We start from the raw sequence: 72089 nt of genomic DNA on the forward strand, positions 1-72089 counted from the left end.
TTAGTTTGCTCAGAAATGACTTTGGCTTAACAAGTAAGAGGCTGTATTAAAGAAGAATCTGGGGTTTACCTACAATCTCCTTTTGGAAACTTTAGGGTGAACTGAGGGCATATTTGATTCACTCTCCACAGTATGTGATTTAGAAATGTACTTGTTTAAAGTTAAGGCTGAGATTCTCACACGTCCTCATACCTCCAGCTTTTCTTCTCTGTTCACACTTTAATATGCAGGATGGACATGATGACATTAACATATACAGAAGTTTAACCTGAAAATCAGAAAAAGAACACTAATGTAAGGTGTACCACCTTCTGGCTTTCCATGAGTTTTGAGTGTTCCTCTTCTATTCATTTACAAGGTTAAATACGTTAGCTGAAATCCCCAAAAGGCAGCTAACACACACACCTTGATTATATTGATTTGGTCCAAACATTATGTAACAACTGGAACAACTATTCTGTACGTGTACTCCAGAACAGATTTATTTGTATATATATAAAAAAAAAAAAGTAAAAAAAAAAAAAGTAAAAAAAAAAGTGTGTGTTTTGGCTGGACTTTGAAGAAAGACAAATGGAGGTATACAGCAAAACATGTATAACGTTTGATTAGGTGCAGCTGTTTAATAGAAGACACAGTGCGTATAAGTAAACATTTGTTTTATTTATTTTCATTTAATTGGCAGAACATCCATATAACAAGGAAGAATGATTGGTGTTTTAGAAAAATGAGGATCTGATGCAAGAAGACCTCTTCTCTCTAGAAACAAAAAAGACTAAAGCCTCAAGGTCTCATAAATCAAACATGAAACCACAAAGTGAATGGTTGCCACTTTCTCTGGCTGAGCTCTTGGAAAACTCATACACCTGATAAATTTCACCCAGTTGCTGCATGGCCAAGGAGTTACATTGTAGTGGAAGATTTTGGCCAAGGATTCATCTAAACTGTCTATGCTGACAGGCCAGTCTGAACTGTCATGTTTTTTGGCATAGAGTAGAAGATAATGATCGCAACAATCTTGTTTTGTCTGAAGTCCATGTTAGTGGAGGTGATATACCCTAACAAGATATCTTGCAACCCTGACTGTGTTTAACTTAATAACATTACTTGGATGTGACCTTTTATATCTAGTTTACAGAGTTGAGCAACTACTTCTTCTTCTCCTCACTCATAGGAAATACCTCTTAAGGAACACCTCAGCTGTTTTATGCAGCTATTTTGCTATTATCTTCTGCTTATGAGTGATCCTCCAGATGTAGCATGATTTTGCAGAGCATTTAGTCAGGCTGACTGGGAATGTTGATGAATGTTAACATTTTCATTTGAAGTTTAAGGTTGTTCTTCAACCCACTTTCCATGATGTCAATAAAATGCAGAGGTGGGGACAGGGAATACTCTGACGTCATCCAGAGTTACAAGGATGAAACTCTGCTATCTATTTTCCCAGTCATGCTGCCTTGATTAATGAGGTAATATATATATATAGTTATATATAAATGTATTATATATGCCTTATTGACACTATTAAGCTGTGCAAAGCCAAATACTGGTAATTTTTCAATATTTCATGGTAAGTCAAATCTGAATTTAGTTATATTAACTTATTTGAAAAGCATCTTTCCTTCCCAATTATTCATTTGCGTAGAAGGTTTCCTACAAACATTGGAAATGTTGCAGTTCTCAAGAAAATGTTGTGCATATTTCTTTAATGGAAAGTCAGAAGTATGAAGTTAATACCAACACCCCTAATACTTGTGCAGGGAACCTAAAAGGCTTTCTTGCTAAATTAGACTGTTTCACATCAGTAGGTTCATAGTGTGAGCAGAAAATACACAGAGGACAGTACACATAAAACATCTATAATGACAGCTTGAATACTCAAGACTTAGAGGTTGGTAGATGGATATAATGAATTCATCCAGCCTTAGTAAAAAAATAAAAAAAAAATAGAAAAAATATTTCATAAATTTATTTCATAAATAATATTAAGTCAAGATTGTATAAGGTTTTCCTTTTATTCTTTGAACAAAGAGGAAATTTATTTGTGTAATTAGACAATCAGACCTGGTACTGGTTCTTCTGTTTTTGTTGTTGGTGGTTGGTTGGTTGTGTTTTTTGTTACTGTTGTTTGACTTTTTTGTTTTGTTTCTGTTTTCTGGGCTTGTTGCTTATTTGTTAAATATGTTTTAGTGAGAAATGGATTTTGTGGACAGATTTCTGGAAACATCTGCTCAGTACTTAGCTATTATCGAAATGACACATGGAACAGTAGGAACTGTGGGGATGGAAATAGAGAACAAAATAAAAGGCTTTATCATGTCATTACATAAAATACTGGTGTGCCCAGGGATATGTGAAAGTTCTGGCCCTCTCTATCATTAAAAAAAAAAAAAAAGGTAAAAAAAAAGTAAAGCTATAAAAATGTGCGGGAAAGAGTGACACAAATGGGATTTGAAGTAAGGAATGATTCTCTATGTGAAGAGATTAAACAGCCTTGTCCTGCAAATTGCTGGAAGATGGGTGAGATACTGCAGAGAGATACTGTCTCATGCTTTGCTTTGATATCTTCTCTCTACGCATCCATTAATGACCAATACAGAGTGAAATAAGCTTTTGGTCTGAAACTCTGCAGATGTTGTTATGAGTAAAAAGGCTCCTTGCACAGCCTTCTGCACATATGGTGAGAAACGTGTGTTCTTGTAATGCAGTGTAAGAAATCAGATCAGAGTGTGGAAGCTGTGAAAAAAGTCTCCAGTAGTAGCGGCTGGAGAATCTCTGCAAATGCCAAGTGTTTGGTAGCTGTTACCATTACTGTGAGCAATGACACCAGGCCTACTTCCAGAGTTAATTTTCATAATGCTGCCTAAACACAGACATTTGTCTGTCTATCATGCTCTGTATAGGGAAGCAGTATGATGATCTGCAAGTACCAGGCTTCCAGGACTATTTAAATTATAGTCTGACTAGTAACCTTGGTTATCTAACATGGAGCTCTTCCCAACATCCCCTCTGCTAGCTGGCTTTTAGGTGTGTGTGATTTGAAAGAGACTGAAGAAACCAAAAGTAATAGATGGCTCTTCTCTGGAGAGCAGAGGTACCATTAGCCAGCTGTGGAGAAGGCAGATACTGTTTGTTAGAGAGCTCCAGCAACATGAAAGCATTATCAAAACAACACAATGTGATCTTCCTTTACCCATGCGAGCATCTATGAGCCCCTGAAATGGTGGCATTTGTTGTGGGAAAATGCTGAAGTACACTTGTGCCAATAAATAGCATCAGTGAACTTATCTGGCTGTGAGCCATGGGTGGTTGTCAAATCAAAAGGAACAGACTAGAAGTGATCAATTAAATGGCAGCCAACATCAACTAGGAAGTTTAAATCTGAGAAAACCAGAAGTGTCAGGCCAGAAAGATGTCATGCACTAAGGGACAATGAGGGGAAGCTGAGTTGTCATAACCAAAATGTCTAGGTCGTGTTGAGCTGACTCTTGGAGGCATGGCATCTCAGTCTACCCAGCTCTCTTGCTCAGTTAGCTGATTCATGAAGCCAGGCTGCTGTCTGTGTGGGACGTGTTTGGAAATATGGCATATCTCCACAGTATGCCCTGAGAAATCCTCTCCCTTCAGCAGCCTGTTCTCTCCTGCCAGCTTTCCACACAGGCCCTCCCTCTGCCTGAGGTCAAGTCACATGAAAAACTCATGGAAGAACGTATTTAGAGCCACCATGGCAGGGGAAGATGGAGAATGGAGTGTTGGTGAGTACCTTCCTGAGTCTCTAAGTCTGGAGCTGGGCACATGTGCAAAGCAGGCTGTGGGGCAGAGCTGTGGGGCACTGAGCACGGAAGCTATAGGCACTCTCATGGTGGGGAAATGTCCCCCAAGCCCATGCTAGTATTCTTATCCCTGCAGAGCTCTTCCTCATCTTCAGAGAGCTTTAGCCTCTTTCCCCTTTCAGGAAGGTGATATAATCCATTTGCTCCTCCTGAGACTGCTGTGCGTAGCTATGGTAGGATGACATTTTTCCTCTGTAAAGAGAAGGGTAAAAAATGCAGAAAGGTTTGACACGTTGCTTGGGATGGTTTGTTCTTAGCAGGGTTGTGTTTCTGCAAAGAATGTGGCAATAAATTTTAAATGTAACAAATGTTCTCTCTCATTGAGATGGATCATCTCCTGAATAAAAACTTAGGCTGAAAAAAAAAAGAAGTATTCACTCATATATATTCCTTTATAGGAACAGACTGAAAAATCACTCTTAAGTAAATGCAAATGTAAAAACCCACCTCTTTCACACGATGCATTTGAAGGTTGCTTGTTAACAAGGCAAGTTGTAAAATAAACTTAGTTGTACCTTTACATGCACACATATTTTTTCAATTGATTTTTACAAGATACAATTAATAAAACAAGAGATATTTCTGTTGAACAATGAACTGCTTGCACACATTGTCACAGCCATGTTAGATTCTGAACTAAAGCAAAACCCAACAATTAGATTTTAGATATAATTGTCCTAGGAAGAGTCAGAGAGGGAGTATTTCCTATGAGCTGTTGTTAAGAGATTGGGATCTTCACTTTCTCTACAAGATGCATTAACCTCCGCTACAACTCGTTGTGCAAGTACAATTCCTCTTTTGATCCATTAGCAGAAGATGCAGGAAGTGGGTCTATCTCACTGCAAGGCTTAGTCACATTAATCCTGGCACTTGTCATTAGGCATTTACATGCAATGTTATCCATCCTCCGTGTGTTTTGCTAGACAGCAGAGGGTCAGAATACATATTTATCACTCTGGATAAGCAAATTCTCACTCTGTTGAGTGCTCCTGTAGTTGAACTGGACCCCATGAGCCAAATGCCTAATTTAATTGCAGTGCAGGTAGGCACTGAGAGCATCCTTTTGGACAAATCAGACTGTTTTCTTGAGGTAAATTCTGTTTTTAAAAGTCTTTGTGATATTTTTTTAGTTTCTGCTAATACCAAGGAAACTGATAGTCAAAAATTTTGGATTCAAAATCATAGTTTGCCAGGCAGAGTACATAAACGATGCCTTCCTAGAACAACACTGGTACCAGTGGCAGCTCTAGGATGAAATTCTTAAGGTTGTTGTACTTCTTTTTGTTATTTGTTAAAATATTCAGTTTTCCACCATTAAGAAAAAACATTTTCCACTACCTACAAATAATTTTATTAGATTTTTAAGCCAAACTAACATTTCTTTTAGCTGTAATAATGAAAAAAAAATACAAAAATGAACATGGAAGTGTTGCAGCAGAACAGTATTCATCTCATTATTTTTGAAAGCAGATTTTGTGTATAACCATCAAAACTGCAGAAATAGGTAAGATTTAGATATGGCACCACAATGCATCACTTTACATTATCTTTTGCGCATTTGAAAGAATAGCACCTTTGGAAGTGTTAACAGTGCAAATCTTTCCATCTGTAAGAACAAGCACCATGAGGACGATTATTAGTATTTAGAAGGAAAAAATTGTAAAACCTCGGCAGAACTGTTAGATTTTATCAAGTAGTCAGGGACTCTGCTACTTACTTTTGGTAGCAAAGTTCCCCGAACTCATGATATTTTAGTTCAGAAGAATTAATTTCTAGTAGTTTAACTTAGGTTAAAAGAAAGGTTTAATTAACTTGAAGATAAAATCTCTTTGCTTATTTTTTTAGTTGTTTTATATTGTTGCTCATCAGTGGACCAACCACCAGCCATAGCTACGCAGTGTCAAGTCATATTTCTTTTCCAAGACCATGTAAAGTTACTGCCTCCTTCCAGGTTGCTTTGTTCTATGATTTTTGTTTTGTTTTGTTTTTTGTTTTTTGTTTTGTTTTGATTACCAATGGACTTGTATGATTCTTCTTTGCCTTTCCAAAATGAAGAAAGTTGAACTTTTGTTGGTATAACCATGCAGTGATGCTGACCAAAGTGACACAGACTGGTTCTGTATCAGAGACATCTCAGTTATATTTCTGCTCTTTCTTTCTTTCCTTATTGATAATACTCCCTTAACAATCACTATATTATTGTGCTCAGTATCACCATCAGACTTATCAGCCTGTGATTATTCCTACCAATACACCTTCTGTTTGAAAATATCCATACAAAGGTGTTTTTCCTCTGTCCCCAGCATTTTCCTTACAATTCTAGTACTTATTAAAATCAGTGTCAGCTATTACATTCCATGCAATGCCTTTAAAATCTATGTGAAAATTATACAGAACTGCTAATTTAATGTTTAAATTTACAGAGATACTATTTAATGCTGTCTTTAGATAATGTTAAGGACATAAATTGGAAATTTTAATAACTATTACTATTCTGCCACTAAATGCAAGCCTCTAAATACTACTTTTTGACTATTTTTTAACATCTACAAATGCTATCATCTGATAGAAATGGATTTTTAATGTCTATTGGTATTACTTCTGATGCTGTATAGTTAAAATCATATGCTTTTATCCTGAAACCAGATTATGATAAAGCCCTCAATGCCTTCTCATTACATCTGTTTTTTTGACAGTTTATTTTCTTAATATAAAATCTACATCATAAATTAAATACCTTTCAGCATTAATTGTTTATTAATTTTAATTGTATTGCTGTTTTTGTCCACATTTAAAATGGCAGAATTGTTTCACTACTGCTGATGTGTTGGTTTTTTTTTTTTTTTTAATGGTTCTAACAGTGTCAATTTTTATTCATATCTTCTTGCTGAAACTCATGTTTCCAAGCCTTTTTGTTCAAAAATATTCTAGCATCAAGATGTTAGTCTTTTATGCTAGGTGCATAATTAAAGCCCCAAATGACCGAGACAGGTGCTTGAGTTACATGATATGATGTTTACGTGAAGTTGAGTGCATATGTGCTTTGTAGACAAGAAGAAGGACTACTGAGCTGGGCCAATCTGAGAAATATGAATTAGTCTGGTGAATGTTCTAGTGGATAATTAGAATCTGATGGCAAGATGCTGCTTCAAGATCTGTGAGATTTTTACTGCATGGTATGTGATGAGTCACAAACTTTCTGTTTCTTGTTATCGTAATCTTGGAAATGCATGGTGAAAGAGGCATGAGCCCTTCTGGATTCTCTTTTTCATTGATGGAAAGTTGTTAAGCTTAGTTTTACTCATGACAAAAAAGATTATTCTATATATTGCTCTCTTCTACACCTTATTGACAGAAAATTGTCATATTTTAAAATAATAGAAAAACATGATGCTACAAAAAATAGAAGTGATCTAAGTTATAAAATTTTAAATTATACTCAGTTCATTTGGAAAGATAAGATTTGTAAATAGTATCTTTAACAGTATCATCTATCAGAACAGTTGGTCTTGACTAGTTGGCCTGTTAAAATATGTTACTTCCTACAAACCTTGTCCTGTTTATGTTGTTAGACTGTTAGGGTTACAAAAAAAACACAAAACAAAACATATCATGTGGCTTTAAATAATATCCTTGGTTGCCAGAAGTTTGCACAGGTTCAAAGGGTTTTTAGACATGAAAGAGAAATCCCACTGGGGCTCCCTCATAATGCTTCTGAGCTGCAAATTATAAGAAGCAAGGGAAATATTCAGTATCACTAAACTAGGTAGGCAGTCACTAGCCAGGTGCCGTGGTAATGTGGCTCCATGGTTCCAGAGCTTAGAGTTCTGAAGAGAGCTGAAGTTCTGCTCTGATTCTCTTTTGGTGCTAGATGGCCTCATGTGTTGGTTTGATATCTTACATTCCTGATCTGCTGGTGATGACAGTGCAAGTTTGGGCACACAGTAACCAGAGGGCTGTAACATCTGGCCCTCCAAGTCTCTGGCAAGAGTCTTCTGCATCTCAGTGGTCTTAGGCTAATGGCCCTACCTCGCAGAGATGTGCTGTCATTGTGCTAGCCTCCATTCTGGAGAAAGAATCTGACCGCTGATGGGATGGAGACAGCGTGAGAAGATGTCAAGTATAACCCCAAGCAGCAAACACTGGGTCAGCAGGTGTGGTGGTGGTGCACAGAAGCAGTGGTGGGCAGCATACATGTATAGACAGCAAGACTGTTGAAGAGAGAGAATCATGTGTCACCATCTGGAGTCTGATGCAATGGTCACATGCAAGATGCAGAGCACATGAGCCTTGACAATGACACATTCAGGTGTGCTGGTGAGCAAGGAAAAAGGATCCTGGAATACCTACCAAGGCAGGTATGGCTCCATGTGCTACAACGTGTGGAGACGAACAGTTTGCAGGTAGACATAGGTTACGTTGTGTTGCTTGTCCTACGAGGCAAGGATCACTTAATGTACAATTCCAAGTAAAATTTCAATAGCTGCACAGTAGGGCTTGAAAATATCTATAACTAAATAATGTTAAAGGCTTTAACTAGAATCATTTCTGCGTGCCATTGGCATGTGAAATTTGGAGTAAGTACAAAAGACATTATTACTATATTTTTATTAGAAGTTCAGAAAAATATTAATGAGAAATTTTATGAGTAAAACTTGTCCAAGAAACATTCAGATGGGTCTATCTTATGAATGAGGTTAATTTAAAAACAATAAGCAAAACCCCTCTTTTTTTTTTTTTTTTTTTTTTCCTTCAGATTAAGAAGTAACAACATTCAACTAAAATATGTAGTCAATATTATAAGGTAATAAAAATACAACTTTGTAATGGAAATTAACTGCAATGTAAAGAGGCAGGTTTCTATCTTTCCTTAATCTTCTCAAGGGTGTATTATATTTATAAACAAACAAACAAACAAACAAAAAAAAACGAAGAACAAGCAAACAAACAAAACCAAACAAACAGAATTAAGTAACGGCTGTGCACCTCCATCTCCAAATTTACTGTGTCTCTTTTACTGTGTTTCTTTAACCAATACACCTGCTTTCTGCCCCTCGGTAGTTTCCTTCAGTGTTCATCCCAGCCCTTGAAATTCCTCAGCATCTTGAAAAGTAGATAACAAAGAACAACTATTACAATAAGTAGTGTCAAGCCAACAAGGACAAATTTTTAACTACTCCTAACATCTCAAAAGATGTGTAAGATGAAGCCTTGCAGGAGTAACTGGTTTCCAAGCTTGTAATATTTTACTCTTTTACTTTGCTGATTTCCTTATCTCATGTAATTAAATAAAAAAGACCACAAACCAGTTCCACCCCAAAGTCCACTATCAGTGCCTAATAATGAAAACAAGCACTATAAACTTAAAATAATTCATTACCACTATCATAAATGAAATTAAATCAAATATACAAGGGCACAAAAATGTACTCCAAAGCCAAAAAAACTTTGCTGGGCTCTGTATTACAGTATCATGATAGAACTGAGATTATTCTTTAATGTTATGGTAAATATCACTGCAAGCTACATAGTTTCAAAAATTATTTTTCAAAACATCAAAAACCTCGAAAGAAGTTGTATACTGTCAAATGTGATGCTGGGTTTTGCAAAAGGCTTTTGCAAGTATCAGGAACACTTTTTTTTTTTTTTTTTTTTTCTGTACTCCTTTAAAATCAATGTACAGTGCACAGCTGTTTTCTCTGAGCTTGCTTTGATGTTGAAGCTGATATTTCTGGGGAAAAAAAATCCATTTGCTAAAGCTTTACAAATGAGAATATTAAAAGAGGAAAAACATCTGATCACTCTTTAAGGAGAAAGATAAACCAAACTGAAGTGAACAAAATAAACAAAAGACTTTAAAGTGTAGCTTCAGTAAGCTTCCTTTACGTATGTTATAATTCTCCTCTCCACCCCCATCCCCTTCATTTCTCCACAGTGTTTTTTCATCCTGTGCTGAGATTAGAAACAGTAATCAGATGAAGAAATGGATATCATAGACATAACAAAATAGTTATGATGTTCATGTGTAAGAATCATTTGTGTCTTCAGAATATCAAAATAATAAAACGTGTGATTATGTTGTCAGTTATTCTGTTCAAAACTAATAAAACCCTCCACTGAAGCAGATTCATTCTTATATGACTAACTGGAAGCATATTTTAGACATACAGAGGTATATTAGTAATATTTATGATAAAAAATAATAATTTTGTATTCTTCATATGGAACTGTGCTAAATCTGCATTCTTCAGGACATCTGTTGCAGATGAATATGCTCTATTTTACAGATGAAATAAGGTTTCGTATAATAGATCCATAATACATATGATAATGCGTAAAATAAGATCATGGAATCATGTAATAATGCAGGTTGTCTGGTATCATCTGGTGTCATCTGGTCCAAGCCCCTGTTCAGAGTAGAGTTGTCTTTGAAGTAAGATCTAGCTCTGAAGTTTGATCAGGTTGCATACTGCTTGAGTTTTGAGCCTCCCCCAAAGAGGGAAATTCCACAGCCTCTCTAGGCAGCCTGTTCTGATGGCTGATCACCTCACTGTGAAATTGTTTTCCTAATATTGAATTGGAATTTTTCTTCTTTCAACTAAAGCCCGACACCCCTTTTCCTTTTGCTCACCTTCGAGAAGACTCTGGCTCTGCCTCCTCTGTAATGTCCCAGTAGGCAACTGAAGACAGTGCTAAGATCCCCCATTAGTCCTCTCTTCAGAAGAGATCCCTTGAGACCTCACACAAGTAAATAAAGATTGGTTGTTTCTAACTTCTTTTGGGAAAGAAGGTTTTCTAGACCTATATATATATATATATATGTATATATATTTTCCAGACCTAGGCTTTCTAAAACTAAGTTTTCTAAAACTACACTTTGCAAACCTTCCTCCTTTAACTATCAGGTGGTATAGACCATTCTACCAACATTGTGAGTCCCTAAAAGTGTGCAGAGCATAGAAAATTCTCTTCAGCTCTATATTGGTAATCTAATGATAGTGCACTCAGTAGCATGCTAAACTTTGATGGCTGTACCTCATTTTGTGTTCAATAAAAGATAACATGAGAGATCATTAGAGTAACTATGTCAGATTAAATGTATTTTCTTGTACAAAAGTCAAGTCCCTTCAGGAATCATTGCAATTTAGTTTGTCTCATGGAGAACAATATTTTCCCTCTAGACCTCAACACAAAGGGCCATTACAAAATGTAATTCATATTTCATATGTTCAGAAACGTTCAGCACAAATTACAAATGGAGACTTTAGTGAAGTATTTATGTTCTGTTACCAACAAGATATGTATAAGTAATATGCGTCCCAGGGCTCCAGCCTACACTGCTTACATTTATTTGTTACAGAGCACACTTACCCTTATGCAGTTAACCATAAGGTAAGTCATGTTGCTTCTTTGAAAACATAGAAAAGTGCAGCAGACAAAAACATTATTGTTTCTGAGATTTTCCAACAGCTGCAGAATGAAGAAGGTATTATATGTAAGTTAAAAAAGTGATATTCTCCCCAAACTTCAACAGACTCTTCAGAGAACTTTATTTCTGTTACCCTGAAAAACTTGAGGTTGCACGGGTGCATTTAGAGACTAAAATGAAGCCCTTAGAGAGGACCAGTAAAAATCATGATGCTGGGTACATTCGTGCTCTATGTTGAATTCCTACACTGGTACTTGTGCTGGTGAGGAAGTAACACATGGCTCTGGTGGAAACCTTCCCTGCCAGCCCCCTTCCACTAGAAGTGGTTAGGCACATTTAAGTGTTTTTTTTTGTTTGTTTGTTTGTTTGTGATAAAGCATTTTTCTGTGTGGGAACAGTTTTCTGAAATTCCCAGAACATGGAAACACAATGTTTGTAGGTACAAGAGAGTACAATTTGTTCCTTTTAGACAAGAACATGGTCAAGGACAATAAGAAAATCCATGTGTCAAACAAAGTTTTCTTGCAGAAGGCTTTAAATACTATCATGTATATTGAAAACTTTTCCCTGTTCAACTAATCAGAGAGACCCAGAGTGCGATCTTGTAAAAAAGTTGTTTTGTGTTTTGGTAGAAACTGGTGCATCCAGAAGTAATATTCTATTAGACAGAATCATCATACAAATGGTTTTCTGTTTCTCTCTTTACTTTTTTGCACTTTTTTCCCCCCTAACCTTATGATATTTCAGTTTTAGTAATAGGACAGATTAAAACTCCATTGACATCTGAGTTGTCAGTCTCAAACAAATTATGAGCATTGAAAATTATAGCGAGACCAAGTCAGAAAAAGCAGACTATCTGACAACTGTAATCTCATATTTTCCTTGCCAAGCAATTATAAATTCAAGAGTAGGCATATCATCCTGCAATATTAATTTTGACTCACACTCAGTAGCTGTTACTGTCACAGTATTTTTCCTTCATTTCAGGTGAGTCACCTATCAGGGACCACATTAATGTTTCTTTTCCAAGAGTAGGATAGTTAGCAGTGCAGCCAGGCACCAGGTGGGCACGTTGTCTAATTCCTGAATCTAGTTCCTAAATTTACTCTCAGATTGTACAGAGAGAGACAACCCTTCATGCTTTACCCTTTATTTCCACATGGCTTCTTCATCCCCCAAGGCAGTAATAATACATCTGTGTGTATATGTGTAAAACTCCATGTGTGTCTGTGCACCATTGTGAAAATAAATCACAGAGAGTCTAGATCAGCATGTAAGCACAGTCAATCAACCCGATTTGTGATCAAATTTTTTATTTTTTTTTTTGGTGGAGACAAGGGTAGAAATTCCTATGACATTGGCATTTTTTTTTTTTTAATTACATTTAAATTTAATTTTACTTTTTTTGTTTTAATTTTAATTTTTGTTTTTGTTTTACCTGGGCATGCTAACAACTCTAGTGCTCCCCTTGCACTCACAAGCAGATAAGCAGATAGTGGTAACAATTTGTTAATCTTTTATGCATCTTCCAGGAAAAACACCTAATAACGTTGTTCAGTATAAATGAATAGGAGAAGAGTGAGTCACAGTAGAAATAGAAGTAGCGCTAAGGCTCACACCAAATAATTATCCACACTCATACTGTCCCTATTTTTGGAAGGATGTAAGACAACGGAGAAAAAAGTCACAAGTTCTAGAGCTGGAAAAAATACTGTAAAATAGGAAACATAAACAGGTCAATTAATTTATCAAAAAGGGGACTGAGAAGGGACATGAATGGAGTATCATTAAAGGGAAAAAAATATCAGACAGAAAAGCATTTTAAAAAAATTAGTGAAGAAAGATGTAATCAAAAATGACAGTTTAAAAACGGGAAATTCGAATTACCGTGGGAATCAATGGATTCTCCATCTTCACACCCCAAATTTATGGCTTCCTGAAAAGTGTTCTTTTGTCACACAGGAAACATCCTGGGACAGAGTTAAGTGGATCAAATTTCAGCACCTTATGTTATAGGTGGATCGTTGCATGGTCCCCTGTAGCCTAAATGTTTCTGAGGTTGGTAGAGGTGAGAAAGTTGAAGAAAAACTCAGTTCTTTCTAAGGAACTGAGGTGGGAATCCTTTAAAAAAATGGTGCTTACATTTTAAGATTTTAACTGAATGGCAGTATCCATATGCATCCGCTACAATGCAAATCCTATTGCGACATAGCAGTGATTTCTGACAGGAACAGGGATAGGTGATATAAACTTGAGAAGAAACAGAGTTTTGATCAATTTTGAAAAAGATGAACAAAAGTATAGAAATACCTAAATAAGCAATAAAAAATATGTTACAGATATTAAAAAAAAATAATGGACTAGACAGGAAGGCTTCAGTGGACTGAAAACCCGACAATCCAGGGAGAATTTCCAAAACTCAACATCAAATACACCGTGAAACGAATAGTAAATCAATCAACAAAGGGCCAAGGGAGAAAAGTAAAACTGCTACATAGCGAGTATTTAACCCCTAGACAGAAAACGTCTTCAGTATAACCTGCGCTGGTGCGGCCTCACCTCGAGTACTGTGTGCAGTTCTGAGCACCACAGTCCAAGAAGGACATTAAACTGTTGGAGTGTCCAGAGGAGGGCGATGAAGATGGTGAAGGGCCTAGAGGGGAAGACATAAGAGGAGCAGCTGAGGTCACTGGGCCTGTTCAGCCTGGAGAAGAGGAGGCTGAGGGGGGACCTCATCACAGTCTACAACTTCCTCGCGAGGGGGAGTGGAGGGGCAGGTGACCTATTCTCTCTAAACACCTGTGATAGGACCCACGGGAATGGTGTTAAGCTGAGGCAGGGGAAGTTTAGGCTGGATATCAGGAAGAGGTTCTTCACCGAGAGGGCAGTTGCACACTGGAACAAGCTCCCCGGTGAAGTAGTCACTGCACCAAGCCTGTCTGAATTTAGGAAGTGATTGGACTGTGCACTTAGTCACATGGTCTAAACTTATGGGTAGATGTGTGCGGTGCCAGGAGTCAGTCTTGATGATCCTTATGGGTCCCTTCCAACTCGGGATATTCTATAATTCTATGATTCTATAAAAAACTAAGTGAACACTTTGACTCAGTTTCAAATAATGTGATATTTTAGTGGGAGGAAAAGGAAGAAAGAAAATGTTAACAGATGGTGGAGACATAAATAGCTTCTTCTGAGACAAGAATAACTTTCAAGAAATGCTACTACATTCAAGTTGAGGGAGATAAACAATCTCAGAGTTAACAAACAACTGGAAAAGCTATCTCCAGTTAAAGGATTCCAAGCAACATTTTCCAGCAGTTTTTCTGTCAGATGAGGAGAAGGATATTGGGGTGTGAACTAGTGTTGGGATGACCAAGAGTATGTGTGATCGAAAAATAGTGAACGTAGGGCCTGCTTTACAGAACAACAAAAAAGTGTGAGCTAAAAGAATTGTAGCCATAAAAACATTTTCTCCAGGGCAAATAGCAGTTTATAAAATTTTTGAAGGAACAAATGAAAAAATATAGAAGAAAAAAAAAGGTGATATGAAATACAATAAGAACAAATCTCATATGATTCACCTGTTTAGATTGATGAGATTGATATACAAGCAGAGGGAGTAGATTTCATTGGCTTGATTTGCATTAGTGAACCTGAAGAAGTGTTGTGTGGGAAACTTCAACTAAAAGGGAGAAAATTGGAGTTAGTAAAGGAAGTGTAAGAAAAGTAAGAAGCAAGAGGCAGAAGTGAGGAAAGAGTAGAGTGGGTCATGTTGAAAGTTTGAAACACCAAGCTGACATGATAATAGCTACACTTACGAACTTCTTAGTCCGCCATATTTAACATTTTCATGAGTGAATATCACACTTGTATAGGAATTGTTCTGATGAAGCTGGTACAAAGTTGAAAGCTCCATCAATACTGAAGACTTCTGGAATGCTGCAGGGATGCACAGTATTGATGGAGAAGTGTCATGGCATGTGGCTTGCTAAGACTTCACCTTACATATCCAGGAAATTCTTCTCAGCTATGAACAGAAACAGTGAACTGAAATGGGATCAGGTACAGGGAGAGGTTGCTAGGAAGGCTAGAAAAACAGAGAACCCATCTTTATGGAAAAGGTATTGCAGCAGGCTGACTTGTTTATCTAAGTAGATTGTAGTGTGGAGGAGGTTGTAACTGTAATCTATAAATATATCAAGGGTGTAAATACACTGAAGGGAAATATCTATTTAAATTAAAATCAATGTTAGCATAAGAAGGAATAGACATGAAAAGACTATAAGTGCATTCAGACCTGAAATTAGAAGAAGCATCATTTTAGTTCTGGAGAAGTCAATCAAAGTGTTGCAGTTAAAAAGAGCTAATTTTAAAATGAAATCCCACACATTTATGAAATCATTTTTAAAGTATATTTGTTATATCAAGGGACAGGATTTAAGGAAAATCCTAGTCCTATGTGCCAGTGAACCATATTTAAGATCTTTTTCATTTACAGAAACAGAGTTATGGCTACAGGATAGTATATGCACCTTCCTCTGTTTCTAGGAATATAAGTACTTGGTATCTTCTGGGGAAAAAAGTGTGTTTTTTTTTTTTTTTCCCACGGTGGGAGTAAGGCTAACAAAAGTGTATTTATCACCAAAGTCATGCAGTCCCTGCTGTGCTTTCTGCTACCGCAGCTTATAAATGTTTGCTTACTTTTGGAGTTATTTGTAGTAGAACAAATTTGCTCCACACTAGTTAAAAATTGGTTACAAAGTTAAGGCTGCAATGGAAAACACAAGTGTGATGTCAGAAACATACATTTGGTTGAAGGTTGTAACTTTGGGGCCAACTGTGGCTGATGATTCAGTTCCTGTGTCTTTTATAGTGAGACCTGTGACATATAGTGTGACAGTCTGTGGAAAAGATCTACAAACTCAGAATTATTTGTAGGACTCACTGTGTTGACCTTTCATACAGTGAAAGTATCGTGAGAACTGGTGGGGACCATAAAGTCATTATTAGCTGTGAAAGACTACCCAGGAGGGTAACCAGAGCATCCTCTAGGACACAAAGAACAATGGAACAACAAATGTAAGGCACGAATCACATCTGCTATCTGCACAACACTGATTACAGGGAATGACTCAGAAAAATCTTTAAAGAACATTTGAAGGAAGTTTTGAAGAAATTTCAGAATTTATTGGGGAGATTGTATAAATTCAGAAAGAACATTATTGCAAGGGGAGTCAAAGCCAGCAAAACTGTGCCAGTGTGACAGAACATCTCAGAACTGAGTGAGTTTGTAAGTGGCCATTTTGAGCTGATGTTGTAAAATAAGTATCTGATGTATTAAGTTTTAATCAACCCAAAACCTGGTTGAATTCTAATATCATTGGTGTAGACTTACAGGGGAGTCAGAGCTATGCCACATACATCATTGACTCCAGAGATACATGTATGGTTTCTACATACCCACATACATACAACACCTTCAGTAAGGCTCATCCACCACACTGGGACTAAATTTAAGCATGTATTTTGGTTTTCTCTTTGGGACAGCAGTCAGAATGGTATTGTGCCCTTAAGGAATTATGCATGAGGAATTCATCCCAAATTCAAAATCAGCTTTCGATTAACTGCAGTATTGTTCTTTTGCACTATAGAAGAAGCATCATATGTTTTACTCCTTAACTGACACCAGAGTTATGTAGCAAGAGCAAGAAATTGGGAGTCTAAGGAAAAAAAAAAAAAAAAAAAAAAAAAAAAAAGCATAGATTCTTTTCATATATAAGGGTGACTGTTAATAAGAATACACCCAGACAGGGACACTCAGGCACACAAGTCTAGTGTCCTTATCTACTCATTCAAAGACTATAATTCCTTTATAGCAATATGTGTAGACATCTTGTATTGGAAGAGGATACCTCCTCTCCCACACTGTGAGAATTTAAGATTGATAATGAGATTTAAAAGAAGTTAAAACAATAATCACAGATGGAGTTGCATTTGACAGTCAATTACAAAACACTGAGTGGAGGGTTCTTTCCAGAAGAGACAGTGTAATTCTTTTACATGTAATGGGTTCTAGAGGATGAATTTGGTAATGCTAAGATGCAAAAAGAAACATGTTTTGTTAAGCAGAAAGCACCTTGGTAGAATAAAATAAATAAGAAAAAGAAAATGTTTTGACAATAATTTACTGAGGTCTTCTTATATTCAAGTTATTTTCTTCCCCTTGAAGAAATAGCAGTTAATCTAAAAATGTTAGTATTGGAAAGAATATGGGAAAGCAGTTATAATTTGTGAGAGTGTGTGATTTTCCCATTTGAAAACTCTTCTGGTGATGTTTCTTCACAGATATTATATTTGTAGCTTAATTTCTAGCTGAACTTCCTTAATAAATTCTTAATGTAGTCCAAGCATGTATTTGAGGGCATCTGAATCAGCAGCACTGATAAAGACAAATACATACTCCTTTCTACATGCTTTGTACTATGTACCTACTCCTTTGTACATGCAGAGGCGATCCTTTTCTGAGAGCTGATCTTCCTAAAATTTCATCGCTCTTTTTGAAAGATTTCAGCTAGATTAGCTCCCTGAACTGGCTATTTACCTGCTCGCATTAGTGCAGATACAAGGCACAGAGCAGAAACATGCTTTCAGTTCTGCATCAGCCCCAGATCAGAGGAGCTGAAGCCTCCAGGGATCCCCATCTGCAGTGGTTCATCCATTCCCATACGCAACTGGTCATGTCCTTATGGTTCCCTTTTCTGACCACGGGGAGAACTGACAAATCCTACTCAAACACTGTCCTACTCACTAAGGGAAGGAATCTGTGGAAAAGGGAGAAAGGACAAATTCTTATCACTTTTTCTCTCTAAAGCATTTCCCTCCTACAATAACCAAACATTTCCAAAAGCAGGTGGCAGAACACTGTGACTGCTAGGACCACTGCACAGACCCACTATGCAGGCAAGCTCCCTTGACACCAGTCAGTGGAGCTGTTCTCACAATCTTACTTGATATCACTGGTTTCCAATGGAGTGAGACTGGTCCAACTGGAGAAACTAGGAAAGTTGTGCCTCAGAGTGTCTTACAGGTAAGGATGCTCCACAGTAAGGTACAGAACTAGCACAAATTCTGCATGAATGCATTACAGCAGGTGATTATAAAAAAATGCCTTTTATCTTTCTGAACGCTGCAAATATAGCATTTGTTTTGTTTACTATCCAATTCTGATGAACTATGTATTATTTGTGAAGTCATAGTTGTAATAGGACAGGGAGAGGAAAAATATTTAATGTGACTTTCAACAAAACCTGTACTGAGATTTTTGCTTAAAATGCCTCTTTTCTGCTTTGCACTTCTGCTTTAATGACCTAATAGTGAAAAATGATCAGCTTGAAGGCAACAAAATTAGAAGACTAAAAAGTCAATGCTTCCTAAAAGATAAAAGCATATCTTTATGTTGGCAATGACTGCAAGTATTTCCAAGGCACAGGCAGAAAAAGAGGATCCAAGCTATCAAGAATAATAGGAAATTTATTCCTGTTTAAAATAGACAATGAGAAGTGTAGAATATTTTCCTCTTATTGCCATAAGCACTGAATAAAATGATATGAAAACTGATTTCTTGGAACAAAAGGAAGATGCATGAGGCCTCCCGATCTATCATTCAGTCTCTTGTGATAATGTAGATTTGTATAGGAGAAGGTCTAAATTGATTCCTGCCTTCACTAGTATACAGAGAATAGGAAGAAAAAGGTAAGATGTCAATTCATGTCAATGGAAAGACTTCCACTGATTGCAGTGGACTTCAGACTGAACTCCAAGTACTTTCTGTAGCTGGAAAAAAAGATTTTATTTGGTGGGTGTCTTTATAGATTTACGTCTATAATGTATGTTTGTAATCTGTTGTATTTTCTTAAACTAATGAAGGTTGTGTGCAATATAGTGAACCAAATAACGACCTTGGTGTACTTTGTATATTTTTGTATATTGTATATTGTTTTCCTTTGTATATTGTTTTCCCTTCATGTTGTTTGTGAAATCAGACCCGGCTATCCCAAATGACTGACTGTAGTTCTGCAGGTGGCAGTCATGGTGACCAAAATAATCCTGCTCTTGTTCAAAAGGGAATGGTCTCAGACCTTCCTGGTGAGAGAGGTTCTGGTGCACTTACAAGACTAGGACTTGGTACTATGCAATAAAGAATGATGAAGAAACGGGGGGTTATGCTCTATAAAACTGCAGTGGAAAAAAAACGGTTATTAGTTCTGAGCCATTCATTATGATCCATTTTTTCTTTTTTTTTTTTTTTTACTACTTTTTCCAGAAATATCAGAATAAAAGAATGCTTTATTGAATATGTGGATAGACTAGTAAACAATTCAACAAGGCATGTCTCAGCTTCACAGTCATCCACTGTAAATACAAAAGTAGGGCCAAATGTTTTTTGGCTTTACCTAAGTGAAGCCTATTTCAGTTAGCTTGTTGGGGCTACTTATCCCTGATTTGCCTCAGAATATTTAATAAATGAAAAGTGTAAGCTGATTGTAATCAGCCATATCTACTGGGAGCTTGGAAACAGGACAACAATGAAAATTCAGTTCTTTGAGGGAAAAAAGACTATCTTATTTTTGATTGTATTCTTTGAGCTATAGAATTGTAGTTAGGATTTAAATTTAATATGTAGTTAGGAATTAAATAAAAATTGTATTCTTTTGAGAATACAATTTTTATACTTTTGAGTAAATGAATCTCTATTTTTGAACAATATAAATGGTGTATGATTTAAAATGTGTACTATTTTTTTCCTTGCATTGTAGATTTTTAAACCATATTGTGTGAGTCTGTTTACTTCAAAGTTGTCCTCTTCTCCCTGCCCGTTTTGCATAATATATTGGTAAGTAATAAGAAGCAGCACTACAGCTAAAACTTAATGGGAAACACAACTGTTTATTGAACCAGATACCCATTATTAATTTAACAACTGAATACAAACCCTTCTGGCAATCAGTGCAATAATTCTGTTTCCTTGATTACTTAAGGTTTGCCATTGGCTTGAGTGGAAGCTTAATCCAACCCTCAGAGGAGAGAAGTGCTGCTTTTTAACACTTGTAATGAAAGAAAAAGTACACTCTTAATGCAGCTATCCTGCATGCATTCCCTCTGTCATCTTTTATAGACTTAAACACCTCTCGTGTGGTTTTAGGAAGAGATTAAAACTGTTCTCTTTTTCATCATTTTCCTAATATTTTTTGATTCAATCGGAATGCTAAAAGTATGATGTAAAGATGCTACAAGTAATTTTTAGTAATGAGTTAACAGAGCTCATAGTAAGTGAAAAAAAATCCATATTTGTCTCGAAATTGTACTATCCATTTTTCTCAAGCAAACACTGTAGCATTCAGAATGGATCTCCACATAATGGGGACCATAAAGATGCACGTTTCAAAGCTAATCTGATCTGGAGAGTTGCACCAGAAGAGCAATTTGGCCCAGTAAGACTCTAGAGGGCAGTCTTGGTATAGTAAAAGAAATGTATATTTTTCTGTCAGACATCTCAACCACTGTACAATCAGTGCAAAACGTTATGAGAGTTAAGTTTTTTCAATTTATATGAAATGTGAAAATCTTTTGATGTATGATAACAATTCACAATAATGTAACATAATCTCAACATTTGGTAAATATATATATATATTTCCGTATTGTTGAGGAAGATATATATAGGGTATAATGTGTAAGAACCACAAGCACAACATTTTCTTTACTTCTTGGTTTTATCTGGCTCAAGCAAAAGTCAGTTCATATAACACATTTGTCTGAGCAGCTTAAAACTCCACCAAAAGTCCTCCAGAAGTCCTTTGCTTACAGGCAGCAGACTAAAATCCAATATATAATGCAGATGCAAATTTAATGCCAGTTTTTAAAAGATGTGTTTTACTTTATAAGTAATTAATCTTTATACACAAGTTTTGACTATTGTCGGCAGAAATCAAAATTGCGTGCCTTCTAAATTTTTAATTGAGCAATTCTTAGATTAAAAAAATGCATTAGTCACTTTGACTATGTTTAATATTTTAGAAGAAGTTGTTCTGCAAGAAAACAAATCATTGGTAATGAAAAACAATGTGCAGCTTGTAAGTACTTACTGTGCAAACTTTTGAAACATGTAACCTTTGTTTCTTTGCAGGCAAACAATATTGAAGGCTTGTTTTAAAATAGGAGCTGAGTTCCTATTGAAGACTTTCATCTGTATATTTCAAAATGTTTAGAAGGGGAAAGAGCATCATTATTCCCTTTTTATAGAGGGAACTTTGCTTTCTCTAGTTTACAGCAAGCCTATTGCTAACTAGTCCATGCAACACAGTCAGTCTTGCAACCTGGCCATAGTCTTTTTGTGCTTTCCCCCAAAAAGAGGATGAAAAATTTGAAAAGGAGCTGAGCAGAGCATGAAACAAGCTGTCATCCCCTACACCTGGACTCAGCTGCCCTTCATTGATGTGATTAAACTTCTTAGATACCCCTGCCTTTGCCCTTAAAAATTTAGAGGGTGTTCCTCCTGCCCATTCTGTGACCAGGAGGGACTTCTCTGTCTCAGTGCTGCTCATTTGTTCTCCTGCTTAAGCAGCACGTTGAAACTAGCTGTGTCCTCATCACATGGGAGGTTAACCAGGTGTGTGCTCAGGGCCTTCCTGCAGACTTGGGTTGGTAGCCAAAAATATAGTTACATCCCTTCAAAACACAGTCTGACAAAATAAAGCCACGTTTGAAAAAAAAAAAAAAATAGCTACTTACAAATCTCTTTTTATCTGGCAAGGAAAGCATTCACTTGGTGAATCAAAGTTAGAAAAGTTGGAATCAGCTCTCTCCTTGGCCCAGAAGGATTTGAACCAATACCCCACAAAAGCCTGCTTTTCCTATCTCAGTGGGATGTCAACCTGCCCTGAGGGAGAGGAAGATTCATAAGGCTTGTGAGAGAATTAACGGGGACACGTTGTTGGGATTTCCATGCTAACCGTAAGCAGGCTGCAATGCCATACCTATTAGACCAGATAAGAAGTATTTGCAGAACTTTTCTGCCTTTTCTATGTTGTTATTACCATTTTGCATGCTGCAAACCTATCCTTAGCCTGTGATGATGTAATCCATTAAAATAGAATAGTAGTTGCTATAATGTAGTATTTTGAATAATGCAGTATAATGTAGTATTTTGGAAGATTTATTTATGTATGTATTTATTTACTGGCTTGTGGATGTGTCTTCTGTGTCTTTTACTTCTCCCTGAAAGTATAAGAAAAACTTCCTCAAATATTGGATATTTTTGGTTTGTTTTTTGAATTTCAAAACTGGATCCAATGTTCCTCATTGTCAGTGCTTATGCTGTTTTGCAGTCTTTCTGAAACTAAGATTCAGAATAAATTATATATAAATTAAAATTATGAGGAAAAAGAGCAACAAACCTCTATACCATTGTTTGCCCACTGGAATATACCTTCAGATCCCTATTGATGTAAAGTGCTCTTACATTTTTTTTTTTTTCTACTGACATCCAATTTCTTAATTCAAATTGTCATTGATTTTGTGTAATGCATGATTAAGATTAATACAAAAAAAGCATAATATTAAAAAAACACACACACACAAAATACTAGCAGATTCTCCAGTCTAATCTTCCTGCAATGCTTACTAAAACATAAAGAATAAATGCAAAAATGTTATATATGCTTATGTTTTTAAAATGCATATATTATATGAAGTAGCTAACTAATGTTTTTATTGATTTTATTATTTGAAGGGAGAAATGTTTACTAAAAACAGAGTACTTTTAAAATATAATAATTTCGAAAACAATGTAAGTAAGCTGTTCACATGCAAGTTTCATCCAGTGAATAAAGAACAAAAGTCTATAACAATATTTATAATTACCACTTAGTTAATTGTATTGAAAAATATAATCTAGGAAAGCAGCGTCTATTTCAGGAAAGTTTACTCTTCTGTTACAATACATATAATTATTACTAGTGCTAATAACCCCAACCCCTACAGAAAATTAAGTGGATGGATACTAAAAGCAATGTTTATTCTAGGAAAGCATAACAGTCAGTAGACCATATGGAAAGCAGTTTCCTTTAAACAAATACTATGTTCTCATTATGTAAGTCCACATTTTTTACAAATGTTAAAACAGAGCACCTCTCTTCAAGAAACAAAAACTATTAGTCTATAAATGTAATGGCTTCATCTGAAACTGGACTCCTTCACACAATTTCAGTTCACATGTTTATCTGAATGTCTCAGTACTAGTACTATCAGAATTTCATTGCTGTGAAAATCCAAGTAGAAAAATAGGTAAAATTTACAATTTATTCTATTTTCTTCTGCAGGGAAACTGTCAACATAATAAAATGACTGCATTTATCATTCTCATTATTAAAAAGTGGACTTAAATATAGATTGTTATTGCCTGCTACAAGCTTCCTGTTGATCCTCCCCTGTCAGAGGGCTCTCACATACTATAAGGAAAAACAGCTGGGTTCATGCAGCACTGCTGAGTCAGCTGGGCAACATGGGGCAAGGGAGAGAAGAGGGGGAAGATCCAGAAGCCAGTATTTTCCCTGGACACTTCCCCTGGTGGCACCTTAGCAGAAGAGCAATTGCGTCTCACCTGGAGTTTTTTGGGACTTTGTTGCTTCTCATCACACCTGTCTAGAGGGTTTGTGGTAGAAGTTTGTTGCTGTCAACTGTTTCAGCTAATCTATTGAGATATATTACCTTTCTTTGCCAGTCTTGCTGATAGGTTTGTACTTGCAATTTAACCCCCCCCCCCAAAAAAAAATAAAATAAAATAAAATTAGATGTGTATGTAATTTGTCATAGATAAACATTTAATAATGCAGCTCATAAAATGATTTTACTCAGATGTATCTTCAGTTCTTATCCCCATAAGCATTTGGTTGGACACTGTAATTTCTAAGGAAGGACAGACCTTAACAATCTCAATCATGCAAATCTGCAGGCTTCTAGGTGTCATATATTCCTATAGGTGGAAACTGAAACATCTAAATTCCTATCATCCACACCTTGGACATCTGAAGTAACAGTAGAAATTCTTGCAAGTTTTCAGGACTATAGTAGATCACATCATCTAACAAGCTTCATGTTCCTTGGAATAAAAAGGTGTGACAAGGGTTTTCTACTTTACCCTAAAGCAGCAGGTAATGTGGTAAGGCTTTTTGTTTGTTTTAATTTAATTTTATGTTTCATTCCAAACATTTTGGAGAAGAGTTAGCTGTTTGTAGCAACAAAGAAAAAGACAAGTTTTCTGGTAAAAAATGTTAATATCATACTAGATCAATATAACAGTAGTAAAAGAATTTATCACAGTCTGTTGATCTTAAATGGTGATTGTAAATGACAACATCTAATCAAATGGATATATTTTCCTACATGGATTGTTTGTTAGATCTTTTTCAAGATCTGGAAGGCAATGTTTTACTGGTTACATGTTATCTCAATATTGATGGAGCCATAAATAGCAAGGTACTTATGTGAGAAAAAAAAAAAAAAAGAAAAAGAAGATAAAATCTGGGCACAATATGATGGAGGAAGTACAGTGTCTTTTTAAGAGAGAAAAGAAAATTGCATATAAGGGAGCAGCAACTTAGAAACATCTACATGCAACTGTGAATAACAACTTGAATGTCAATCTTCTGTGTTATGTGAATAACCTGAATGGCAGCTCAATGTGGAGGCATTTTACAGTCCTTCACAGATAGATATTATCCATATCATTTTGCCTGTGTTCCAAAACAAGCAAAAATACATGAGCAGTATTAATACAATGCTGAAACAAAGTCGAAATGTTTTGTCTTGTTAAAGCCTTTTCTTCTTCTGTTAACAAAGTTCTTATATGGCCATAATATGCATTGGAAAGTGGAGCAGCACTTGCTTCTATTTGCCTAAAAAAATGGAATGTAATGGTACCCTATAGATAGCTATTCTGATCTACCTACTATTTAATACCTGAAAGGAAGGTGTGGGGAGCTGGGGGTTGGCCTCTTCTCACAGAAAACTAGTGATAGGACTAGAGGGGATGGTCTCAAGTTGTGCCAGGGGAGGTTCAGGTTTGAAATGAGGAGACATTTCTTCTCAGAAATAGTAGTCAGGCATTGGAATGGGTTGCCCAGGAAAGTGGTGGCATTATCTTCCCTGCAGGTGTTTAAAGAAAGGCTTGACCTGGTACTTATGGACCTGGTTTAGTGGGTGGCATTGGTGGTATGGTGATAGTTGGACCAGATGATATTGGAGGTATTTTCCAACCTTTATGATTCTATATGTAAAAATAGGAAGAGATACCTGATAAGTTTCAGGAGGCTGTAACACTGAGACTATCCTCCAGATGATGGCATCTGCATTGTGGTCCACAGTCTCAAAAAGTATATCAATATGCATAATAGGAACGTTGTCAGATGTTCCTTCTGTAAAATCAGTGGTGCCCAATGAGACAGTCAGACCCTGCTTTAGTTTGTTCTCCAATCTGAAATATACTCCTGCAAAGCTCAGTGCTCCCTGCAGTTGCAGATGTTTCTGCAGCTTGATGGGTTAGAAACGAGTCTTTCCAGAAATACTGACAATATCTTCAGGTAAAGACAAGTAAAACTTCACAGAATTGAGGTACTAAAAGATGTTTATGTACACTCTCAGAGTATACTAAATAACATTAACCACAGGTGTAATTACATCAGCCTTTACAAGAATTTCATTAGGCACAACTTTGAACTCCAACTTTTCTCCTAGTCATTATACAAAAATCACATGAATATAAACACTGTCAACTGTCTCATCTGCTTGTGCATATTTACTTCTCCAGGAAAGGGAATCTTTCCAGGGAGGAAGAGAAAGAATCTAGACACCTAAGTCCTGAGTGAGAAAAGGAAAAAGAATTTGCAATGCACCTGACTTCTATTATATACATACTCAGATATTCATGTGGGCTGAAAAAATGGGTGCTTTTAGTCAAGGTCATTTACACATCTGGGCGTGTGAGACCTTGTGCTGCAGCAATGAACCCAGGATTTCCCCTTGCGAGTGGAGTAACTAACAAATAGCTACAGCTGAAGATATTCCAGCATGAATTAAGAGAGATGTAAATCACTGTCAAATTAACAAGGTTGACAGAGTGGTTCAGAAGTTCAGCTCTGCTCTCTGAAAGTGTGAAAACACAGCACAAAGAATACAAATGAAATCCACAGGACTCCTCTTAGGGGTCATTAATCTTCATACTGTAGTAAAACAGCAAGCTCTACCCAAGGAATGTTGAGAAAAACTGCAAAGAGACATTAGTTTGATGTGTAAAAAAGCTCACAAATACTTAGATAGGCTTCCTCTTTAGGATGCTGGGGCTAGGGCTTACGATAACCATTTAAGGAGTTTTTGGGCTTGGGCAAATACAACGTGCTAGACCTGAAACACAAGGGTTATCGCTGAAACAAATTCAGGAGACCTCCAGCAAGCTCTTCTCTGTGTAAGGGGAACTTTAGCTGGCAAAAGGCTAAGGAGTACTCTTTTCAAGTGTAAGGGAACTGTCTCAGATAATGATTAATTGGGAAGGAGTGGCAATTCTTCTATCACGAACATGCTAGAGGATTAGGTGGCTTGCTCTTCTTTGTCAGGATGGAAGATTATTCGCGGTTGAAAAGACTTGAGTGCTAGCAAGGTCAGCATTATTACTTTTGTTAATCTCGATGTGGTGCAATGTTTCTTATTTAATGCTTGTTATTTGTATATCTTTATGCTGTGTAAAAAAGAGTTGCTGCCTAAACTTCCAATTATGGTGTGTGACTGAGATAATGTGAACGGGATACGGGAGTGGGAGTATGCCAGCCCTGATAAATTCCTTCTTTCTGCCTTCTGCTGTTAAGCACTTGTCATCTTGTTTATTCTCTAAAATTACTAATTGCCAAACTACAGTCACATAAAAGCAAAATGAAAACACCACCCAAGCACTTCCACGATTTTCTTCTGCTGCTGTATTCAACAGATGCATGAGTTAGGGTTCAAGACATGGTAGGGTTGTGAACGCTTTTTTCTATAAGTTCCATGGCTCATCAGTGGAGGGTACTGTGCCTCTGAAGGAAGGGGTGTTTCTGCAGGAACCAACTGGCATTTATCTGCGACATTGCTTCAAACTCTATGCCATACTTTAGTCTGGTGGCCTGAACACAGTGAAGCATACCATTTAATTAGTTTTACAGACAAATGAAATATGATAACAAGACTCAGCCTTTTTTATTTGGGGAAAGTAACTCTTATTTTATCATCAAAATAGTTCATATATTCCCTGTCAAAGGGAAATAAACCATCCAGACAGCAGACAGTGATGTAGCAAATAGAAAAAGATTGATCTCTGAAGAAATCCCATTATATATTCAATTTTTGTAAGAGATGCCATACTTTTAAGTAACGTTTATTTTCAATTTCTTAGTTGTTGTCCCAAAATAGTGGAAAACCATTGTCAACTAAATGAACTGTTGTCTTTTTATGAGTAAGAATGTTCCAGCACATGTTCAGGGGAAAAAAAAAAAAAGTTCTAAAAATCAGAAGTGTTGCTTTAAATCATTAATATATTGTCTGGAAAACTTTTTTATGTAAGGAGAAAAAAAAGTAAGTAATAACTTTTAAAAGTATAAATAAAAACATAATTTTTATTTTGTTGACTGGCAAATGAATGAGATTGCAATGCACATTAAGAAGGAATTGTTGAGCAATGAGAAAGTCATCTGTGGGTATTCGTCATGATGGCACAACAGAGAAGTCAGAGGCCCCACAGTACAGCAAGCCGCACTCCAAGCCTAATGACTCTAAGTGGGAGCACAAAGTATTTGATATTCCATTAAATCAGAGCAGGAGTAGCTGATATGTTAATGAGGCCAACTATTATAAACAGAAAAATCTTTGCTTTCTTCTTTTTTTTTTTTTTTTTTTTTTTTTTAATTACTACTCTGGGACAGTGAACAGGGAGAGCACATGTGCATCCTGTTCTATCCCAGTACCATCAGTGAGACAGCATCTTCTTCTAATTCTGAAGCAATCACTTCACAAGGCACAATAAAGTAACTTCTACATTTTCCACAGTCTTTTTAAAGCATTTCAGCTGATGACCTATACAATTGATTATTTTGCTTTTTTATTCTGCTGTATTAAAATTATTTTATTTTAGGTCTTTAATACTCCTGATATCTTGAGTTTTACCTTTGGTATTTATTGATATAATATTTTTACCCTCTGATTATGAAGGTAGTCTTCATCTTCCAGGGAAAGGAAGCAAAGCACAAGCCAGGGCTCAGTTTTCCTCTATTTTGGAGAGAGAATTGTGCTGTACAACATCTCAGACTGCTGCTACTGGTCCCACCACCACACACATTGATGAGATCCGCCAGGCCAACCTGGCCAAGCGTTTGCTCTTGTTCCCCTGGAGAGGGGAGTCCTTTGAAGAGGAGAATTTGAAGTAAGTCTCTGTTACTGCCCACTCTTTGTTCCCCAATGACTCCATGGGACCAGGACAAGCTGAAGGAACCACCCTCTCAGGCCAAACCCTTGGAGGTGCTCTCTGGGTTGCTCCCCGGTAAGTCCCTGGTCACTGATCTTTAGCCCAGAGACACTTGTGTTCCTGACCAAGTCCTGAGGCAAATGTGTGCTCCTCCTCCCAGAGGGGTGGGCTGGGCTCACTCTGCTGTTGAAGGACAGCCCTTGTGAGCTGATCAGGTGCCGCATATAAGGTCACAGACGTCATTTCACTACAAAACCAGAAGTCATTTTACTATAAAACCAGGTTGGGGAGTCTGATTCTTTTGGGCCAGACCTGTGCTTTCTTAGACAACAACTACTACGATCATCTGTGCTGCTTCCAAGATCTTTAACTGACATATAAGGATAATTTGTCATTTGGCCTTCTAGCCTTGACCAAAGAAAGCATCTGACAGGCTGAACAATGCCCCCCCCCCCCCCCCCCCCTTTTTTTTTTTTTTTCAAGGGAGAGGGGTGGGAAATAGGGAGGCAAGAAGAGTTTATAACATCTTCACTTCAGAGAACTGTTGCTCAGACACTTTTTGCCTTGAATGGGTTTTATTTTCTTTAACTGTGGAGGCATAAAATTTGGGGTCAATCAAGTTTCTGAAAGAAGAGAATTCCAAATTAAGAACATTCATTTTTCTTTTTGCCTGAGAAAGGCTTTTAATGCTTCTGTACTGTCAACTATAAAATATGGAGCAAAAGGGTGGTAACATTTAATATACTGGAGCTGAAACTAAAACCTGGACAATGAAGCATGAAATGAAGTATGCTTGATATCACAGAGAAACAGAATTAACAAATAGGTAAGACAGAGAAAGTATGTAAAAGAACAATCCTTATGAATAAAAGGATGCTAGGATGATTGTATCTTGAAGAGGACAAAATTAAAGATGGAATGCATTTATGAAGAAATAGGTTACAGCATGTATAATCATTGGAACACTTAAGGATGTATCATAAAAATCTCTTTCCACATCTGAAATATTTCAAAAGTGATACATGACCGGATTGCATGAAGAATATTGAGTGCTTTAATGATGTAGGAATTTAAAGTATTATAAAACAATTAAAAATTACATTCATTACATTGTACTGTTTGACAGTGTTATATACTTGCCTCCTTTAAAGGAAAGATGCTCTTCTGTTTCCAGTGACAAGCTTTTCTTAAGGAGAAACCATAAAAACAAGAGAAACATAAGGAGGTTCTATAACCTTGTAATCACACATGTCATACACAATGTACTATTTCCCCTCTTTATGGCAGAAATGCTCAGAAATAATATATAGTAGACGCTTCAAATTATGTTTTCTGTAACAGAAGTTAATTCTAAAGTAAGTATTCCCTGAAAGAGAAACAGAGAAAACATTTTTACATGTCTATCATTTGTCCTTAGAGGACACAAAACAAATATGTTTTTTAAAGCTTGACACTGGTATTATTCTGTGTGGCCTCCGGCTATATGCTTTTTCCAGTTTGTAGAATTGAAGGGATAAGAAAACAGCTTTGCATTAAGAGGAACACATTGTACAGGTTAATCATAACCATGCAGAAATCAAAATGCTGCCAACAAAATAATGGCGTACTAGTGCCAAGGGAGTCACCAGGATGACTGTGAGGGAAGCTGTGGGATAATAACAACTCCTTTTCATGTGGGGAAGTATTTCAGGCATGTGCTTCTAAATTAATTATTGATGTGGCTGAAACAGAAGTTTTTACTACTGTCGACAATAGCAAATACTCGTAAAAATTTAATTGGCTAAAAGTTAATTTCAGTGTTCCTCAATCATGAAATGCATTAATTGCAATGAGATTTTTTTTTTTTTTTTAACGTTTAAATTTTAAAAGGAAATAAAGCAGAAAACCAGAATCAGGCAGGGGAATTTAACAAATGTAAAAATGTAGGCAGAACTGAGAGTCATTAGTTAGTCAATATTGTATCAATTAACCAAATTAACCATAGTCCCTGCTGAGAGCTAAGTAGAATAGCATAATTTCCTAGTTTGTCTGACTCATTCACATCTTAGACTGTGTGTACATTAGCTTATACAAATCAGAAAAACTAAAAGACAGTGCCATGTAAAATGTGGAAGAATTAAACAAAATAGTGGTTATAAGAATTTAAATTGTTCTAAGCCCATTAAATAATAAATTACTCATATGTTGTACTGGTGTCACTTGCTATTTCAGAAGGATGGGGGCTAGTCTGTGTCCAAATACAAGCTTCCCACAGTTTGCCATAGGAACATTAGAAAATCCTTTGCATATGTTGCAAAAAAAATAACATCCTAAGCCATTAGTAGAAGTACTTATGAATGTTTAGTTTAACTAATTAAAAAGTAACAATAAAAGGAATAAGGAAAATGATCATGAAAAAATACTTTCTGGCATCAGCTTGAGCCATAGCTGCAGCACTAGTCTTTTTAGGTAATATTGGCAGTGAGATTTTAATTCAGCATTGTTGAACAGCATAGTGTAGCCATATTTACATAACTGAAATGGAAAACAACATATATTATTGTGGTGCAGAGCCTGCAACAGATTTTCTCTTCACTTACTGAGCTTATATTTTTAGCCCTGAGCATGTATTGTATCCATACCTCTGAGAAGCTGTTGAAAAGAATCTGTTCAGAAGGGACAACATAAAAGATAACAACATGCAATTTTATCACTTGAGTCAGGACAGCCTTTAGCTCCCTAGAATATAGGGACTTGTCGGTAACCCAGAAGAAGCTCATATATTTGTTATGCCTGCCGAGTGTCTGGGCACAGCAATAAACTCACTGAAACACCAGCTGTAACTTGAGAAAGCCACCTGCCTACCAAATTCCTCGTACTAACACTATTGGGAAGCTTCCTTTGACACTGGTAGGGAAACCATGGAGGAGCACTAAGAGAAAGTGTTCACAACGCCATTAGATTCACTGTATGTTTCATACTTTCTCTTTCTTGATGGCAGTGAGACTGAAACACTTCAGTGAGCAATATTGCTGGCATACAACCACATCTGATGTTCTGTCTCCACTGTTTATTAGGTATGAGAGCATTCAATGAAAAAAAATGTAAAATTTAATTATTTTAATATTAAAAGAGATATATAAAGGATATTTCTTAAAAGCTAAGAATCCCATCATTTTCTTACTGTATTTCCTCTGTTAAAAAGAAAATAAAAAATATTGTTAATTGGTAAGGACCAGTTCTTAGCTCTGAGCCATAATTGCTCATGAAAAAAACTGTTTGGATTTAACTGTGCAGGAAATTGTCCTAAGTACATTTCAGCTATAAGGTTTACATAGATGAAGACACCACTCTGCAATGCTGTATTGGTTTGCGACAGTCGTGGTCATCTAACAGGTGCCACAAAGTTCTTTCTCATTGTAGCTTAAATTAATATTGATTACTGTAATGTACCACAGTAAATTTGCCCAAAGTACTCAGTCATACATGGGTGCAAGTCTCTTTGAATTTCATCCTACTATATTACAAATATTCATTTGTAAGACTTAAAAAATTCAAAGGACAATAAACTTTTGTTGGTATAGTTTTCCCAATACTAATAACACAGTATCACTCTAACTCTTGAAAATGAACTACATACAATGTGAAGCCCGGATTTTTTGGAAGCAAATTTTTCTGTGGTTCTTATGACAAAGCTACAATGTGTAGCCAACAGCAAAAGCATTAGGCAGTATGTGTTCCTGCTTAACTGAGGCTGGATTTCTTATTAAAAGTCTTCTGAAGGGGCTTATTTGTACAGAAGCTCAAGATTTGGTCTGAAAAGGCTGCTTCATGGGTTAATGTATTCACCTATAAATAAAAGCAGTGACAGCTCTCCTGTCAGTACATGCTGATGGACGGTTCCTTTTTCCACCATTACAGCCTTGTGAATGTGGGAAAATTAATTTAAGTGGTAGTTAATTTCTAATGAATTCCATTCAAGCGGTTAATATGGTCCCTTGATGTTATGGTAACCTTCATGGATCATTGCATTATGTAAATAAATTCTACTTTATGCTGGTTTATTAAAAAAAGGGGAGATTGGTGAGTCCAGCCAAATCTGCACATATACAAACATGCACAAAATTTCTTAAGAAATCACTAAAATAGACTGTTTAACAGGATTAGACTTGATTCCTACATAGCATATCATTCCCCTTTATAGGACACCCATTCTTTATATAATTTTAACAGGATCATCTATTATTTGCAGCACAGAATAGGAAGACTTTTGGAAAGGAGACCCTCACCCCTCAAAATTGTATTAGAAATGCAGCATGTGTATCCTTGAGGGACCCTCCAGCCCCTTAGAGCAGCTGTTTTGCACAGGCATGAATCACTGAACAGGCTTCATGCATCCCAGCTCCCACCTTGTCCCCTCTTTTGGGGACAGACCTCTGGTAGGGTGTGCTCTGCAGGGAACGTATACGTGGCATCTTACTCTTCCTGCTCATGTCACTTGGCTTCTTCCCACTTACACCAGTGGGGTTTAGGTCAGGCCTTTTGTTGGCCTTATTACTGGGATTTAAAAATCCTCTTAAAAATAACAAAGATTGTGCAATACTTATTTTGAAGTAGTAATACATTTCAGTATTCAAATCCATGTACATTTTTGAAAGGTAATGTTTTTACTCTCTCGTACATACTACTTGATGGATATAAAAGCCTCTGTATGAGCACAGAGATTTCTACGGTTGTATAATCTGAGTGGCTAAGAAAAGCCTGGGTGTGCCAAAAAAGCAAACTTTCACTGAGAGGAGAAACTAGTGGTGTGTCCCTTACAACCTAGTGCAAAAAGAGGGAAGTTCATCGAAATGCCTGGACAAGGTAGCAAGAGGAAACCAGCATGGGGGGGTAGTGGGAATATCCTATAGGAAGAATAACACCATGCATGAACTGAAGGAAAGTAGGCTGCTGGCTATTTGTAGGAGAAAAACCTGTGCATAACAGTATCTCAAAGAAAGATGCTGAGGCACTACTGTAAGCTGGCCCATGAGCTGTTCAAAGGCAATCCTAAAATATATAGGGTGAGGTGTGTTTCCTTGAAGCACAGAGGCAGCTATTCATCTGTCATATTGGCAAAACCTGAAATATTTGGGAGGACAGAATTATATAAAATATTTCAGGAAAGATTAACTCAAAAGACATATGGTGTAGTCAATAATGTCTAAGAACATATGAGAGGAAATGCTTGTAGGCAGAGGCAATATCTTTTATTAGACAATTGAAACAGTCAGAAAAAAATCTGGTAAGCTTTGGGCATACGTGAAAATAACTTGTATACCCAAAAGCTTTTCTATTTTTTCTAACAATATCAGTGATCTAATAAAATATATTACCTCTCCTTACAAACCTTATCTCACAAATTCAGAAGTTACACAAAAGGTCTATTAGGGTGAAGAGAGAAGCAGAAAGTCTGTTTCATGAGAAAAGACTAAAATGACTTGTTTAGCTGAGGAAAACAAAGATTGAGAAAGGACATGATTGCTACCTAGAAAGAAATATCAAGAGGGTGAATTCCACAGGAACAGAAGTGCTGTTTAACATAAAAGATACTGCTGGCATAATATAAATAAGTCCTGAATAAATTTAGAGGTGGAGTTGGAAGATTAGGAAATGGAGGGCAGTTCTACAATATCTTTCAAAGAATGGTGTTAGTAAAAGAAACTTAATTTTCAATGCAAAATGTAATTAATGTATTTTAATATTTAAGTAGCTGACAGAGTATCAGGGAGTTGGAATTTATCTATACATTGCCTTTATGGTCAGTGACTTTTTCCAGTGATCCCTTCACTCTCCCAGCTGTCCCAGAGCTGCTTGTTACCATACGCTCATAGGCAGCATCATTGCAAGGGACTGGAGGCACTGCAAATGCTTAAGGAGACTCCAGATGTTGAACTTCTGAGAGCCCTTAACACCAGTGTCCTCCACCTTGGCCCCTGCTGCCACCGCTCTCTGACCTACCACTCAAGTCATACGCAGTCTTTGAGCAATGCTTAGCACCCAGCTGTGCCGTCTATGACTGAGAACCTTCACGGGGGCTGCTTTTAGTTATGCTCTTTACTTTTTCATGCAGTATCAAGGGATGCAGCTGAAGCTCACAGTGTGGAGGTGTTCTGCCACATACCTGGAGGCCAGAAAGGTTCTTTCACCACAATCTCCTTGTGTGCTGGGCTCGGGATACTTAAGCAGCTGCCCAGTGGGTTTATTTTCCCTCCTGCCCCCTCTTTGAACATTATGCATGCCACAAATCTCAAGTTCCTTACAAAATAAATTCTCTTTACTATGTGTTCAAGGCAATGAGATGGGTGATGAGACAGCCCTCCGTGTTTGTCTGTTGAGTGGATGATGCTGAGGATGAATGCTGAGTGCAGAGGGCATGGTGTGAAGTTGTGTGAGACATCAAAGCTGGCTGAATAGCAACAGACACCCAGGATGGGCTGGAGGAACCAGCCCAACTGTGCATGAGAATAAGCCACACACGTCGAGACACTGAAGAGTTTCTGGGTTTTGTCTGAGCAATGAAAGCATCTGGAAGTTGTCCATTATGCATGTAGTGTGGATGTTCAAGGGAAGAAGATGCAGGAGCAAAATCAAATAAGCTGGCACAGGACATGAGATGTCCTATGTTTCAAAACTTCAGAGAAAACCTAACGTGTATGGATGAACAACTGCTTGAGCAACAGATGTTGAAAAGTAAGTGCAAATTGGGAACCATCATAAAATTTAAATTTCTTTCACTGTGGTTTCAGAAGTATCAGAACAAATGACAGATATCTTGTGTTTTTATCAGTGACATGGGAGTGATATAGATCAAACAATGATAAATGTGGGGTAATAAAAATCAGCAAAGAAGTAATAATGATAGGAGAGTCACAGGGAAAAATAATGTATGCTGCTCAACACAATGAACCTACACAAAACAATTTTATTTTGTTACATTCAAGTGCAAAGTTGTACATGTAGCAACCAGGCGTTGCGGCCATACCTGCACAATGGAGAATTGCTTGAGGTGTGAAGTCTTTTCTGGTCATAGAAAAATGACCACAAACCTGAACCCTTAATGGAAAGCTGTACCATTAACGTGACTTTCAGATGATGGAAGTAGAAGATTGGTGAGTGAAAACTTCAGGAGCATTTTAACCTCAGTGTTCAGCATTACTAAGGTTGATTCTGCATACAGTTCCTGTAGCTTTATATGAAAACAAAGGAAACCAAAACAGCTCACCAGCGAAGTGGCAGTGTCTTGGACCAGAATTTTAGTTGCATGACAAGCTACAGCCTTGTGTTTTTTGACGTTATGTGTTTACCTGTTTTAGGATAGAATTCTTCATCCTTCAGACTGAGTCCTGGATTACTGTTTTGTATTTACTGTCTTGTAGTTCTGTTAAACATATCCTATAGGTTTCCTTTTCATGACTTTGCAATTGGAGATTAGGATGAATGTTAAGACAACTTTATTGAAACCAACATATCACTTAATAGCAGAATGAGCATTCAAAGCAAAAATAAAGTACTTGGAACACAATCTACATACAGTGGCTTTTATCTAAAACTTCAACTTCCTATGAAAGTGGCCAATTTTAGACATCACAAACACTTCTATAAAGAAAATGTTTCCTGCTTTATCATGAAGTTTCCCTTCATGATAAATCCCTTTTTACACCCTGAGACTGCTTGTTCCTGGCCTTTTCCTCATTTGGGCATTGTCCGTTACCAATCTTTAATCATTTACAACAGAGAAGCTTGTATTATTTCCTGCACGTTTCTTGGCTTATTTTCAGCCACTAAAGGGAACCAATATATTTTTAGATCAACAACTCCACAAAGTGCTGAGTTCACTTTTTCTTTTTGCACAATGTGGCATATGAAAACATGTGCTTCCTTGAAAAACAATGTTCTCTTTCAACTCTGTATTCACATTTACAGACAACAGAGTTCAAAGTCTGATGCCCAAGTTTCTCAGTGAAATGTGAGTTTTCCATTTCTGGAGGCTGGTGGATAACTCTAGTAAGTGACAGCTTCATCTTGGGTACCAATATTCTCTCCATAACCATTTTCATCATTTTTAGATCAGGTTCAATGTCTTCACTGTGATGAATCTCTTATAAAGATTGCTGCCTCCACTATGAGTGGGATATGGAGCAATAACTAAACTGCTGCAGTTTATCTCCCAGAGGTATAAAAGTAAAACAACACCACGTACCTAAATAAACTGGGCTGAAAGTGTGACAGTTCAATAGCAGCTTCTTGGGCAGTTCAGCTATTCTAACACACAGAAAAAATCTGTCCTGGAGAGTAGGAGAGACTGGACAGATGAGGGCTTGACCCCTCCTGTTTTGTGAAGTAAACCATCGCAGCAAGTCAGAAAGATCCAGCCCATTCTCAGACTCTTGGACTACCATGTTCAGCCCACCGTTTAAACTACTGGTACAGATTCTGAGCTCTAAATGAATAATCTGATGAGCTGTGACGGAATGCATACAAGTATGTAAATGGATAACCAGCCTCATTAACATGAACGGGACAACAGTGCCCTTAATTTATACCTTAAAAGTCATGTGATAGTTTTCATCAATACATATTATATGCATGTACCTTGTTGATTCAGAACCTTAGAGTATGGTGGTGCTGCAGATAGATGTAAACTACCTTTGGTAATGAAGCCTATCTAATATCAGATGCGTGGAACTCACTGAAACTACAGGAAGACCCTGGCACTACACAGAACACATTCTGAACAGCGTCTCCAGTGGTGCTGCAGTGTCCCTTTGCATTGTTAAACAATGAGAAAGCTTCTCACTTTCTTCTTCCTTGTTCAAGAGCACTTATTTTTTATTTTTCTTGTAAAAATTAAAATTCCAACTTAATTTTCCTCGCATAGTCACACTTATGGATATTATTGACAGATGAGTCATCTATTTCATCCCTCTACAAATGAAAGCTTCCAATTGTTAATATTTCACAAAGCCATTAGCAACTGTTCTTAAGGCTTGCCTTTTCTTGTGCTTATTTTTATCTTTCTGATTGTGTAGATGTGTATGTGGCATGATAAAATAATTTGAAAAGCTACAAGGTGTATACAGAACCAAAAAAAAAAAAAAAAGCTGTTATAGCTGTTATGAAACTTACTTTGGTGATGTCAGAATCCTGAAAAGTCACCTGTCAGTCAGCTAACCTCTGCATGCACCTGCTGGATCCAAGCAGACACAGCTCCCCCAGTAGCACCGTTTCCAAACATTTCTCCCTCACCTGTCATCACTGAAGAGCTGTTGTCCTGAATTCAGCAACCAATGCAGTAATTCCCATACATGCAATCACAAAGTCTGACAGTCATTAATATACATGAGTTCTACGATTTATCCTCCAGTTGACCTAAATACATATCCACCTGTTGCGTACTGGGAATGTGACAGTCTCATTCCCTGAAACAGTTTGGAGGAATTAAGCAAGTTCAGTCACTCACAACTGCAAATTATTTTCGTAACTGTACAATGGAGGCAGTCACAGGAGACATCAGTTGTCACACTCCTACTCCACTGCAGGGATTTAAAGAAGAACGAAGAATTGCTGGAAGGGGTAACCTAGACACAAAATCAGCAGAAAACTAGAGGCTGAAACTGTAATTGGAGCCTGAGTCTTATTTCATTTTTTAGTGTAAGGATTCTTCTTCCTCCGTGTTATTGGGTCCTATTTTCCCCTAAACCATTTTACATTCTAGCTGCGCTCTCCTTATCATTGCTCTACCTTTCATCTTCTGCCCTCACATCTTGTAAAAAGGACGAAATAAAAAAGAAAAATCATACATTTATGGAACTAACATTGACGGTTTTTTTAGTTTTACAGGACTAAATTTTTGGCCTGGGTAGCTTAAGTAGCAGTTGTATACCCTAACCTTTGAAAAAAAAGCTATTAAGCAACACGACATCCAGAAAGTCTATAATGAAAGATGTAAACCCTCACCTGCCAACAACTAGGTTAATGACTGACATTATTTCAGCATCTAATTTGGCGTTGCAAATAAACCTAAAATAAACATGCACCGCCACCAGTTCTAGTCACCTTCATGATGTCACCCAAATTACAGAAAGCTACGAAATCTGATTTTATTTTTTTAGAATACCTCTATAACAATTTGTGGGTGTTAACAAAACAAAAAAGGTACTTAGAAGCAGGAGATTCAGTATTCCCATTTAACAGATGGAGAAATAGAGACAAAGGCAAAATTACCTTTTCCAGATAATACAGTAAGTCAATGGCAGAGTACAATTACAGTTCTGAGCCTTCTGTTTTCTAATCCTATAATCCTCTTTCCAAAATCTATTAGCACTACCGACGTTTCTACATGACGTTTCAGTGATGACCACGAATACTCCCTTCTTTTGAACACTCCACCCCAAGGTATCACAAGCTAACAGTTCAGATGATGACACATGAGTAATCTACAGCCGTGTTAAACATCTGAATTCACATTACTTCAAATCTTAAAACTTCTGACTAGAAGCACTAAATTTAATGGCTTTAATCGTAACATGATTTTTCCTAATTATAAGTTGTTGAAATAGGCTGCTCAATCTGGATTGTATACAAACTTGAACTAAAGCCTTGGGCTAACAGGGAAAATGAAAGCACAGTAATTTGTGCCCCTCTCCCCTGTACAGTAAGCCATCTGTAAATTTCATTCCCTGTTGCTGAGCAGAATTAGACCAGACCTAACAGATATCAGCCTGACCTGGGTAAAGCTGCCCCTGAATGCCATGTGCCCTTGATTCTAACTGGAGAGCGATCACTGCTCCTAGCCCTGCCAACTCGTACTTGCAGGTCTCTCTCTTCGCCATCTGATGTTGCCCTTGGCAAGCAAGCCCCAGACTGAACCCCTGAACGTTTGGTCTTGTACCAGAGTGCGAGCCATTTTTCTGACAGAAACATGGGTCTGGATCAACTGCTTGGGAGGCAGTAGGTATAGCTGATAACTACTTTTGCTAAAAATCCCCTGCAGACCCTCTCCTCATTTGATGGCCAACTCATTCAACCCATAGTCAGTCCTTGCACATTCCCCATGACCTTCTAGAAAAGGGGGTGGACCTCACCACTGGGTTTTCTGAACATACGCACACTCTTTGACTGCTTAGTTGGCAGGCTGCATTAAAGCAGGGATAAAACTGTCCTGGAAAATTTATTTATAAAGTAGGAGCTCTTATTTGTGAGCGTGTAAACTTCAGCCATGCTTTGTGAGGTACATCAAGTTTTCAACTACTACAAGGTTCTTTGGTTCTGAGGAGGCTTCCAAGTTTTGACTCAGTCCATGTCTCTTTGGTGTGATGAAGCTAGCCATTTTTCTCCCCGGGGATTCATTGCTATGAATTTCCTCAATGCCTCCTGAGATGGATGTCTATGTTAACTAACCTGTTCCTCTCTCTCCAAATTCGCATTTCCTGTAGTGAGATAGATGAGTGAAAAGACAAAGTGCTCAGACACATAGGGACCAGCCAATAACTGTTGCCTCTGGGTTGTTTAGCCACAACTTTCCAGCTTCTCAATGCCTGCCAGGCACCTAGTAAAAATGAAAGGATATAATTATAGAAGCTGGTACAATTTTCAAGTTGTAGAATTTTAGGAGGGCAGAAAAGTCCTTCTAGACACCATACCATTTGAGCAACCTCAAATATGGGTGGTGCTCCATCACCTTCACCTCTTCTAACTATCTCACACTACTCTGGCAATCTTGTAGCTGTAACCTACTTGCCCAAATGCTTAGTTTGGTACCTTGTGCTGGGAACTTGCGGTTCACAGGAAGACCAAACATCCCTGCTTCAAGCATAGCAATATTCAGAAGAAGTAGGAACACACTTGGGGATTGCAGCAATTATGGCTGTCTAAATTTTCACCTGCTGCTACACAGACCCAGCAGCTTGCATTCAACAGTATGCTTGGCCATATGACCCTTGGGGCATCTATGTTCCTAGTCATTCTCCCCAAATTCTCTGCTGGAGAGTTGTTTCAAGGGATACACAAAAAGCTGTATTCAAATAATTCTGAGGCCTCATTAGTATTTGTTGATGAGCCTAAATCTTTACAGAAACTTAAGACAAATTAGCTGGGAGCTGAAATTACTGTTTTCACATTTTTTGTAGATATCTACAAAAAGCAATTTACAAAGTCTAGTCAAAAGGCAGTAATTCCTAGCTACCCCAGCTATTGCCTTTTTGTGTTAGGGGTCAGGAAACCTTTTACTAGTAGAATAGCAGGTACACCAGAACCATCAATGGGGATATCTCAGAAGGATGAAGACACTAAGAACACTCCAACATGTATTATATAGGTGATATATTATTAAATGATAATGCTAGATAACTTCAACTTAAGATTTCTAGATTGTCTCACATTACACTGATAAAATGCCATCACCTTGTGTTAAAACCCATAATGTTAAGCAAGGGTTACTTACACTGGCGTTATGAAACTACATTAGGTTGTCCCTGCTGTAACTCAACAGTGAAAAGAATTTTTTATGTTACATACAGACTAACCCCAAAGTTGGCATACCATCTTTTGATGTAACTTATTTAATACTATTTCCCACTTCAGGGCCCAGCTACATTTGACACTATTGGTTCTGTTACCACAGTTTTCAACATCATGGTTTTCTTCATGGAAGATTCATAGTGTGTTGTAATAATGCACTATCAGCCATGTTTATTTCCATTTTACTTTAATTAAGCACAGACGCACCCAAGTCAGATTTAGCTTCACTCTTGCTAACTTAAGAGCAAGCTACTTGGTTGTAAGGCTAATATTAAGACTAAATAACCAAGAGATCCTGAAAGTCGTTTCTTTGAGTTCTCAGCATCCACAGTTTGAAACAAAGTTAAGGCAGTGACCACCACGAACTTGATGTAGTCTAGTGTAGCAATTAAGATCCAGCCCTGTCACCTACAGCACTTTCTGCCTTGGCTCCCTAGCAGCCAGCTGTCAGGAGGCCGCACACACTCGGACCCAGGACCGTACACAGCAACACCACGTTTATTTCTTCCCTCCCGGGAGCCCCGCAGAAGTCCCCTTTGGGGCGACGCTCCCCGCCGCTCCGCCGGGCAGCGGCCGCGGCGCTACAGCTTCCGCTGCTTGTGCCGGGGGTTGCTCTTGCAGCAGACGTAGAGCCGGCCGCGGCGGCGCACCACGTAGCAGTCCTTGCAGCGCCTCCGCAGCGTCGTCTTCGTCTTCAGCCCGGCGGCGAGCTGCAGGAGGCCGGGCAGCGCCGGGCCGGCGGGCAGGGCCGGGGGGGCGGCCGCCCCTTTCCACAGCGCCGAGGCCCCGGCGGCCCACGGCGGCCCCCAACGCGGCGCCAGCGAGCTGAAGGGCGAGCGGCACAGCCGGCACAGCGGCACCGCGGCTCTAGCCAGGAGGGACAGCATGCTCCGCGCCCTGCGGGGACAGCGCCGCCATCAGCACCCCCCTCACGACCCCCTCCGTCCCCCCACCGCCCCTAACGGCCCCCAACGGTCCCCAACGGTCACCCCATAACGGCCACCAACCGTTCGCAACCGGCGCTCCTCGGTAGCCACGCTGAGGGAGGGAGGGAGGGAGGGAGGGGCGGCGGCGGCGCATGCGCACGGCTGAAGGAGCGGGCGCAAAATGGCGGCGCCCGGCGCGACCTTCCGCCGCCTGCTGCTGCCGCTGCTGCTGCCGCCCCGCGCGGCGCTGCCCGCGGCCTCCCCGCGGCGCTACGGGCTGCGCGCCGCCGCCACGGGCGAGGCGGTGACACACACCGGGCAGGTGGGGCCGCGGGGAGCCGGGACGGGTTGCCCGGGGAGGTGGTGGAGTCAGCGTCCCTGGGGCTGGGCGAGGAGAGGCTGGACGTGGTGCTTGGGGACATGGTTTAGTGGGTGACAGTGGTGGGAGGGGGGTGGTTGGAGCAGGTGGTCTCGGAGGTCTCTTCAGAAAGTAAATATCTGTGTATGTATATTTATATACGTGTTACGTGCCATATATTATTTATATTACGTCTCATAGTGTATGTCATCTTCCGGGTGGTAGTGTGGGATCAAAACCCATCACTAGAAGTAATAAACCTGCTGTTTGTATCTCTGGTCGCAGCCAAGGCTTCTGTTTACTGGCTTTAAGCATCCCTGCCTTGCCCCCTCTGCCTATTCTTTTTAACTTTCCAACCTATAATTTATTTTCTCTGTGACAGAAATGAAAATTAGTTTTTCCTATGCAGTATATAATTGTAAGATGATGACAGTGCTTGAAACTGACTAAAAGATTTAAACGATTTACACTTGATAGTTCTGTAAGCCTTTGTGTTCTTCGAGGTCATTATTTTTTAAATCAGATCATTTTTATTTTTCAGGTATATGAAGAAAAAGATTACAGGAAAGTTAGATTTGTTGGACGACAAAAAGAGGTAACTCCTACCAGTTTTCCTCAGGGGAGGGGAAGTAGCACTTCCTTTAAATACTTGATGTCTTCAACCACCAAAATTCAGAAATGAAGTTTGTTGGATTTCGGGTTTTGTGTGGTTTTCTTCTCCCTGGAGTGAAAAATCTTCTTTCAGTACAGCATATGGTAGCTTCTGTGTGCCACCCTATTCTTGTTAATGTAGCTGTTTGATCTTGTCTATAAAGAAGTCTGCTTTGACAGAAAACCAAGTTTTCAGTAGCTTGGTGGGCTGAAGTTTAAAACGGTCAAAAATGATGAGGAACCTTGCAGAAGTTTATAGGTTTTTAAAATATTTGGCAGTTGGGCCTGAAATCTAATGTTACATTTTAAAACTGTAAATAATGGCATGTTTTCATTATTTTCTTTTGGTAAACTACAAAATTAATGGTGTTGTTTGAATATGCCTTCTTTTAACAGCAAAAAAAGTGAAAGCTAGGCTTTAGATTGTATGTTACAAACATAAACATTTGAGATAAGAAATTTAGTAACCTTAGCTATCTAAGTACATGTTAACTATGTAGGTTGATGGCATGTTTTCATTTCTGGTAATCTCAAATGCAGTGACTTATTTTCTCTGCTGAACATCATAGTGTATCTAAATACGGGAATAGAAAAAAATTGAATATCATTTATAATATGTAATAACTACCCAGGAAACAGAGCACAAACATTAGAACTCATGTCTTAGCAGTATGGTAATTTGAGTATGCAAAGTATACATACATATGTTGATACTTCTGGAATAACATATTTGCATGCTGCCCATGACTTGTCCTAGAAACTGGGATCCAAGTTAAAGCATAGTGCTGATGTAGTTGTGTTTCTCTGCATGATTCTGTCAAGTAGAAGACTTGTGGGGAAGGGGGGAAGAGTCCAAAATGCCTTGTATTTTTCTGTTTGAGGTAAAATGTTTTTTAACCATGACTTACTAAATTCAGAAAATACAAATATTATAGTGCTGTATCACTGCTAATAACTATCTGACAATACTTTTCTATAGGCATAAAGTGTAAAACAAAGTGCCATGTTGCTTGCTTTAAGCATCCAACTTCAATCAATAAACATTTTTTTGTTTTACATGTTTCTGCTTTTCCAAACTGAGAGTACTCAAAACTGAAGTAAGCTGGATAGACTTGGAAATGCTAGTTTCCAACTGAACTTTGGTTGAAATAACTAATATTTCAGGATAGTGGAAAGCATAGATGCAGAGTAATTGGATAAATCCATAACCTTGTGTATCTAGTTAATTTGAAGAAAGATCTTAAATTTGCAAACTTACAAGTTATCATTTCCATGTTATGCATTTTACCTTAAAGTAAGCTATAAAGCCATCCAATATCATTTACAAGTTAGTAGTGTGATTTTTAAACATATTTCTTAGTTACTTAGTGGTATGATTTCAGATTCCTAAGAGTTAAGTTCTAGTGTAAATTTGTGTATGATAATACACTAGTCTCTAAGAAAGTCTCTCTGTCAGGGTTTGTTGTATGTTTAAGGCTTGAGGGCTTTTCTCGTTTGTTTTTAGACTACTGGCTGATGAAGTTTAACTTTGTTCTCTCTCTCTCCAAGCATTTGTGACTTCAATGGAAATTCCTTCTCAAATTGCTGTAAAAATTCAAGACTCACCTTATATCCATTAGGTGTTTACATTTAAGGTGGGAGCTGTAAGCGTTTGGCATCTGAAAATTAGACGGTGTTTTCATTTGAAAGAAAACTTTAAGAATGATTCTAGTGCCATTTTTGTTTAGCAGCAGCACATAATTAAATGCTTTGCTGAATCACCTATCTATATATCTGTTTAAATACGTGTTTTGAGGTGTAATTTGCCTTGCATATTTAAAATCTGAGTCCTTACCCATATTGCAAAGGTGTTTTTATGAAGGCATACGAGCATTTGCTGAAGCAGCAATACAATTTAATAAATAAAACTAAGATTTACAGTATTCTAAAATAATGAAGCCTCAAAGGCAAAATTAAGTAACACTAACATCAGCCAAATGAAAAGTTATTTTGTAGGCTTGCTGCTGCCTTGTATCAACAGAGTGGGTACGTGAAACTATGTCCTCCAGCATTCAGTTTTCCCTAATAATCAGGCACCGCAATTCCCTGAGGGATCTGCTGCTGTCCTTTGGGAGAGAAACAGGAATTGTTTTAGCTGGTCTGTATTCTCCAATGCATGATCAGTGTGTTAGTGCTAATGCTCCAGATGTTTATGGATATTAGAGGTATTAACTATAAGATGTGGTAGTTTTCTAATGCATACATATATAAATATTATTTTTCTATTTTAACCTGAACTCATGCTTATCTTTGATTTTATTTTTTTTTTGTGTTGTTGACTTCATTGTATCATGAATTTCGTAAGATATATGCTATTTAACTTAAGCTGCATGGCAAAAATAGGAATTATATGTGGGAAATAATTAAATGAAAATGTTGCTTAAAATGTGGTCGGAAGCTTACTCCTGGGAGAGCAGTGATTGAGTATTTCCCAAATGCAATGTCTATTTCAGTTCTACCTCTGTAACTTTGTAGGACATGCTCTTTGACTCTAATTTTCCATGGCTTGCCAGTCCTGCTAATGTGTCTTCATGACCAATTTATTTCTGGTTCACTTTTTGTATGAAGGAACGCTGAAAGCTTCAAGTTCAGCCCAGCTCCCCTTTCCCCAGCAAAAGGCAAGCTCTAGGTCTGTTAAGCAAGACTTAATGCTAGTTCTTAATTGTGAAGATGGAACAAAATCTACCTATTAACACTGAAAATAATCCTAATCTGTGTTTATCTGTGGTGAATTTATCTGTGGTGTTTAGCAAAGTGGGTTATCTTTCTAGTGGCTTTTTTTTTCCTTATAGGAATTCCCCAAATGCATTTCAGCTGCTAGTATTGGAATTTCACAGCAGTGTTGTCTGAATGCTGCCTTGTTTCTGAAGCTAGCCTGCTGACATGGTGACTGTGCTTCCTCACTTACTTCTTTTTCTTCACTGCTTAATCAAATCGGACTCCTTACCAGACCAGTACAGCCTCTGTAGCCACTTGTTTCAAACCTCAGCCTTTGGCTCCACGTGCCCCCAGCGAGGTCTGGCCTCACACCTTGGTTCTGCACGTGGCCCTTCTGAGCGCCTGCCAGGCTGTGGGAGAACAGGGCCAGGTTATGTGGACACTGTCACTTCAGTTCTGCCAGTCTAATTGTTTGGCTAACGAAATCCATGTGTTTTAGCTGAAATCATTGTTCTCTGTGCTGGATATTGAATGTTTAAATCTGCAGAACTGGGGGATTAATGATCTCTGGCAAGGGTCTAAAACAAGTAGCTGTGAGAAAACTGAGAATGGCAGCTATTAAACTGCATCTGTGCAGCCAGACCAGTGTAATCCTGTCCTCGTATAATCCCTAAGATGACACAGAATCTAATGCCACACTGCAATTTCCACTTCAGCTCCACTCTTCCTGTTGTGCTAGCACAGCAACAGAAGCCGTGAGAAGAACTGACATCAGAGATGGTCTGGTTTAAATACAGACTTCTTTTCCTTTGGACTCTTGGACCTGGGTGGGTTCCAAGTTTGGTTTTTCACTCTCAGCCTCACAGACAATATGCTGGCACAGGCAAGTAGCTGGAAACAAGCAGCAGTGGGATTGTCAGGCTGGCACTGGGGAGAAAAAAAAAAGTTGTTCATTGAGTTATGCTTTGGGTAAGGACCATGCTGTTTGGGTGTGCTTAGGGAGAAATCTCCCTTCCTCAGTAACTACTACTGTGCTTTAATTGAAGGGACGTGATATAACTGAAGCAAGAATTGCTTCTTTTTTTTCCCCACATAATTTTTTTTCTCAGTCTTTTTTTCTGGCATGTTTTCCTCGCACATTCCTAGACTTTTGTTTAGCATGCTGAACCAGAAACAAGTCATTGTTGTACAGCAGATCATAGGTTCTTATTTTCCCCCTATCCCCACAGATATTTTTGTGGTTCAGAAATAAGCCAGCATATGGAAGAGTGGAGTTCTCTTTATGATCTTGAAGCTGAGTTGCACCAGAGTGCTGTCTTCCTCCTTCAGCATAAAAAGAAAGATCCAAGATCTTGATCATTACTTAAAGCAGCAGTTAAAATCCTTGCAAGCTGACTGAGATTGCTTGGGACTGACATCCACAAGTCATGTGCAATGAATTCCTTGACGTTGCCGTTTTGCTACAATACTGAAAGTTAATTTTTTTTGTTAACTTTATATAGCTTTAGGCAATTAAAATCTTGTGGTTGACAAACTGACTTTTCTATTGCTGTATGGAAAACACAGATTTTTGTGGAGCTTTAATTGAAGGCTTGGCAAAAGAATCCAAGTTGTCATGTACTAGAACTACATAAAAAAAACCCTTGTGGTTCTTAGATTCATTTAATGGGCACTTAAAAATCTTGTATTTTTCCTAAGACTCAGATACTGACAAGTTGATGGAACTTATGCACAGTATGGTAGATAGCACCTTCGTTGGGTTTGCATGTTATTTTATATTCTTGTGCGTGTAACGTTGCTTTTGACAGGGATGGTTGTCTGCTCAGTGCTGGCTCTGAGCTAGCTGGAAGAAGGTGGCACAGACGAATGAGGGAAGTGCTGCAGGTTCTGCGTAGGTGCAGCTCGCTCTGTTGCCTGCCTCTGGCGCTCTCCAGGAGGGGGTGTGTTCAGCAGGTCTCACAGACGTGCTCGAGTAAAAAATCTGACAGTCAGTAGTGATATACATATTCAAGAATTGTGTGTAAGATGGATTTACAGAGTGGCATAACAGTGCTTAGAGGCTTTTCTTCTTTCTAATTCGTTACAATTTGCCTTTATAACTGTTGTGTACTAAGTTAATGTCTTCCTGAGATTTATGTGCAGTGATGGAGTAACATGCGTGGTGGGAGGCTCTAAATTACTGGCAGTTGTTTTATCTCTCTCATGACCTTACTTGTCCCGCCATTATTTTGAGTTTATCAGCACAGATTTTTGCAATTTTATCATGTAGTGGCAAAAGCAATACAGAGGCAGTGTCAGTTAAAAAAAATTTCTGTTCTCAGCTGCTTGTTCCTGCTCCACCTCTTTGCTGAATCTGCTTAGGTCATGTAAACCTGAGCATTGTTGTGGTCTGTGTTAAGGTATGGGCATTATTTTTGTGGGGTTTAACACCTTCAGTTCACTGGTCTGGTGAACAAATACAGTGCGGCTGAAGTTGTTACAGCTGTGGAGAAGGTCAGGAAAAAAACTGCGTAGGAACTTCTTAAGTTGGTTGTAGTGTAACTATTTTGGGAAGCAATTGTTTTCTGTTTGAGTGTGCAAGATAACTGAAAGCTTTCTTTTTTTTTCTTTTTCTTTCAGGTGAACAAGAACTTTGCAATTGATTTAATTGCAGAGCAGCCTGTGAGTGAAGTTGAAAGCAGAGTGATATCATGCGATGGTGGTGGTGGAGCTTTGGGACATCCTAAAGTATACATAAACTTGGTAATATCTTTGTTCTTCATATAGCATGTTTTGTTTGTTATTTCTTGTGTGTAAGTTCATCTGCTCTTTGGCATGTTAGTTCAATGAAGTAAAAAAAACTACTAAGAGGCTCATTTTATTTGGTTCCTAATACAAAATTAAGATTTATTTCTACCTAGAAGAATTTGAGTTTCCATCTGAAGTTACCAGAAATTTCTTGCTTGTGATTTTAACTTTCTAGAAAAAATAAATCTCATAACAAAACAAATAAAACGTAATATTAACGAGCAGTGCCTTGTAAGCAAAACAAAAAAGCTTGCTGTGTCTTGAGGCATTTAACTACTTAAATCCACTGTGTAGACTAGCCATACTTCTGCATTATTCTTGGGACTGTGGTTTATTCTAGAATCCTCTAAGGTCAGGGGGGGGAAAAAAGGAAAAAAAACCCTGTCTTTAGAAATCTAAATCTTGGCATTTCTGAAGACTGAAAGATTCATTATAGGCAGAGAATCAGTGAAAAATAGATGTCTTATCCTCCTATTCTCCCTGGCAGTAGCGATGTAGCTTCCAATGTATTCTTATTCTGGATTGAAGAATATTGAGGCTACTGATGAACTTGATGGAATCAGTTGAATAGGCACTGTCCTGAGGCAGACTGAAGATAATTTAGTCTTTGCTTGGTTACCTCAAATTTGACATTTGCCTAATACCCAAGAGAGTGGTGGGGGAACACACAATAGTGTCCTTTAGCATCAGCATTGTTGAGACAATCATAATTTCTTCAATTTTGAACAAAATAAGCATTTTATAATGATTTATTTTACATTCTTCAAAAGCAGATGTTCTAATTCATAAAACTTAGGGAGCTTGTATTCTTTAGTCTTAAGAAGTTAACTTCTGTAGCAATCTGTTCTGACTTAACGTTAATTTTTTTTTTACCTGCATCACACTGTTCTTGAGAAATGCTTTAGTTTCTGTAACTTTTGATATCTTTTTGTGTTAACAATTAATTTATATGAGGTCTGTAGTTGAATTATTGAATGCTGGTACCTGCAAACAGAGAGAATGATACTAGATCAGCTTGTTCTCCTTGGCCATAGTAATTGAAACCCCAACTTTAGGGGGTTGGAGGGTAGTCTGGATTTTTTCACTTGAATATTAACTTGTGGATAGTCATGTTGCTAAATAGCAGAAAATCCTCCTTGTCTGCTTGTCTTGTCTTTTCCTCATGTTAAGGAGGACAATGACTGCTTGCAATCAGTCACACTTCTAAATTTTAATTATATATAAACTTTTTATCTTTTGGAAAGAAGAATAAAATCTTATTCTGTAGTAATCTGTTTCTCCAAAATGTTTCTTTTCAGGATTTCTCTTGAAATTCTACTGAACTTTCCTCCTTCATGTAACTAATTCTGTCAGTGTACATAATTGGCTGAAATTCCTATCTAGATATAACTTGAAAATGAAAAATCACGTTCTCTATTAAAATAAATACAAAATGATCCTTTCAGAACACTGGAACAAATATGAATGAAGTGACTTAAGTTGTCCAGTTTGGTAAGAGAATCCTTTATTGCTGAAAAGATACTGTTTGGCTGGACTTAAAAATTGTGTTTAGAGATCAGGACTGGTAGTTAAAAATGGCAGCAGGGAAGCTGCGTATGGTGTAGATACCAAGTATGAATCTCTTACCACCTTTCTTACTTGCAGTGTTTCAAGTAAGCATAAATTCTGTACTGACCTATATTGATCCGTTTTAAGATGGTGAATGTAAGTAAGAGAAACTTTGTCGTTTCTAAAAGTTCTGTAAAGTGAAACTAGCATCTTTTGTGTCTATATTTTTGCAGGACAAAGAAACGAAGACAGGAACGTGTGGCTACTGTGGACTTCAATTTAAACAGAAACATCACTGAAAGATTATCCCTGCATGCTTGCAGACTTCTGTTAAGATGTTAATGTTTAACTATAAATAAACAATATAATTAAAAGCTCAAGATTTACATTTGTGTTTCTTAACTATGGAAAGTCCAGTTTGTGCCTTTTTAAAACTACAAGTATTGATGATCCAAGTGGTATTACAATATCTATCTTGTATTTATTTTTGCTTTTATGGAACAAATGTCCAGCCTTGTTTGTCAGACTTCTTGTGGGCTTGAAAGTGGCATCTGACTGAGGCAAGGGGTGACTTGTAATGAGTAATTTGTATTCTTTTTAACAATGAATCTGACTATAAATTATAGGGTGGTTGATTATCCTAGGTGTTTGTCTTTTGATGGTGTTTAATACTGTTAACTTGTTCATGGCCTGCTAAATTCAAAAAGTGGAAGCACAATTCAGCATTGTAACATTTATAGGCATCTATCTCAGGAGCAAGATCATGATACCTGAATTAAGTAGCTATACTTCCTTTACTGTGTAAAAGAAACAGTGCCCTAAAATGGTAATCAGTGTAAGCTGATTCCACAGTTGAAGCTGACTCGACAATCAGTAAGATTGTAAAGAAGGTATGTTTACTCAGTGCTGGGCAGCACAGGGGGTGGGGGGTAGTCCCACCGAAGTCGTGCACTGCTAACATGGCAACTTGCTTTGGTTATATCTAGTGAAGAGTTACACATACATGAAGTTTCCCAACACTCCTATACATATGCATACCCTGTCCCTTTGTGAACAGTCCTCCTTATTTCAGACCCCTTGGTTAAAATCCGAGCCATGAGGTTGTTTTGATCTGGTTCTTGGGGTCCAAGGGGCTCCTGTTATCTGGAGGTCTAAGCGCAGCACAGGCACAGTACATTGCAAATGTAGCACATATTCATTCTTAATCAATTGCTCTCTAACTTCTAATTCCATGTGTCAGCTGCAGCATACTTGTTCTCTTCTGGATCCACAGGTATTCTACTATTAACATTAATGTTCAAAGCCTGACAGACCCAGTCCTCCGTGGACCAAATATCAGCCAAAATACAAGGGGTCTTAAGGGTTCTTTTGGTCATTCTATCATATAGTATTGGACCATTTTTAATTTACTTTTTCATTTTCTGGGGTCCCTATTGTTCCAATTTCTAATTGTTATTCCTAATGGACTTTCTGGTGGTATGTCTGGTAATTTGCTCCCTTTCTTCTGGTCCTTGGTCTTCAATTCTGTCTGACCCATCTAGAAATTTTGCTATGGCAATTCCCACAGCCCTTGGTTACCTTAGTAAGAGTGTCTTGCAGGGGGTTTAGGACCTATCACCCACCCACAAATCCTATAGGAATGTCATGGTTTAACCCGGCTGGCAGCTAAACACCACACAGCCGTTCGCTCACCCTCCCCCCTCCCTCTCTGGTATGGGGGAGAGAAATGGAAAGTGAAGCCTGTGAGTTGAGATAAAGACAGTTTATTAAGACAAGAAAATAATAATACAATGATGATAATAGTACTACTACTAATAATATGTACAAACAAGTGATGCACAATGCAATTGCTCACCACCCGCTGACTGATGCCCAGCCTAACCCCAAGCAGTCAGGCCCCCTCCCCCCAGCTAGCCACCCCTATATATTGTTTAGCATGACGTCAGATGGTATGGAATACCCCTTTGGCTAGTTTGGGTCACCTGTCCTGGGTCTGTCCCCTCCCAGCTCTTACTGCAACCCCAGCCTGCCTGTTGGCAGGACAGAGCAAAAGGCTGAGGTGTCCTTGGCTTGGTATAAGCACTGCTCTGCAACAATTAAAACATCGGGGTGTTATCAGCACTCTTCTCATCCTAAGCCAACACACAGCATTCTACCAGCCACTAGGAAGAAAATTAACTCTGTTCTAACTGAAACCAGGGCATCTATCGACCCCTTATTCCATACGATTTATGTCATGCTCAGGTTACACACTTTTCCATATATTCTAATTGGTCACCATTTTCATGTAGGGTATATAGTAGTCATGGTAGTGATAACATACAGTATTGTATTATATAGTAATTAACATGGTACAATTCAATTCATGGGCTATTCTCACCCAGTATTAAATCTCCTTGAGGTACACACCGGACCTCTCCGTTCTTTTGCATCACCCACCAAGTGTATCCAGGTCCCTGAGCGAAAACAATTCCACGAATGGGTTTGCCTTTTCCTGAGGCAGGAGTAGCCCAGACTGTTTTACCCAGCATATTTTTTACATGCACTACAGGAACTTTATCCCCATCTACAGTACGTAACAGGTTTGATTGGGCAGGTCCAGCTCGGTTGGCAGATCCCCTAGTATTGACTAACCAGGTGGCCTTTGCCAAATGCGTATCCCAATTTTTGAATGTCCCAGCGCCCATTGCTTTCAATGTAGTCTTTAACAGTCCGTTGTATCATTCAACTTTCCCGGAGGCTGGTGCATGATAGGGGATGTGATACACCCACTCAATACCATGTTCTTTGGCCCAAGTGTCTATAAGGTTGTTTCGGAAATGAGTTCCATTGTCTGACTCTGTTCTTTCTGGGGTACCATGTCGCCATAGGACTTGCTTTTCAAGGCCCAGGATAGTGTTCCGGGCGGTGGCATGAGGCACAGGATATATTTCCAGCCATCCGGTGGCTGCTTCCACCATTGTAAGTACGTGGCACTTGCCATTGCGAGTTTGAGGGAGTGTGATGTAATCAATCTGCCAGGCCTCTCCATATTTATATTTCAGCCATCGTCCTCCATACCAAAGGGGCTTTGACTGTTTGGCTTGCTTGATTGCAGCACATTTCAGTCATGAATAACCTGTGCTATAGCGTCCATGGTCAGGTCCACCCCTCGATCACGAGCCCATCTGTATGTTGCATCTCTACCTTGATGGCCTGAGGTGTCATGGGCCCATTGGGCTATAAATAATTCACCTTCACACTGCCAATCCCGGTCCACCTGAGCTACTTCAATCTTAGCAGCCTGATCCACCTGCTGGTTGTTTTGATGTTCTTCAGTAGCCCGATTCTTGGGCACATGAGCATCTACGTGACGTACTTTCACAGCCAGGTTCTCTACCCGAGCAGCAATATCTTGCCACAATGCAGCAGCCCAGATGGGTTTGCCCCTGTGCTGCCTGTTGTTTTGCTTCTATTGCTGTAACCATCCCCCCAAGGCATTTGCTACCATCCATGAATCAGTGTAGAGATAGAGAACTGGCCATTTTTTATCATTCAGCAATGTCTAAAGCCAGCTGAATGGCCTTCACTTCTGCAAACTGACTCAATTCACCTTCTCCCTCAGCAGCTTCTGCAACTCGTCGTGTAGGACTCCATACAGCAGCCTTCCATCTCCGATGCTTCCCCATAATACGACAGGACCCATCAGTGAACAGGGCATATTTCTTCTCATTCTCTGGTAACTGGTTGTACAGTGGGGCTTCTTCAGCACGACCCACCTCCTCCTCTGATGATATCCCAAAGTGTTTGCCTTCTGGCCAGTCCATAATCACTTCCAATATTCCTGGGCAACTGGGGTTTCCTATTCAAGCCCGATGAGTAATCAGTGCAACCCACTTGCTCCATGTAGCATCAGTTGCATGATGTGTAGAGGAGACCCTTCCTCTGAACATCCAGCCTAGTACCGGCAATCGGGGTGCTAGGAGGAGCTGCGCTTCAGTACCAACCACCTCTGAAGCAGATCGAACTCCTTCATATGCTGCCAATATCTCCTTTTCAGTTGGAGTATAGCAGGCCTCAGATCCTCTGTATCCCCAACTCCAAAACCCCAGGGGCCGACCTCGAGTTTCCCCAGGTTCTTTCTGCCAGAGGCTCCAGGTGGGGCCGTTCTCCCCGGCTGCAGTGTAGAGCACATTCTTCACATCTGGTCCTGTTCAAACTGGCCCAAGGGCTACTGCATGAACTATTTCCTGCTTGATTTGTTCAAAGGCTTGTCGTTGCTCAGGGCCCCATTCAAACTCATTCTTCTTACAGGTTACTTGGTAGAGCAGGTTTACAATCAGACTGTAATTTGGGATGTGCATTCTCCAAAACCCCACAACACCTAGGAAAGTCTGTGTTTCTTTTTAGCTAGTTGGTGGAGACATAGCTGTTACTTTGTTGATCACATCCATTGGGATTTGATGACGTCCATCTTGCCATTTTATTCCTAAAAACTGGATCTCTCATGCAGGTCCTTTGACTTTATTTTGTTTTATGGCAAAACCGGCTTTCAGAAGGATTTGGACTATTTTCTTTCCTTTCTCGAAAACTTCCTCTGCTGTGTCACCCCACACAATAATGTCATCGATGTATTGCAGGTGTTCAAGAGCTTCCCCCTGCTCCAGCAGAGATTGGATCAGCCCATGGCAAATGGTAGGGCTGTGTTTCCACCCCTGGGGCAGCCGATTCCAAGTATATTGGACTCCCCTCCAAGTGAAAGCAAATAGTGGCCTGCACTCTGCTGCTAGAGGGATGGAGAAAAATGCATTAGCGTTGTCAATTGTGGCGTACCACTTGGCTGCCTTCGATTCAAGTTCGTACTGAAGTTCCAGCATGTCCGGCACTGCAGCACTCAGTGGTGGCATCACTTCGTTCAGGCCACGATAGTCCACTGTTAGTCTCCACTCGCCATTAGACTTTCGCACTGGCCATATGGGACTATTGAAAGGTGAGTCTTGCTAATCACTCCTTGGCTCTCCAATTGACGAATTAGCTTATGGATGGGAATCAGGGAGTCTCGGTTAGTGCAATATTGCTGCCGGTGCACAGTTGTGGTAGCGATTGGCACTTGCTGTTCTTCAACCCTCAGCAACCCCACAACAGAGCGGTCCTTAGAGACCAGGCAAGGTAGATAATTGTTTAATGCCCTCTGTCTCTAAGGCAGCTATACCAAAAGCCCACCAGAACCCTTTTGGGTCCTTGCAATATCCTCTTCTAAGATAGTCTATATGGAGCATCCAGGCCAGTCACAATGCGGTGCTTTTCCCACTCATTCCCAGTCAGAGCTTACCCTGATACCCCAGAGAACTTCCTCGGAAGAAGACGTCTTGTTGGGATGCGCCTCTATTCTGCGCCTCTATTCCGCGTCTCTTTGCAGAGAAAGATGCTTACCCCCGATAGCTGAGACTCTGATTCATGGAGCTTGGGAGGATGGTCAATTCTCTTCAAGTTGCTGGACCTCTTCAGGAAGCAGTTCCCAGCTGAGACCCAGGCCTGAAGGGAAGATGACAGACTTTCTCCATACTGCTTTTGACCTGCATATTTTGAAAACAGTATTTCTTTTATGAAGAACAGCATGTTCTCACCATTTCCACTTAGTCAAAGTAGCCATCTTTCCACCAGTATCCATCCCAACTTGTTTCTACTTACCACAAGGCAAAATCTGCATTCACATTAAGGCACCTTTTTCACACAGCCTGTTTTTCAATCTTCCAAATACTTAAGAACCTTCTTCAACGTCAGGCTGACCTGTGTGCACTTGGGCTTCTGAGGCCTTTTTTTTTTTTTTTTTTTTCCCCTCCAGTGCTTGGAAGGGAGCTTAGAATCCACCTAAGTAATTTCACAGAAAACAGACAAGGTGAAGGAAGTACTCAAACTCCTCAACCGTAACAACCACAGAACCCAGGTACACTTACCTGCTGTCTTCTGAACTCGAGTCACTTCCAAAGTGCTTGGCAGTGAAATAGTGCCACCAGGGTTTTTCTGAAGAAGGCACCACCAATGTAACTAGCTCATAGAGTCTCTAAAACTATTTCACAGAGAGGGCAGAAAACATGAAGGAAAAGCAGCCAAGTAGGGAACACTGAGCCCGATTCACCCCGAGAGAAAAACACCCTAGGGTACCCAAGCCTCAGTCTCTCCTGGGGAGGCAATTCCCCCACAAGTCCTCAGGCTTCCTATAAAGCAAAGGTCAAATGACCCACACCTGGCAGGTTTCATTTCACAAGGGTGGAGCCAAGAGACCTTGTGGAATAAACTCGTCTACCTGGCTTCAAAGTTTTAAGGTCTATTGCTCCTTGTCACTGGTAGAAATAACCTGATAAGGGGCTGAGTGGTTACAGTTGACCTAATGAATTAACTACAAAAGGTGCACAAGGGTTATATTTCTGTTAGTCATTCTGTGAGCAAAATTAGTACAGAGCCTGTTAAAAAAATAAATACAAATGAAGAAAAGAAATGAATAAAAAAGAAAATGACCTTAAAGGCAAACTTGCCATCATAGATTTTCATCTGTCTAGTCATGACAGATAAAGAATTTAGCAATCAGAATTCCTTTTCTTGATATTAATGTTATTTACATTTTCTTCTCTGAGATCCCTTCTTTATGCAGGACTTTTCTAAATCCAGCCCCATGACCTCTGACTACACTATTCATAGAATCATAGAATATCCTGAGCTGGAAGGGACCCATAAGGATCATCAAGTCCAACTCCTGGCACCACACAGGTCTACCCAAAAGTTTAGACCACGTGACTAAGTGCACAGTCCAATCGCTTCTTAAATTCAGACAGGCTTGGTGCAGTGACTAGTTCCCTGGGGAGCCTGTTCCAGTGTGCGACCACCCTCCTCTCGGTGAAGAACCTCTTGCTGACGTCCAGCCTAAACCTTCCCTGCCTCAGCTTAACACCGTTCCCATGGGTCCTATCACTGGTGATTACTGAGAATAGGTTAGCTCCTGCCTCTGCACTCCCCCACGCGAGGAAGTTGTATGCTGCAATGAGGTCCCCCCTCAGCCTCCCCTTCCCCAGGCTGAAGAGGCCCAGTGACCTCAGCCGCTCCTCATACGGCTTCCCCTCTAGGCCCTTCACCATCTTCGTCGCCCTCCTCTCGACACTCTTGAGCAGTTTAATGTCCTTCTTGTACTGTGGTGCCCAGAACTTCATGCAGTACTTGAAGTGAGGCCGCACCAGCGCAGAGTAGAGCGGGACAATCACTTCCCTCGATCGACCAGCAATGCCGTGCTTGATGGACCCCAGGATGTGGTTGGCCCTCCTGGCTGCCAGGGCACACTGCTGGCTCATGTTCAACTTGCTGTCAACCACTGCCCCCAGATCCCTCTCTGCGGGGCTGCTCTCCAGCATCTCGTCACCCAGTCGGTACTCAATTCACTTCCGTCCTTCACTGGCCAAATCCATCGCAGGAGATTGGAATTGTAGTTAGAAGACCTCCACACTCACTTGGGAACTGAGTTCTGTCTCAGCCATGCTCTTACACACACAAGCAACCGAATCCCACCCAACCGAATGGTATACTCCTTAAACACTTATGACTCCGTCGTCTTCGTTCAGATCTTCACGCGCAGAATTACAGGCAAAATACAGTGCTGTAGCCGGCAAGGGAGCTCATAAAAAAAATGAAAAGCTTTGCTTACCTTTATTCAGGTTCAAGATAGCATTAGTTCTGACCTGACTTGAAGAGGAGCCACCAAATGGTGGGATGCCTCTCCTAGATCAAATCAGAATGCAGGAACCAAAGCCATCCCGGATGAGCCCCCAATTGTTATAAATGGCTCAGTCTTCAAAATAGGACTATAATAAAAGTTTACAATTTATTAAAGGAATAGAGGTAAGCAAACAGCACTTGGTGCGCCGGGAGTCTCTACTCTACCAAGATCCACACCAGTTACATCAAGCATCTGATTTTTATGCTCCTAGACTAATACATATTCATTACTACTTCTAAAAAAAACAGGGTTATTATAATTAGTTTCTGGAATCCAAACCCTCCTACTGGAGCATGCGCATCCATATCTGGTGGTCCCTCTGGGGGTCTCTCATGCTGAAGGCTCATAGTCTTCCTCCCTCTTGTCCTTCTCCTTTGTCCAACTTGGCTGTATGTCAGAGACTTGTGCAGCATCCCCTGCAAGCTTTGTCTTTTAGTTGTTCTTCAGCTTTCCCTTGCTCCTTAATCTCCTGGCCAGATATCAGAGACTTGCATAGTGTCCCATGCAATAGTTATAATAGCAGTTATTCTGAACCCCCCCGCCCCCCAGATATCAGAGACTTCAAGGAAAAGCCTACAAATACATTTCCCTTCAAGCTCTCTATTGACAGGAATTGCTAAAACATTCTTTTGCAAGATACAAGAACTATATACATTAACTACTCTGTTTTTCTTAGACTTGTGGTTATACGAGGATATGTAAGACAGAAGGTCACATTCATCATGCCATGTGGCCCTAGCATTATTCCATATTGACACAAATCAGATGAACACATTTCACAAGGCTATGGTTACTGAACTTGCCTGTGTCAAGTTATAGATGAAATTCAACAAGTGCAATCAAGCTTAAGGGGAGGTCTGAGCTATTCTGTCTGGAGAAGATGTGTTTAGAGGCTATCACTGCAACTGCTCAGATGCATATACAGCCTTTTTAAACATTTTTTTTCACCTGTGAGAACTTAACCTTCCTTTCTATATCTTTCACCTTCTTCCTTTCCTCTTTCCTCCATTCCATTGCTGCTCATTTCAGTGATCATCAGGTTAGCCTTCGATTTATTCTTTGTAATGACCTAGACCTAAGAAATAATGAGTTATACAATGTTATATATGACTGGTGCAGTTCCGTTAATGTGCTGCCTTCTCTGCAAATAGACACAAGAAATATGTTAGTGTATGTGGTCATCTGTGGGCTTTTGATTTTTCTTATGAATAATACAGCTCTTTGGATTAGTGTTTCTCATAATGAATTGGCACGGCATCTGCTGAGGACCCTGACAAATCCCATCTCACCAGTCTTGGCTATGGAACACTGTTCTTGTTCTCCCTGAAGTACTTATTGTATGTGGAGCTACTGATTAACACCAGTGAAGCAAAGAAGGTCTCTGCTCTGGGAATCTTCGTAGGTAAACTCCAGACTTTGCTCATTTTGTATCTGCTAGGCTTAAGTATCTAGTTGTGAATGGCTGTTTATATGAAGTCTTGCACATTTGAGTTCTGCTGTTCACATACCTGTGGAAAGGCCAACCTTAACCTCCAGTAGGTGGGGGAAAAGTGAGAAAAGCAGAAATTCTTGGGCTGGTCATAAGCAGATGTGTGAAAATGGATCTTCGAGGGTAGACTAAAACACTGAACAACCATAATGCTGCTTTAATACTTAGACAGCAAATTCAGACTAGAAAGCATAATGGAATAAAATTTACAGACTTGAATTCTATCAGTCATTGTTCTGCTTTTCATAGTTACAGCCTGGGAGGAATTATCTATGGCCTATTCCAGTTACTACAGTAAAAACTGCTTTATGTTCAGTCACTGTGAAAATAGGAAGTGTTCTACATTGATGTGTAGCTAGTCTTCATGGCTGTATCTTTCTTTCACCTGCTAAATAAAAACAGTTTGCATATCTTCTCATTATTTTTGCTACATATATTAAGCTTTTCATGGTGAAAGTCACTATGTATTTAAACTTTAAAAATGAATAAAGATGATCCATTTTTCCCCCCATAATATTCAGTGCTCTCTATTCTCAATATTCAGTGCTCTCTATTCTCTAATTAAAAAATAACTAGAATTAGTTTACAAGCCAAGTATAGTTAGTTCATAAAGGCATGAAGATCTGACTATGCCATAACAGGCAAATGCATGCTTTTGAAGCTTCTTTGAGTCCTATGGCATCTTACTGCTCTGGAGGTTGCTCTTGTACCATGCCTCTCAAAATTAGCAGACAGCATCCTTATACCTCCTACTTTCTGACCTGTAAGTAATATTTGCATTGTTTATTTAATACTGAGCAAGAACTAAATAAAATGCAGAGTACTGTCACAGCAATAGAAATGGTTGGTTTATATTAGCCATGTTGCATTGGCATTTTTTTTTTTTCTGCTATAAGTCTACGCTGGTTTGAGAAGTAATTAAATTTTTCTGTAGCTGTCTCTTGAGTTTGCTGTCCAAACTTAAAGCTAGGGATTCCTTAGAATCACATATGTCAATTCAATCTTGTCAATGGATTGGACTGATCAGGGTAAAAATGACCCCACATTCAACTTTTCATAAAATTTATGGTGTAAATTACCATTTGTCTCCCTTTCTGGAGGTCCAGCAGGGACTTGAGTAGCTAAGGAAGAATAGCAGTTTGTTTTCATAATCAGAAGCAATATAGCAGAGCAAGAAAAGTAGAATTAAAAACATATGTCTCCTTTCTGCATATGTCAGTGACTTGTATGATTGAATTTCACAGAGTTTTCTTTATGTCAAGCTGTGTTTGGTGTTAGTGGCCTGTGCAACAAGACACATTAAAGACCGTGCATACCCAGGTAGTGACAGTTTTCACTCTAGTCTTTCCAGACCCCAAATAATTTTCTACGGACTGGTCGCAGTGGGGGATTAGAGTTGAACATGCTGACTATCTTTCCATGCTGAGAGCAGCTCACAGAGCTCAGATGTGTTTGAGATATGGTGAATTTAACTGACAGTAACAGGAACTTATTTTTCTCAGCCTGAAAGTTATGCAGTCATTATTGATTATTCCAGGTCTACATTGCCACTTGATGCTCATTTTGCCATCTGAAATGCTTAGCATTCAGGTGTCAAAAAATTGAGATGACAAAGCAAAAATCGTCATGTGGAAGAACAGATTATGAAAGAGGAGCAGAGGAACAAAGAATGCAATTACTGCAAAATGGAAATAATGTGATGGAACACTGGGAATATTGCTTTTAAACCTTTTTTCTTTTTTAAAGGGGCTGTTTGTTTCCCTTAGAGTGATGTAAATATTGTGAGAATATGCATAACTGCACCCATCCATATTATCTTCTGCTGATACTACATCCTATTTTAGGAAACCTTTCCAATGACCCTGCTGTGCATACATTTTTATTGCCATACTGGCAATTGTATACCAGTACAAACGCTATCAACAGCACTTTCTAATGGAGATGCTGTTTTAGCAAACACCAGAATTCAAGCAAAAAATTCTTATCCCTAAGCAGTGTGAATCCAGTCGTGAAATAAGAATACAGTTAAACATTACAGAATTTGTAAAAACTGGCTACAGCTCCATAGGCATTCCCACCCTTTTTAACATTCCCCAGTGAGTATATTTTCTCCTTTACAGTTTTTAAATTTTTCCTGTTTGCTCATTGTTTCCTTTTCCTATGTCTTCTGTTCCTTTCACTCATCTGTCCCTTCTTTTATACCTTTATTAATAAGGACTAGATCTTTGACAAATCAGTGGTTTACTTGTAATAAACCTGTCTCTCTGGTTTACCTCTAATGCTTATCTCCTGCTTCAATAAAACAGAGTGCCTAACTCAAAAGCCTGTTCTTTATGAAACTCTGTTGCTTGGTCTGAAGCATACATTTAAGAAGGCAGTCATTTGGCTAGAGTTTTTTACTCTTGAGTGGATCAAGAAATCTAAAACTGCATTCACTACAGTGATTAATGATCAAAATGAAATCTCTATTTGGAAATTTGACGCTTTATAGTGTACTGGCCTGGCAAAGTATTGCATAAGATTTCTTAGTCTTCACTTATGATTTATCTTAACAGCAAGTCATTTCTGTTTGTGTTAACTTTATGTCAATACTGGTATATTTGCAACTTTCGTTGTCATAACTTCCGAAAGTTATTGATTTTTTTTTTCTTGTAGAGATACTAGAGAAGCGGAAGAAATTAGCTTAGAAGTCTGTATTAATGTATTCGCTGTGGACATAATGATTTTTATATATATTTTTAATGTAGTTAGGAATACAAGAATAAAAATTACCTGATTTTTATGTTCATGTACATTTTCTTGAACTTTGTTTTGTAGGAAAAAGTCACTTTCAGGAAAACCTGGAGTAAGGCAGTTCTTGGTTTCTAGAAAGGATTTGCACAAGGTGCATCTCTTCCCTCCTCTCCAAGGAGACATCTTCTGCTAGCAGACCTGTGGTTTAATACCTAAGTAGACGTAAGCAAGTACTATAATCTTTGGACTGTGCAATGCTCTTTGAATCTTCTCAAATTCACAGATCATAAAACTAAGTTCTCATGCATCTGCTACTGAAAGGAAATCTGAAGTGTTTTAGGTGCTAAAAGAGGATTTGTAAACAAATTGGGATACCAGTGACTATAGCAGAACCTCAAATGGTTCTCAAATTTGTTTTTAATTTTTAATTTTTAATTTTAGGATAATACAATGCCCTTACCCTTGTGTAATGAAAACAAGTTAGAAGCACAGCAGTGTGACTGAAGAGTGGGATCTGCCTGACCTAATTTTAGATTGGAATGCTTGGGTGTAAGGGAGGTTGAACACTTGAAATAAGGGGATATCAGAAATAAAAATGACTTCCAGAAATGTACTGCATATAACGAAGATTCCACTGATGTTCTGGGTAGCACAGGCCTGTCTCTCAGGAAAGAGGGCCTGGGCAGATCTGGGATGAGACATTGTAAGGGCTGAAGTTGGCAGGGGTACTGTAGCAGTTGCTGCCTTTTGGCATCAGAGCTGTAAATCTAATCAGTTGTGGCCTCCTGCAAAGCTCTCTCTGGATGCTCACATCTAGAGTGAGAACTGGACTTGCTCCATGTACAGTTTGTGCCAACTCTAAAAGTAAGCTGAGTGACTTACAGAGCAGGAATACATGGGGTAATGTCTGCATGTAGTCTTATTAGTTACTCATAATCCCAATGATCAGGAATGGGGCGGTTGCCTACCTACACTAAGGGGATTCTTACTTCATATTGTTGATATATTGATTAACTTATAAATTTCCATAAACTTAGTATTGTTCTTTTGTCCTCTATACAGATGTTTCTGGACACATAAATACTTGGATTTGATGCCTATATGCTGGATGTGATGAAATCTGGCATGTTCAGATCCAGAAACTGAGTTTCATAGATTCCATCATGGAAATTAAAGTTGGCTTTACACTTGAGAGGGAAGTGTTGCTTGAGTTTGTAGGAAGGGGCAGTAAAGTATTTGACATGCCTGTTTTTATTCCCTGTATTCCCTGCAGCCCTTCTCAGGTCACTGATATTTGGAGAAAAGCATGTCACAATGTAGTCTACAACTGTGGTATTCCTGTTATCAAGAGTGGAGGTCAAGCCAGAACATAGGCCAAGAATCATAAATGTGCTCCTAGATGACCTCACTGTAGCCAAAGCATAGGAGAAACATAGGGTCAAGACAGAGAATGGGATTAATGTACAGCTGGATATAGTTAAGATTTGAGGTCAGGTTTAGGATTAGAATATCACAGAATCACAGAATTTCTAGGTTGGAAGAGACCTCAAGATCATTGAGTCCAACCTCTGACCTAACGCTAGCAGTCCCCACTAAACCATATCCCTAAGTTCTACATCGAAACGTCTTTTAAAGACTTCCAGGGATGGTGACTCCACCACTTCCCTGGGCAGCCTGTTCCAGTGTCTAACAACCCTTTCGGTAAAGAAGTTCTTCCTAACATCTAACCTAAAACTCCCCTGGCGCAACTTTAGCCCATTCCCCCTCGTCCTGTCACCAGGCACGTGGGAGAACAGGCCAACCCCCACCTCGCTACAGCCTCCTTTAAGGTATCTGTAGAGAGCGATAAGGTTGCCCCTGAGCCTCCTTTTCTCCAGGCTGAACAAGCCCAGCTCCCTCAGCCGCTCCTTGTAGGACTTGGTCTCCTGGCCCCTCACCAGCTTCGTCGCCCTTCTCTGCACCCGCTCAAGCACCTCAATGTCCTTCTTGTAGCGAGGGGCCCAAAACTGAACACAGTACTCGAGGTGCGGCCTCACCAGAGCCGAGTACAGGGGGCAATCACCTCCCTAGCCCTGCTGGCCACACTGTTTCTGATACAAGCCAGGATGCTGTTGGCCTTCTTGGCCACCTGAGCACACTGCTGGCTCATATTCAGCCGACTATCCACCATCACTCCCAGGTCCTTCTCTGCCTGGCAGCTCTCCAACCACTCATCTCCCAGCCTGTAGCTCTGCTTGGGGTTATTGCGCCCCAGGTGCAGGACCCGGCACTTGGCCTTGTTGAACTTCATGCAGTTGACCTCAGCCCATCGGTGCAGCCTATCCAGATCCTCCTGCAGAGCTTTCCTACCCTCAAGCAGATTGACACACGCACCTAACTTGGTGTCATCTGCGAACTTACTGAGGGTGCACTCGATGCCCTCGTCCAGATCATCGATGAAGATATTAAAGAGGACCAGCCCCAGCACCGAGCCCTGGGGGACGCCACTAGTGACTGGCCTCCAACTGGACTTGGCTCCATTCACCACGACTCTTTGGGCCCGGCTATCCAGCCAGTTTCTAACCCAACGAAGCGTGCGCCAGTCCAAGCCAAGAGCAGCCAGTTTCTTGAGGAGAATGCTGTGGGAGACGGTGTCAAAAGCCTTGCTGAAGTCAAGGTAGACCACATCCACAGCCTTTCCCTCGTCCACCCAGCGCGTCACTTTGTCATAGAAGGAGATCAGGTTCGTCAAGCAGGATCTGCCTTTCATAAACCCATGCTGACTGGGCCTGATCCCCTGCTTGCCCTGCAAGTGCTGCGTGATGACTCTCTGGAGGATCTGCTCCATGAGCTTCCCTGGTACTGAGGTCAAACTGACAGGCCTGTAGTTTCCCGGGTCTGCCCTCTGGCCCTTCTTGTAGATGGGCGTCACATTTGCTAGCCGCCAGTCAACTGGGACCTCCCCCGATAGCCAGGACTGCTGATAAATGATGGATAGTGGCTTGGCCAGCTCCTCTGCCAGTTCACTCAGTACCCTTGGGTGGATCCCATCCGGCCCCATCGACTTGTGCACATCCAAGTGCCGTAGCAGGTCACCAAACAGTTCTTTGTGGATAGTGAGGGCCACATCCTGCTCCCCATACCCTTCCACCAGCTCAGGGAATTGGGTATCCAGAGAACAACTGGTATTGCTGCTAAAGACTGAGGCAAAGAAGGCACTGAGCACCTCCGCCTTTTCCTCATCTCTTGTAACTAAGTTATATCTCCATATAAGCATCAGATATCTCCAATATCTCCATATCTCCATAAAAGCATCAGTTCAAACATCAGTAGTGGTCACAAAATCAAGTCTGTATTAGAAATTATTAGGAAAAGAACAGTGTGAAACAGAAAACAGTTGTGCTGCTGCCTAAACTGAAATCTTACCTGTGCCTTGTATTTTTCTGTACAGGTATGGTCCTTCTATCTTCATTTTTTAAAAAAGAGAGTCAGACTGAAGGAAGCCACACTGGTTAAAAACTTATTCCCATATTCAGAGGACAGCTAGAAGAGCTATAAAATTAAGCAGTATGTATACTGTGAACAGCTAAGAGAAACTGAAGAAAATAGGAGGGAAACAAGACGAATAGAGAACATAATTAAGGCCAGTAAAAAGCACTGAAATTTTAGAAATTGAAAGAATTTTAACAAGTGTACAAGCCTAATGTAAGAAGGATGTGGTAAAATTTAGTAATGCTAAAAGATTAAAATTAGAGGTTTATCTGTTACGTTATATAACTGTATGATAGGAAATCAATAAAATATTTTCCAGTAATAGAAGGGGCTGCTCTTTAATGTCTGCTAAATTTAGACATTTTTAAATTGGCATGCCCAAGTAATTAGTTTCCACAGAGCTGTCCAATGAGCCTTGTGGATCATTAATGCTGATTTTTGATAAGCTTTGAAATATTGGAAAAAGAGAACAAAAATGGCTAATATGCCAACATTCAAAGATGGTAAAAGGCATGACCTGGATAATTACATGTCTGTCAGTTTGACATCACTTCTGGGCAAAATAATAAGGGACCTAATTAATAATGAATTAAAGAAATGTTGTATAATTAGTGCCAATCAACATGAGTCATAGGAAAATCAGACCATGTCCAGCTAGCTTGATGTGTTTTTGATGAAATGAGTAGTAGTGGTTGATAAAACTAAAAGTGTTAATGTAATACCCTCTGATATTTGCAAAGATTAGATTTGGTAGTGCTCCATGATATTTTGATTCAGAAGTGGAAGTCTTGCATAATCAACCAGCTGCACTCATATGGATTATGTGTATTAAAGAGTAGCCCTTTTCTAGGTGTGAAAACCTCAGTGTAAAAGGAGGATCATTGCTGAAATTATTTATTTCTGTCAGACTCTTGATGGCATCTGTTCTCAACTGTGTGGCACTTAGCTTCTTATCAGTGTCGTAAGGCAACATTAGTAACTACAGATGGTTTGAGGGTTGAAAGACTGAGGGGCTATTAAGTAAGACAGAGGATTCAGTGGTGATACTGCTCACTGCCTCTTGCCCAGCCAAAGCTGGCACAAAGCTGTATATCTTAATGTGAAGAAAAGTAAACCAAAAATAAAGTGCTGTCTATATTTGTAGAAAAAAGAAGCATTTTAGTGAGGGGATACCTGTAACAACCAAAGTTACATTTTATCCCAGGTGAATAGCAGACAATAGCAAACATTGAATATTACATTTGTCCTTCTTTTTTTTTTTTTTTTTTTGATTATCAGATCCTTGTAAGTTTACAATTGTTTACAATTCAGTTCTGTCTTGAATAACTTTTGTGAGCTTTGGAAGAATAAGTAGAGCTGCATTGCATAGGCACATCTTTCTAAATTTTTCATGAGTTCACCTGTTATTGAATACTGAGTCCAGTTCGAGGTCTATGGTTCATTAACTAATGGGGATAAATTAGAAAAAGTTCAGAGAAAGCAATGGCACAAATTACAAGAGTAGAAAACGTGTTGTGTAGTGAAAGATTTAACAAGCTTCATCTTTGCCCTTCCTCATAAATGAGGTTAAGGGCTGACTTGATCAGGGTCTACAAGTACACATACAGGGAACAAAGCTCTGATAATGGGGTCTTTTCTGGCTGAAAAAAAAAAAAATCTAATTGCTGGAAGATATAGACAGGCAGATTCAGTCATGAGTGTCACTTACCAAGGCCTGTAAGATTCTGCAGCATTGCTGATTCTATTTTTAGTGTTGGTAGTTTCTGAGATGTATATTAATTGAAACAATGGTGATACCTGAAAACCACTGTGGACTGTGTTATAAAGGTAATTAGATCATTGCAATAGTCCATACTCAATCTGTAGTAACTAAATGCATATTAAGTCAAAGACACTGGTTCTATTAAACATGGTGCTGTTAGAAATATATTCCAAGCCTTCTTCTGAATAAGGTACAGAAAGGACTTGAACTTTGTTTCTCCACAAAAATACTCCAGTTGTCTGAGGGATGGTGATTTGAACCCTGTTTTTGCAAAAAGAAAGACCAGATCTCAAATCCTGATATTTATCATTGACAAGGAATTGTCATCATGTCAGTACCTAACAAAGCCAGATGAATTAAAATGAAATAAAGTTAGCTTTAGAAGGTGGACAGACAGGTGGATTTCCTCTTTGCTCTCACTTTTTTTTTTTCCCAGTTAAGATTACATATGAAACCTGTATTACTTTTTGGGATGAAAATGAAAAAGTGATTCCATTTAAACTTTTAAAACTGGGACTTTAATATTATTTTTGACAGTACTGCTTTTGTGGTGCTCTTTATACTATACCTGCTACTAGAATAAAGGGGCTTATGCTTCTTCTAAGCTTTGCAAGCTTTGCTTACCAGTTTGAATGGTACTCTAGATTAGTGCCTTAGATTTTCTATGGTTTTGATGAAGTAGCTAGTATTCAGCATCTCCATGTGTTGAACAGTAGCATCATCTTCAGAACAGTCATGGAATGATTGATATTCATGCCAATTAGCATAAATTATTCATTGAATTAAGGCATTTTGGGAGGGCCTAAGATAATAGTAGGAGAACATGTACATATGAGTGAAACTATCCTTATTCTAGGAGCAATTGGAAGGTTTAAGTATATTCAAAAAAAAAAACCAAAAAACAACAAAAACCACAAACCACCAACAACAAAACCCTTGATCGTGGTCTGCATTAGAAATAAATATACCAGAAAAAATAGGAGACATTAAATATTTAATGATTGTGAAGGATATCATACATTTATACTAAGTGATAATGAAACATATTCTATTCCAACAGTAAATCGAAGGGATGTTAGACAACCTCCAGACAAAGATTTTCAGATTTGCAGGACTGGATAATGGGTATTAACCCATTTAAAAGAAATTGTTCCAGGAGCTTTCCATGTTGCTTATGTTGCCCAATCTAACTTTGCCTCTTGGAGCACAGGTAAGTGTTAAGAAAACTGGAAGAGTTGACCTAAGGAATTAACTACAAAAGGTGCACAAGGGTCACATTTCTGTTAGTCATTCTGTGAGGAAAATAAATACAGAGCCTGTTAAACAAATAAATAAATAAATAAATGACCTTAGAGGCAAAATTGCTATAATAGATTTTCATCTGTCTAGTCACAACAGATAAAGAATATAGCAATTAGAATTACTTTTCTTGACATTAATATTATTTAAATTTGCTTTTCTGAGATCTCTTGTTTATGTAGGACTTTTCAAAAATCTAGCCCCATGACCTCTGACTACAGTATTTACTTCGGCTATATATAAATTATCACATATAAATGCCAGGATCTAGATCCTCACTCACTATTCAGGTCAAGGACTGGGCTGGAAGTTTTGGCTTTAGTTTGGTTACATGCCTACATTGCTCTTTCCTGGCAGGTCATGGGAAGAAGATTGGCTGCCTTGGAGGAGCTTATGTACATGTGGCTTTTAGGCTACAGCCAAAGTGTTCCTCTAGATCTGGAAGTCTGAAGATGGTTGCAGTCTCCAAGCTCAGATACAACCACATATTAGTCTGGCACAACTGATTTTTACAAGTATTTACAAGTTAGTTTTACTTGTTGGCATTATTTACTTGTCTTGCATTCAGGGCTTGATCTGTCTGGGGAGAGGGGGAGGGACGGAGGGAGAAACATGCAATGCTGTGCAAAGTTGTTTGGTTGTATGACTCACAAAATGACTTTAAAATTTTGAACTGTTTCTGTAGAAGCAAAATACAGAAGAGTACACTATCTCCAAGGGAAACGTAGAAACTATCTGTTGCTTCTCAGGTTTAAAGTTTTCCCTGAAAAGGTGTAAGTATCTGTTGAAGTGTAAGAAAAGGTTTAATCAGCTATTTGAGTACAATTCTTACATATATATGAATATTTTCCTCTCCAATTTCCAACTTGGAGTGCAACGTTTTTCATCATACTCTTAGATCAGGATTCTGATTCTAACAATGGTTCCTAGTGCAAATTTCCAGAGAAGAGAGAAGCAAACCAGTCCTGACTGCTTTGAATGAGATGGAGATAGCAAACAAATGTAAATGAAGAAAATAAACCTGTAGAAATATTTTCAAATAATTGTCATTGTCCAAAAGCTTTAAATTGGTTGAATCCTTGAAAGTTAATTAACGTAGACTCAGGTAGCATCACCGAATTTGAAATAGTAAGATAGACTTCATTGCAGAGCCTCAGTCACAGTTTAAATTGGCAATGCCTCTAACTTCACAAGAATTAAAGAGAAAAGCACACCTTTCCACTTTGTCAGTTACTGGCAGACCTAGAGAGAGAGAAAAAAAAAAGTTGTTAAAATTAAAAAGTAATTTTTTTTTTTTTTTTTTTTTTTAGGACATTTCACCAAATGTGTAATATTTAGTAATAACCTGACTACAAATGAAAGGGAAGATGAAACAGTAGAAGGTACTTGCATGGCCTTAATTTACATGGCAATTGAAAAGAACCACAATCTGCAATGGTTAATAAATGCCTCACACCATTCACCCCTGAGACAGAAAAATGGGATTCCCATATTATTTAATGGAAGTGCAATCCCTCTCAAAATATGAGAGTCTGGGGTACGCTACTGAGTACTGAAAACGTTAAGACTAGGCAGAACCAAACTCAACAGAGAAGGGAGGCCGAGTGTCTGCCTGTTCAGGTAACAGAAAAGCAACTCAGCTTTTCTCAGCAACGATTCTTAGTGACAGGTGGGGAAGTAGTTCTTTTTAAGCCAGGGACGATTTCAGAACCTACAAAGCTAAAGAACTGGTTGAGAGTTCTGTGGAATCACTTTCGTGGTGCAAAAATCTGGGGACCAGGATGCCGCAACAGGACATGCTAACAGGACCGGCGTGGCAGTTAGCGCGGGGCAGGGAGGAGAACCTAGACCTTGCCATTGTGGACACCCGTCACAGCGGTCGGTCCGAGGTGGTAACCCAAACAGAGGAGATGCTGCCTCTCTGGTCTCATGTGGGCACCCAGATGGATCCCCTGAGGGGGGAGGCAGCAGTCCAGACAGGTCACTGTGGGGAATCCCAGAATATGGAGGCCTCCCTGGGCCATGAGGGAGGAGAACGCTGTCACGGGTGCAGGTGTGCCCTGCTTCAGGGACTCCTCAAGCAGGTGGCTGGGCTGCAGTGAGAAATTGGCAGCCTGAGGGAGTCTCTGAGGGTTACAAATAGGAGTGGTTTCCCCGCCCCTGCTGTTGCTTGGCAGCCCTCTCCTATGTCCCGACAAGGGGTAGAGGCTGCCCCTGTTGAACACATGCAGAACAGAGGGCCAGACTGTCCGCAAGACACAAGGGGCTGGACCCTTGTCTTGGCTCGGAGCAGAAAGAGACGTCTGCCCCCAACACCCACAGTGCCACCTACCCCCACGGTGTTTCTGGGAAATAGATTTGAGGCTCTCAGGGAGGTTGCAGAAGAGGCTGATGGTCTGGACAGTAGTCCAAACCCAGGAAGCAACCCCGAGAAGAGAGTCAAGATTGGGGGAAGCACAAGACATAAGGGTCAGGGCCAGATGGAGCACTGCATTGTAACCTGTGCCACAAAAAAAAACAGAGTCCTGGTGACTGTGGACTCCTTGCTGAGAGGCACTGAGGCTCCTATCTGCTGCCCAAATAACCTAGCCAGAGAAGCATGTTGTCTTCCTGGGGCATGCGTCAGAGATGTTAGGAAGGCTCTGCTGCGACTCATTAAACTGGAGGACTACTATCCTCTCCTATGAGAGGATCATTCAGGTTGGATCCTGGGAAGCTACTATTAGAAATGGGGGCCAGGACTGGGGACACTTACCTGCCAGCATCTGAACTTGTGTCACTGACAAACTACTTCCCAGTGAAGTAGCACCACCAGGGTTTTACTGTACTGAGAAGGCAACATCAGTGTAATTAGCTCATAGTCTCTAGAACTATTTCACAGAGATGGTAGAAAACATGAAGAAAAAGCAAGCTACTGGGGAACGCTGCATCTGTTTTACCATCACAGTAGAAGAGCACCCTACATAACCTGAGCCTCAATCTCCCCTAGGGAAGTAATTCTTCCCATAACTCCTCATGCTTCCTATATAGCAAAGGTCATATGATCCCCACCTGGCAGATTTCATTTCACAAAGGTGGAGCCAAGAGACCTTGTGGAATAAGCTCATCTACTTGGCTTCAATGTTTTAATGTCAATTACTCCTTAGCGCTAATAGAAATAACCTGACAAGGGGCTTAGTAGTTAGAGTTGACCTAATGAATTAACTACAAATGGTGTGTAAGGGTCATATTTCTGTTAGTCATTCTGTGAGGAAAATCAGTAAAGAGCCTGTTAAAA

At 39.1% G+C, this 72089-nt stretch overlaps 1 protein-coding gene across 1 annotated transcript; it reads left to right on the forward strand.

Annotated features, from left to right (window-relative positions):
* Positions 1-42435: 42435 nt before the first annotated feature.
* Positions 42436-50696, forward strand: NDUFS6 (NADH:ubiquinone oxidoreductase subunit S6). Its single transcript, XM_032182620.1, has 4 exons — positions 42436-42595; positions 43173-43226; positions 48599-48721; positions 50548-50696. The coding sequence occupies exons 1-4, from the start codon at positions 42455-42457 to the stop codon at positions 50611-50613; spliced, it is 384 nt and encodes a 127-aa protein (XP_032038511.1). The 5' UTR covers positions 42436-42454; the 3' UTR covers positions 50614-50696.
* Positions 50697-72089: the final 21393 nt, after the last annotated feature.

Source organism: Aythya fuligula, chromosome 2 (assembly GCF_009819795.1).
Source record: "Aythya fuligula isolate bAytFul2 chromosome 2, bAytFul2.pri, whole genome shotgun sequence".
Lineage (NCBI taxonomy): Eukaryota > Metazoa > Chordata > Aves > Anseriformes > Anatidae > Aythya > Aythya fuligula.

Excerpts from the sequence above, each read along its gene's own strand:
- NDUFS6 (XM_032182620.1), top strand. The coding sequence starts at position 42,455 with ATGGCGGCGCCCGGCGCGACCTTCCGCCGCCTGCTGCTGCCGCTGCTG. Across the intron at positions 42,596-43,172 it reads CGGTGACACACACCGGGCAG|GTATATGAAGAAAAAGATTA; the intron begins GTGGGGCCGCGG and ends TTTATTTTTCAG. Across the intron at positions 48,722-50,547 it reads CTAAAGTATACATAAACTTG|GACAAAGAAACGAAGACAGG; the intron begins GTAATATCTTTG and ends ATATTTTTGCAG.